This window comes from Drosophila albomicans, unplaced genomic scaffold (assembly GCF_009650485.2).
Source record: "Drosophila albomicans strain 15112-1751.03 unplaced genomic scaffold, ASM965048v2 ctg28_pilon, whole genome shotgun sequence".
NCBI lineage: Eukaryota > Metazoa > Arthropoda > Insecta > Diptera > Drosophilidae > Drosophila > Drosophila albomicans.
This window is the reverse complement of record NW_026263665.1, coordinates 360,311-432,399: the sequence shown is the minus strand read 5'-3', so window position 1 is coordinate 432,399 and position 72,089 is coordinate 360,311. Positions and strand designations below refer to the sequence as shown.

Genomic DNA, 72,089 nt, shown 5'->3' with positions numbered 1-72,089 from the left:
TTCGTACGAGAAATTAAATTTGTCTACCTTAACACTGGCTTGAGATTTGGACTTAATATAAGCCGAACATCATCAGATGTCGTTTCAAGGGCACTGACACCGCACTAACGTGTTGCGGACAGCTAATGCAGGAGCTGTAGGCGATTCTTCAATCGTTACAGCACTGATGATATCGACTGAGGATGGATGGTGGTGGAATTTCTTCAACCGTCTCCATCTCAGCCGACGCCAAAATCGAAGTAGTAGCAGGAGATTCCATGCTTAATGACGTAATGTCATGACATTAATTCGTCAGCAGGTGGTTCGGATAACTTGGAACATCAACAGGGACAGAAAGCTCAATTGGGGCTTTTTACAGATGCGTATTGGCCTTTTTTACGCTTCGGAGACTCGGTCAATAGCTTCATACTCTTAAACCAGAATCCAAAGCGGAGAAGCTAGCTGGTGTCAATTTTCCTAATCCTAAACAGCTGATCGAATGCATTCTTTTGAAAGCTCATGCTAAGCTTCAGTAAAGCTTTTAAAAGCTTTGTTATTTAAGTTTTTATAAGTATGATGATGTGCTAACTTTAAGAATTTAAAACCAAAATACAAAACATTAACATACAAATTTCGACTTTATGCAAAAAAACCGACTCTTGGGCCATAGTGCACAGTAAGATTTAAAATACATATTTAAAATGGTTGCAATATATTATATTTGGCCTTACTAAATTATTACGAAAATTACTTATTTCCGTGGAGAGTAGCACTCTAAAAAGTCGACGATAATTTGCACTTTACAGCACTGAAATTGAGTATTCAAATATTTTATATAAGTAGAAACTAATATTATTCTCTAGTTCATCTCTAGCAGATGACGTAACATTAACTTTGACCAACTCTAATTGTCATCTCCTTTTTTAATTGTCGAACGTCAACGTAACAAGTTTTTCTTTGCTTTCATTGTTCTGTCTTTTTTCAACTTTTTTTCAACATGGATAATCTGGATTGTAAGCTAGACGACTCTTCATCGCCGAGCAATGAAGAACATGGCATCGCAGAAGTCTGTCCTCGCAAAGAAATTTTCGAGTGGACGATATCCGTGAATTGACGGCCCGGATGGACTCTGTGCAGGAGCGAACAATGAATATGGAGTCTTTCCATAGGCTATGAGGAAACCCTAAAAATTACTTATTTCCGTGGAGAGGAGCACTCCAAAAAGTCGAAGATAATTTGCACTTTACAGCACGGAAATTGGGTATTCAGTTATTTTATATGAATAGAAACTAATGTTATTCTCTAGTTTATCTCCAGCAGATGACGTAACATTAACTTTGACCATCTCAGTTTGTCATCTCCTTCTTTAATTGTCGAACGTCAACGTGACAAGTTTTCTTTGCTTCCATTGTTCTGTCTTTTTTCAACATGGATAATCTGGATTGTAAGCTGGACGACTCTTCATCGTCGAGCAATGAAGAACATGGCATCGCAGAAGCCTGTCCTCGCAAAGAAATTTCCGAGGAGGACGATATCAGTGAATTGACGGCCCGAATGGACTCTGTTCAGGAGCGAACAATGAGTATGGAGTCTTTCTATAGGCTATGAGGAAACCCTAAAAGATTAAGTTTATACAGTAAGAGGTGATGATTTACTGAGTCAAAAGCCTTACTAAAATCGGGTGTAAATGACATCTGTTTGCATTTTATTCTCAAATCCTTTAATTACATTAGAAGAGAACTCCAATAAGTTAGTAGAAGTGGACCTAGATTTCACGAACCCATCTTGGTATGGTGAAATTATACCAGCAATATTAATATCACCAAGGGCTATAAAGTGATCACGATCAGAAAGCATGTTAGAAATGTTATTAATTATAGAAAAATTAGCTAAATACAAAGCATCATCTGACGCAGGGGGGATATACGAACAAGAAATAAAAATGTTAAAAACTATCAAGGATAATTTTACAGCCACTAACTCAATATCAGAAGTGTGATCAATCAATTCTAAAGCAAATTGAGCATCTACTGCAATTAAAAACCCACCACCTCACGTCTGTATAAAGAAAATCTACTAGAAAAGATTTCCGTATCAAGAATGTCATTCTTAATCATGTTTCAATAAAGGCAATGACATTGAAAGGGAAAGAAAGATATACTATTTAAATACAGGTCAGTAAGTTTACTGCCATTCTGATAGCCAAGAAGTAAAGGGGATATTAGTTTTTTGAACGGAAGTAGAATTCTTGCTACTATTAGGAGAGTAACCGAGACCGATTTTTCTTTTTAGCAACAAATTCTTTAACTAATAGGTGTTCCGGCCAAAACTCTTTACTGCACATCATGTTAAATTGTTTAGCGGGAACTCGTTCGTACGAGAAATTAAATTTGTCTACCTTAACACTGGCTTGAGATTTGGACTTAATATAAGCCCGAACATCATCAGATGTCGTTTCAAGGGCACCTGACACCGCCACTAACGTGTTGCGGACAGCTAATGCAGGAGCTGTAGGCGATTCTTCAATCGTTACAGCACTGATGATATCGACTGAGGATTGTGGTGGTGGAATTTCTTCAACCGTCTCCATCTCAGGCGACGCCAAAATCGAAGTAGTAGCAGGAGATTCCATGCTTAATGACGTAATGTCATGACATTAATTCGTCAGCAGGTGGTTTGGATAAACTTGGAACATCACAGGGACAGAAAGCTCAATTGGGGCATTTTACAGATGCGTATTGGCCTTTTTTACGCTTCGGAGACTCGGTCAATAGCTTCATACTCTTAAACCCAGAATCCAAAGCGGAGAAGCTAGCTGGTGTCAATTTCCTAATCCTAAACAGCTGATCGAATGCATTCTTTTGAAAGCTCATGCTAAGCTTCAGTAAAGCTTTTAAAGCTTTGTTATTTAAGTTTTTATAAGTATGATGTGCTAACTTTAAAATTTTAAACCAAAAATACAAAACATTAACATACAAATTTCGACTTTATGCCAAAAAAAACCGACTCTGGGGCCATAGTGCACAGTAAGATTTAAAATACATATTTAAAATGGTTGCAATATATTATATTTGGCCTTACTAAATTATTACGAAAATTACTTATTTCCGTGGAGAGTAGCACTCTAAAAAGTCGACGATAATTTGCACTTTACAGCACTGAAATTGAGTATTCAAATATTTTATATAAGTAGAAACTAATATTATTCTCTAGTTCATCTCTAGCAGATGACGTAACATTAACTTTGACCAACTCTAATTGTCATCTCCTTTTTTAATTGTCGAACGTCAACGTAACAAGTTTTCTTTGCTTCCATTGTTCTGTCTTTTTTCAACTTTTTTTCAACATGGATAATCTGGATTGTAAGCTAGACGACTCTTCATCGCCGAGCAATGAAGAACATGGCATCGCAGAAGTCTGTCCTCGCAAAGAAATTTCCGAAGTGGACGATATCCGTGAATTGACGGCCCGGATGGACTCTGTGCAGGAGCGAACAATGAATATGGAGTCTTTCCATAGGCTATGAGGAAACCCTAAAATTACTTATTTCCGTGGAGAGGAGCACTCCAAAAAGTCGAAGATAATTTGCACTTTACAGCACGGAAATTGGGTATTCAGTTATTTTAATATGATAGAAACTAATTTTATTCTCTAGTTTATCTCCAGCAGATGACGTAACATTAACTTTGACCATCTCAAATTGTCATCTCCTTCTTTAATTGTCGAACGTCAACGTGACAAGTTTTCTTTGCTTCCATTGTTCTGTCTTTTTTCAAACATGGATAATCTGGATTGTAAGCTGGACGACTCTTCATCGTCGAGCAATGAAGAACATGGCATCGCAGAAGCCTGTCCTCGCAAAGAAATTTCCGAGGAGGACGATATCAGTGAATTGACGGCCCGAATGGACTCTGTGCAGGAGCGAACAATGAGTATGGAGTCTTTCTATAGGCTATGAGGAAACCCTAAAAGATTAAGTTTATACAGTAAGAGGTGATGATTTACTGAGTCAAAAGCCTTACTAAAATCGGTGTAAATGACATCTGTTTGCATTTTATTCTCAAATCCTTTAATTACATTAGAAGAGAACTCCAATAAGTTAGTAGAAGTGGACCTAGATTTCACGAACCCATCTTGGTATGGTGAAATTATACCAGCAATATTAATATCACCAAAGGCTATAAAGTGATCACGATCAAGAAAGCATGTTAGAAATGTTATTAATTATAGAAAAATTAGCTAAATACAAAGCATCATCTGACGCAGGGGGATATACGAACAAGAATAAAAAATGTTAAAACTATCAAAGGATAATTTTACAGCCACTAACTCAATATCAGAAGTGTGATCAATCAATTCTAAAGCAAATTGAGCATCTACTGCAATTAAAAACCCACCACCTCACGTCTGTATAAAGAAAATCTACTAGAAAAGATTTCCGTATCAAGAATGTCATTCTTTAATCATGTTTCAATAAAGGCAATGACATTGAAAGGGAAAGAAAGATATACTATTTAAATACAGGTCAGTAAGTTTACTGCCATTCTGATAGCCAAGAAGTAAAGGGGATATTAGTTTTTGAACGGAAGTAGAATTCTTGCTACTATTAGGAAGAGTAACCGGAGATTCTTTTTCTTTTTAGCAACAAAATTCTTTAACTAATAGGTGTTCCGGCCAAAACTCTTTACTGCACATCATGTTAAATTGTTTAGCGGGAACTCGTTCGTACGAGAAATTAAATTTGTCCACCTTAACACTGGCTTGAGATTTGGACTTAATATAAGCCCGAACATCATCAGATGTCGTTTCAAGGGCACCTGACACCGCACTAACGTGTTGCGGACAGCTAATGCAGGAGCTGTAGGCGATTCTTCAATCGTTACAGCACTGATGATATCGACTGAGGATTGTGGTGGTGGAATTTCTTCAACCGTCTCCATCTCAGCCGACGCCAAAATCGAAGTAGTAGCAGGAGATTCCATGCTTAATGACGTAATGTCATGGTGTGAAACTTTCAGAGCTACCGAGGGTTGAGGGGACGGAGAACTAAATGACATTAATTCGTCAGCAGGTGGTTCGGATAAACTTGGAACATCAACAGGGACAGAAAGCTCAATTGGGGCATTTGACAGATGCGTATTGGCCTTTTTCCGCTTCGGAAACTCGGTCAAGAGCTTCATACTCTTAAACCCAGAATCCAAAGCGGAGAAGCTATCAGGGAGTTTTTTAAGGCCCGCCAATACATCTTTAAAACCAGTTCGCGTCTGCCGTATAAACCCAGCAATATCACGTTTAGGGTCCCTACAGTGTTCACAAGTCCATCTCAATCCTGACTTAGCTGAAATTAAATCCACAATACGGCCGTTAAGGGCAGCACATTTCTCATGTGCAACGTTGTCCCATAACCACCAACAAACAAAACCCATTTTGGCACCAACCGGCACCCGGCATTTCTTGTTATAGCAGACTAACATATTACTAAAGATTAGAACCGATAAGTAATCAGCTACAACACCAAGAGCGAGACGAGAGAACGATAGTAACAAGAGAGGAGAGTTAACTATTGAAACAGCGTTGAGCGCAAAGAATAACAATTGAAAACAAAGAGGGCGATAGTAACTTAAAATAAAACAAGTAAGAACGCTACAGTCGAGTGTACTTGACTGTGAGATACCTGAATAAAAGAAATATATTTTGCGGTTATTTTTTCTCAAAGTATACCGAATATACTCTAAAAATATAAGAAAAATATACCAAATGGTATATTTGGTATATCTAACTAAAAATAAAACAAGTAAGAACGCTACAGTCGAGTGTACTTGACTGTGAGATACTTGCTACCCATTTTGAATAAAAGAAATATACGACCCCTTGTAAGTAGGCGTTTTTGCCCATACAAAAGTATTTCTTTAATAACTTCGACAATATTTATCTGATCGCAGTCAAATTTTCAGGAATCATAGTAATGGTAATTTTAGTTTAGTTTAATCACTAACCATACAATACATAGATGCTCCAGCCCATACAAATTTTTGTATTATCAAAAACAGTATTATTGCAACCCCAGTCGGGCCATGCGCTGCGATTCGAACACCGAGCCTCTTCGGCTCATTCGAAAAATCGAAGTTCTAACGCAGCGCGCAGCGTTGAGTTCAGTCGCAGATCAAATGCGGAGCGATGAGCACGGGCGTATTTCGTTGCGCTCTGCTTTCGTTTCTATGTATGCGTGTATGTATCTACATGCTCGCCTATATTAGTATGTGTATGCATATGAAGTTTTGCAACGTGCAGTTGCCTCGCTGACGAGCAGCTAGCGCACGTCAATTTGATTTTGCCGCGACGTAAGTCTCGAAGAAGAGGACAACAACAATTGCTCGCGTTCTATATGTTTGCAGTTAAATGGCACTTGCACAAGGACCGCGTTGGCTCTGCTGGTGGTTTGCAAGCTCAACATGTTGTGGGTCCGGGTTCAACTCCCGATCGAGAACATATGCATATTTTGTTTTTTTTTTTTAATGCGATTTAAATTTTTTCATTCCCTTTCAAGTTTACTGACTGAAGTAAAATCTAATAGCGCATTGATTTTTGATGATTTACAAATTCCTTTTTGCAAACACTTTTTAAAACTCTATTTTATTATTCGACCGAAGCCACCCTGGTGGAACCCAGATCTCTCATCGCTACGTGGGGAGCTTACTAGCATGTTTCAACTTGCTAAGAAGGCGGACAACGAATATGTCTGGGACGAGTATAGGTCTCTCCTGAAGTCGTACTAGAAGATGATCCTATCATCCAAAAGGTCTTCATAGAGAACCTTTTGCTCGGACCTGGATAATATCAAAGACACCTCCAGACTGAGGAAGCTGCTGTCCAAGCAGGCTTCCAGTCCTAGTCTGCTCAAGTCGGGCGATGGAGCGTGGACGGAGAGCAGTGCTGAAACTCTTGAAGCACTGCTCTCAACTCATTTCCTGGGATGTATTGGAATAGAGAACAGTGACTGGCAGCTCGTTCCTAGTCTCCCAGTAATGAGACCCCCTGCCGGTCTAATTACAGATAACAAAATAATTTGGGCTATCGACTCCTTTGCGAAGGTCAGGTCGCCCGGTCTCGATGGACTTTCGCCAGCAATGGTGCAAGCCAGCAAGCCCACGATTGTACCGTGGCTATCGGGTATCTATTCGGCGTGCCTCGCATGGGGTCATATCCCCACTCTTTGGAGGACCTTCGAAAGTCTTTTCCTGCCCAAGGCGGGCAAATGCAGTCATGTGGTCCCAAAATGACTTCCGGCCTATCAGCCTAACCTCTTTCCTGCTAAAAAACATTGGAAAAGCTACTTGATTTGCACATCAGAAGCAACTCAATGCATCTGTTGTCCCCAAATCAGCATGCGTACACAAAGGGCAAGTCCATTGATACTGCTCTCCATGCTCTAGTAGCCTCCATCGAAAAAGCAGACCACTATAAAGAATATGCCTTGGGTGCATTTCTTGACATTTCAGGCGCCTTCAATAACGTCACCACTGACGTTATTATGAAGGGCCTTACCTCAGTTAACACGGCATCAGCGATCCACAGGTGGGTCAACCACCTTCTTTGTGACAGGCGGGTGGTGGCTACGTGGGGCGATGCGGCCATTACAAAGGTAGTGCGAGGTGGCACTCCCCAGGGTGGGGTTCTCTCGCCTCTCCTTTGGAATTTGGTCGTAAATAGCCTACTTCTAAATTTTACTAGACGGGCCCCCAAGTTAATTGCCTATGCTGATGACATAAGCATTTTGATAACTGGGAAATGCCCAACCACCCTTAGTTCCGTAATGGAACTTACTTTACGGGAAGTTAAAGCATGGGCCGAATCAGCCGGGCTCAGCATTAACGCGGACAAAACGGACCTTATCCTCTTCACGAAGAGGTATAAGGTACCTGCGTGGTCCCCCCCAAAAATAGGCTGCACTATGCTAAAGCCGAGCCTAGCAGTAAAATACCTAGGTGTGGTCCTGGACAGCAAACTGTCATGGAAGCTCAATGTGTTAGAAAGGGTGAAGAAGGCCACCGGAGCCTTGTACATGGCGAAAAGATGCTTAGCTGCACTTGAGGCCTCTCTCCTAATCTAATGCGGTGGATATACATCTCAGTTGTTCGCCCTATCCTCACCTATGGTGTTATAGTGTGGCGGCAGTCCACGGAAAAAAGGACGTACCTATCCATCATGGAAAGGACACAGCGTCAAGCGCTACTGTGTATCACAGGCGCTCTCAGGTCGACGCCAACTAAAGCCCTCGAGGTAATAGCTGGTGTCGAACCATTAAACCTATACGCGCAATCCATAGCCGCAAAATCGTTCCTAAGGATTGCCGCAACAGGCAATCTGGGTCTGTTAGGCTATGGTCACAGCGCCATTGGTAGGGAGACTAGTAGAGACTTGGACTATACTATCCCCCTTACCAGTACCGACCATATTAACACAATATTCTTGGAACCGGACTGCTGGCGGGAAGGGTTATGCATTCCCGAAGCCCTCAACCTCTTCACCGACGGATCGAATATGGATGATGGTGTCGGAACGGCCGTATACTGTCCAGACCCGGTCGTCAAACATTCCTATAAACTCCCAGACCACTACAGCATCTTCCAGGCGGAAGTCTTTGCCATTGGCAAGGCTGCCGAATTGGCTCGGGGTTTACAGCGTAATCACACCTCTATTAACATCTTTGTTGACAGCCAGGCTGCAATAAGATCAATGCACTCTGATGTGGTCAAGTCCAAAGTTGTCCTGGACAGCAGAAGAGCAATAGAGTCGCTGAACGCATCTGCGGTCGTGCGTATCTATTGGATTTCAAGCCACCAGGGCATCGATGGCAACAAGATCGCAGACACTCTCGCCAAAGAGGGAGTGGGGCTCGATGTCGGTAACATGTGCAATGCTCCGATATCCCTGCGAACTCTAGGCAGTGAAATTGAGGTGCGCTCTAGACTTCAGTGGGACGCGAGCTGGCGTAATGCCAACTCGTGCAAAACTGCAAGGCTGATGTGTGCCTCTACTAACAAAAACTTAACCAAATTCGTCATACAGGTTTCAAGGAAACACTGCAGGCTAATGCTCGGCATTTTAACTGGTCTGTCAGCTGTCCATGCTGTAGAGCTGGGCATCACGAACAGTGATCAGTGCAAGAAATGCAACGAACCCGGGGTTAAGGAAACACTTGAGCATCTTCTCTGTAGATGCCCAGCGTTATACCGACTCCGGTTGAAATACCTTAATTCGCCGTGCCACAACGATCTTCGATGCTGCTGGCTTTTGCCAAAAATGCATCCATACTGCGCGATTCTGAGACGTAGATAAGCTACCGGTACAGCTACGGACCTCCACTGGTCTATGCTTTGCCCCGTACAGGGGCAGCCGGTACTACCTAAACCTATGTATTGTATGGTTAGTGGTTTAATGCACCAAAATTCAAATGCTGTCGAAACAAAACTATTGTTACGTTTTGGATATCGTTTGTGCCAGCAATGTTGGGTTATCGATATATCGCGAGGCGATGTATCGGAGTTAGGAAATGGCAACTCCAGGGGAGGGAAATTTGAAAATTGCTCCTCCTGTTAAATAGGAGTTGAAAAAGGAAGGTCAACTTTTTTTTTCACGACAGGTTAGAGTGTAGAGTTTGCCGATCTAGGGGGGGAGTTGAATTTGGATGAAGGTTGGAGACGGTCGACGAGAAAGAAGAGAAGACTCGACTCCACGTGTTTGCTGTATCGTAGAATAAATGTTAAATACGAAGTTACACAAAATAAAGATTTGTTTAGTGTATAAAAAGAGATTGCTGCAATATTCCGTTACAAGATCGTAAACCAACAACAGTGTGAGCAAAGACAAACAACCATTAATGGCAACAACGTGCGTGAAAGTACTAAAATAAAGTAAAAAAAACGCCTGCGCTTCAATTCTCTTATCTATTAAGCGAGACTATACCGCGAGGAGTGGCACATTGAACGTGGTGCAATTCGTAAAGTCATCAAGCAAGCAACACCACAACAAAACAATCAACAGCATTTTGGATGCGGCGGTTGCAGCTGGAAAACTGTTACGTAGAGCCACCGCAGCTCATCCAACAACAACAACAATAGCGCCAGCAACTCTGAATCGGGCCGCGACGGCAACAGAGAAAAAGCCGCAGCAGCAGAGCATCCCGTCTTCAGCTTCTTAATCTTGTGAGGGCAACAGTTGAGCGTAACCCAACTCCGCTTAGAGCAAACAATCTGCGAGGGGGCGAGAAAGAACTTAGTCGAGCGACACCGACAGGAGCGACGCCGACGACGGAGCAGCATCGACGACGTGGGGCAGCGAGCGTCAGAAGACGCCGCCTACGGTGAGTCAGTTCCAAGCCCGCCCCATTTCCGACCGCCAGTGCGGTATGTCCCAATACTCACGACTGTCGTCACGTTACGTAAGCGAAAACAGCAATCAATTTGTATTTTTTTTAGATTTGTTGTCTATATTTTTCTGCAAGATCATTTAGCAATCATTAATTTAAGAATGTTGCAAAGTAAATAAAAATTCCAAGTAAATTAAATAAATATAAATTAAAGTAAAGTAAATTGAAGTAGATAACCAATTTATTTTCTTGTAAATAAATGGCAGAGTAGGGACGACAAACACCTTCCTCTACATACATACATACATTCTTAAAAATCTACCTGCTGCGGGATTATATGTTTATGTTTACTTATTTATATATATATATACACACATTTTCTCTATCATCACCCATATCGCCCCTTTACCAATCCCAAGAGCTCTTAGGTAGGTTAAGGTTGACAATAAAGCGACTCAGATAAATATATATATACTTCTATAAAAACATACGTATATAAATTGGTAAATAAATATACACGAACCGCCCGGATGTGTTACATATAAGAGAAGTTGTCCTTTACGCCGTTGCGGCTACATGTTGGTTTCGCTCGTCCTACTGTGTGATTTATGAATCTTGTTCCTTTGCCATTTTGTCCAAATATTTGTATTATATCTGTAAATAAAAATAAGTAAATAAATTAAATGTTAGTTATTAAGAAAAATTAATGAATTATATAATAGTATTTACGATGAACATGGTTGTGTGAGTCTTCTCAGCATGGAGAAGAGGGGGATTCGACAACGCTACGCCGGATGAGGAGCAGCCACTGATATAGTGGCCAACGCAAAGGGAGATGGCGCCGATGGGGCCATCTCAGGCAGGGTGGGTACGCCGGGGTCCAGGTGTTAGAGAAAATATAAATAATACAATTATTATTATTATTATAAAGTTCAATCTTTTTTTAAAAGATAAATTCATTTTTGGAATTTAGTTTTAATTTTAATTTTCGCTAAAAAAATTTTCTAATAAATTAAAATTGGTAAAAAATTTAAATATAAATATTAAAAACATATATAATTAATATTTTATTGTAATTATGTTTTTAATATTTTTCTGTAATTGTATTCCAAAAATGAATTTATCTTTTAAAAAAAAATTGAACTTTATAATAATTTTCTGAGATGTTATTGTTATCTTAAAATGTAAAAAACAAAATTTTAAAGTTAAAACTTTTTTAAATAGAGTTTTAAAAAGTGTTTGCAAAAAGGAATTTGTAAATCATCAAAAATCAATGTACGATTCGATTTTACTTTTGTCAGTAAACTTGAAAGGAAATGAAAAAAATTTAAGTCGCATTAAAAAAAACCAAAATATTCATATGTTCTCGATCGGGAGTTGAACCCGGACCCACAACATGTTGAGCTTGCAAACCACCAGCAGAGCCAACGCGGTCCTTGTGCAAGTGCCATTTAACTGCAAACATATAGAACGCGAGCAATTGTTGTTGTCCTCTTCTGCGAGACTTTCGTCGCGGCAAAACACAATTGACGTGCGCTAGCTGCTCGTTTGCGAGGCAACCGCACGTTGCAAAACTTCACATGCATACACATACTGATATAAGCGAGCATGTAGATACATACACGCATACATAGAAACGAAAGCAGAGCGCAACGAAATGCGCCCGTGCTCATCGCTCCGCATTTGATCTGCGACTGAACTCAACGCTGCGCGCTGCGTTAGAACTTCGATTTTTCGAATGAGCCGAAGAGGCTCGGTGTTCGAATCGCAGCGCATGGCCCGACTGGGGTTGCAATAATACTGTTTTTGATGATACAAAAAATTGTTCTGGCTGGAGCATCTATGTATTGTATGGTTAGTGCTAGCAGCTTGCTCGCATGCTAATCTCTTCTGCATCGGCACTGCCGATTCGGCACCTTAGTGGGGTTGTCGAAAATTTTAAAAATTATCGAATCGATATTAATATAACTAAAAAATTATATTTAAAATATCACATAAAAATATCGATAAATTTTATATATTTTGTTTTTAAATAAAAAAAAGTTTCCGCCTACAATAAAAACGATAAGTTTCTTGTTAAAAATAGTAGTATTTTTATTATTTATATAATATGTTATGATCAGTATTCAGTTTTTAGGGATTTTAAGAACACCCTTTTCGTTATGTGTGCGTCCGTCATCCAGCTTCTTGCGTCGCCCGCAACACATTTGATGGCGGACGTCTGCCGCACTGAAGGCAACGAACTACCTAGGGTAACGAGATACTTCATGGCCAACTTGTAGAGGCCCGGCATAGTCGCTTTATGGAATTTCCACACTTCAAGTGGATTGCTTTCCTATGCACCTTCTTTCGCGCGCATTTTGCAAAAATATCATAATGTTTGTTTTTCAGGTGCGAAGACAGGTTGCTTGTATTCCCGCTTGTTTTAATCACTTCTTCACAGAGTTTGCATTTCGCTTTTTGATTTTAATGTCAATTTTTTTTGCGATTGAATTCGTTCATTCGATGTCGCTTTTTTTGTCTTTTAAAAATATTTTAAAAAAATATCCGAATTCCGATATTTGTGCAAAAAAAATTTACGATATATATTATTTTTAGAAAAAATATCGATATATTGGCTGTTTGATACATTATCAACAACCCTACACATCGCCTGTTCAAACAATTGGCAGCTTAAACATGCAAGCAGACTTATAGTGGCGATTCAGACTTTCGTCACCCACAAAATTGTAATCACACAAGAAAATCAAAAATATAGTTTTGTTTTTTTTTTGTGATTTAATTTTTAATAAATTAAATTATTATTATTAAATTATTAAATAAATAAGCAAAAATAATTGTTATACAAATTAATTTGAAGAGACTTAAAGTAAAACCGAAAAAACCACACAAAATATATTCTAAACGTTTTTAAAAACGTTTTAAATATTAAAATAATACTAATATTTCGTCCGAAGAACTTTATTTGAAATGACTTCCTTTGGCATGCTCTCTATCAAATTTTCAATACTGTCTTTAGGAATGCTTCAACACGCTCCCAAAGATTTCCCATGCTTGATCGAAGCAGCTCCGTACTGCCCGAGCCGTTTTTTCACGATTGACCAAAGATTTTCAATCGGATTGAGATCGGGACTTTGCGCTGGCCACTCCATCAATTTAAAATGTTGACTTACAATCCATTCCTTAACAATTTGCGCAGCTTCGGATCGGGGATAGGGACATTTTTCTATAAAATTGACAAGATTGGTTTGCAAAATTTGTAGGTAGTCTCTTTCCGCATAATACCTGCTAATAAATGCAGAGGACCACCACCATGTTTCACAGTTTTTTTTAATTGGTGTCTCTGCATTCGTCCTTTAGGTCTACGCCAGCAGCACAGCTTTCTGTTAGACTGAAAACGGTAAAATTTTGACTCGTCAGACCAGACAACATGCTTCTAATCGTCAACAGTCTAATTTTTGTGTGCCCTTGCAAATTTCATTCGCGCTTTAACATTTTTATCGGATAATGCAGGTTTGTTTTTTTACACTTGAAATACATCCGATGTCTCGCAGTGCTCTTTTAGCAGTCCATTCGCTGACATTCTTATTAATGGGCAAATAAGCACCCTTTGGTGTTAGATGCTTGTTCCTTCTCATCTCAGACATCATTGGTCGATGATTACTGCTTATACTAAGCCTCTTAGAAATTGTACGTGAATTAAAAGGTAGTAATTTAGAAACACTTGGCTTAGTCCGCGGCATTTCTCCAGTCGAAGACATACTAGATTGGCAGTCCAGCGACAATCGCATCCAACATATGTACATACACAGAAACACAGCATACATACACACATGTTACTCATCCGTCCTTTTACATATTTACAAGTTCCGTTTGTGGGTCTAAGGGGTAGTGATCCGCTTGTTCGTTTTTCTAGAACAATGCAATAAAATTTCGACTGTGTTTTTAAGCCACTGCCGGCAAGCTCACTTGTGGACATACAGTGGCTTGCAAGTCTGAGTACATGTTTGCAACTATTTCCTTTGGACCCTCATAAACAATTTGTTAGTAAAGTAAATAATTTGTTGTTTATTCTTTGAATATTTATTAAGAAATACTTATACAAAATATAATAAAATAAACTAATTGGCCTCATTAAGAAATAAAAAACAAAATAAACTCGCAATTTTCAGTTATGCTCAATTTGAACTTTTCAACAAACTCTTATTTTTTAGTGCTTGGTTCAAAGACCCTTAATTCTTATTATGCTATCTATTCGATTTGGCACATTTTCTATCAAATTTTGAATGATTTCTTTTGGAAAAGCTCTCCATTCCTGCTGGACTCATTGAGACAACTCGTGCTGGTTTGCTGGTACCGGACCGGTTCGTAGATAGGATTGAGATCAGGGCTCAGTGCTGGCCACTCCATTAACTTGAAACGCTGTTTTGCGATCCATTCTGTAGATTTTGGACGTGTGCTATGAATCACCATTTTGTTGTAATGTAATGTCACTCTCCTTATATGCACATTTGTCAACAAAAGCGCAAAGATGGGTCTGAAAATCTAGATCAGGGGTGCCCAGCCCCATTGCTCCTTGTTTTTGTAATTGGCTCCGAAGCATAGGCGAGCAAATGCTTATATGTATACGGCTATCGGCATGCGCCAATGCTAATTGCAAAAACAATTTTTCACTTTCGTTTTCTTATCTCTATTCTACATCTTCATTTGAGCAAGGTAACTGGACTTGCATGTGGTTGTTGTTAGGCTAATTGATCAAAAAGTGTTGAAACTATGCAGATTGTCACTAAATTAGTTAATAAAATCAGGGGTGGCCAAAATGCACTTAATCATCGGAAACTGAGAAAATTCTTAGAAGAAGAGCAGAAGCCACACCTTCAGTTAGAGCTTTGTGACTTACAAACTGACTATGAACTCAAAACCACACATTTAAAGGAGTTTTGGAAAATTTTAAATTAAAATAAATATCCTCGGTTAAAGAACGAAATTTTGGAAATCCTTTCCATTTTTGGAAGTGCATATATTTGTGAATCGTCTTTTTCGACTTTAAAATTCATTAAGAACCAATATAGAAATCAATTATCAAATATTCACTTGGAAGCTCTAATGAAATTAGCTTTATTTCGAACAACTATTGATGTTGATAAAGTAATAAACCATGTACAAAGTTAAAAATATCACCCATATTCATGTGCATAAATTTTATATTTTCATTGTTATTTCATAATTGTCTTTATTATAAAATGTATGTATCTCCTTAATTTTTTCAGTCTATCCATTGAAAGAAAAAATAAATTTTTTTTTACTAATGTTGGTGTTTTCTTTTGAATGTATTGAAATTTGCTCCGTCGTAAGCAGCGTTTGGGTATCCCTGATCTAGATAATCTTCCTTCCTTATAATTCCATCTATTTTTTTAATTGGTCCGACGCTCCATCAAGTAAAACAGCTCCAGACCATGACATTTGCTCTTCCATGTTTCACTGTTTCTTGTATGTGGCGTCCCTGCCGCGGCTCTTCTGGCTTCTTACAACAATATTTTTTTTTTTTATCATCTGACTGGTATCGATTGAATTTAGATTCATCAATCGTAATGCTATGTCCGTCTGTCAGTCTGTCCGTATGAAACACTGGATCTCAGAGACTATAAGAGATAGAGCTATAATTTTTCGACAGCATTTGTTATGTTTGCACGCAGATCAAGTTAACAAGATCAAGAATAACAAGCGTAATTTATAGCTAGATTTTTGGTATATACAATAATTACTACAGTAGTTATGAGTACACTCGATTATAGCTTTCTTACTTGTTAGTATTATATTGGTATTTTTGGCATATTTTAAGAATAATACCGCAATCGTTTGCTTTTATTTAAAATGGGTAGCGGGTATCTCCCAGTCGAGCACACTCGACTGTAGCTTTGTTACTTTTTAGTTTGAATTTTGCTCATTTTTGCACTCTCTGAAGGAGAACAAAGTGCGCAAAAAAGAGTAACTAATCACAAATGAACAAGTGAGCAAATAAACAATAAAGAACAAAAAGAAAGCAACATACTCATTCGCTCAGTTTAGTAAACAACTCTTTTTTGTTCACTCACTCATGAGCAACCCAACATTAAGTTAGACGGCTGCCGCATTGAAATTCATCCATCTCCAGCTGATGCAGTTAAATATTTTATGAATAGGAGCATTATCTTACTGGTAAGTCCATTTGAGGAAACGCAGTCTGTATGATAGATTTGTTCAATTTGGAAGCAAAAAATTGAAGGTCGCAGCTCCAAAAACTGATACCGACCCCCGAACCATTACGCCTCCTTCACAGCTATGGCGACAACTCAGGAAATAATCTTCATTTCGAAGATCATGATAATAATAATTGTATCCATCAGGGCCGTCTAAATTAAATTGTTTTTCGTAAAAAAAACACCTATCATTCGCTCGTCCAGCTCATGTGCTTACGCACAAAAAGCAGTCGTGAAGCTTTACGTGCATCATTTAACAGTATTTTTATACCCGCTACCTATAGGGTAGAAGGGTATTATAACTTTGTGCCGGCAGGAAATGTATGTAACAGGTAGAAGGCGGCATCTCCGACCTTAAAACGTATATGTATATATTATTAATCATCGTTAACAGCCGAGACGATGAAACACTCCGCAAATCAAAAAAAATCGAATAACAAACGAATTTTGGTATATACAATAACAACTATAGTAATTGTCATTCCTGAAAATTTGGTTGCGATCAGATAAAAATTGTCGAAGTTATTAAAGAAATACTTTTGTATGGGCAAAAACTCCTACTTACTAGGGGTCTGATTTGGGTTAGCCGACAATCTGGTACATTGTGGTACTATATCGATATACCAAATATACAAGTTGGTATATTTTAGTATTTATTGTATTTTCGGTATATTTTTAAAAAAATACCGCAATATATTGCTTTTATTCAAAATAGGTAGCGGGTATCTCGCAGTCGAGCACACTCGACTGTAACTTTCTTATTTGTTTAAATCTAATATTAATTATTTTTTTCTAAAATAGTTGCTGTAAAATATGAAACAGATGGCAACTTTTCGCGGCTGCCATGTTTATGTATATCTAATTTTTATACCCGCTACCCACAGGGTAGAAGGGTTTTATAACTTTGTGCCGGCAGGAAATGTATGTAACAGGTAGAACGAGGCATCTCCGACCCTATAAAGTAAATATATTCTTGATCAGCGTCAACAGCCAAGACGATCTAGCTATGTCCGTCTGTCCGTCCGTCCGTATGATCTGGATCCGTATGACACTGGATCTCAGAGACTATAAGAGATAGAGCTATAATTTTTTTCGACAGCATTTGTTATGCTTGCACGCAGATCAAGTTTGTTTCAAATTTTTGCCACGCCCCTTCCGACCCCGCAAATCGAATAACAAGCGTAATATTAAAGCTAGAGTATATTTGGTGTATACAATAATAACAATAGTAGTTGTGATTCCTGAAAATTTGGTTGGGATCAGATAAAAATTGTTTAAGTTATTAAAGAAATTGTTTTGTAGGGGTAAAAACGCTTTTATGTATGTGTTGTATGTTTGCGTATAAGTATATACATGCTCGCCTCTATATTTGTATCTGTATGCAAAGAGGCACTGCGATAGCTCTTGTGGTAGAGTGCAAGCCCAACATGTTGTGGTACTCGGGGTACTCGAGTTCCAGCCCGCTCGGGGTACAAACTTTTTTTTTTAATCGTATTTACAACAATTATAAATAAAAATTGTGGAAGTTATTAAAGAAATACTTTTGTATGGGCAAAAACATCTGCTATATACATGCTCGCTTATATTAGTATCTGTTTGCATAGGGGGTTCATAAGCACTGCGAACGAGAATACATGCATATATAAATACTTTTTTTAATATTTTGAGATTATTACCGCAATATTTTGCTTTTATTCAAAATGGGTGGTGGGTATCTCACAGTCGAGCACACGCGACTGTACCTTTCTCACTTGTTTTTTTCAGCGAACGTTTTTTTATTTTTTCGTTACGCGAAAATTCTCCCGTACCCATCTGGGTGTAAATTACCGCAGCACTGCCTTTGGTATTTGTTTTAGTATTTGTTGGGAATTTTTTATTTTTTGTTATACGCTCCTTTATCATTTTCACTAGCTGGGTTTTAGGCAAAAAGAACCGATTTCCATTTGGTATTTTTTTTGTATATTATATTGATTTTTCGTATACAGTCCGTATCCTTGTTTGACTGTAAGAGCGGCCAGATAGTTTTTTCATCCTCCTTGCGTAGCATGTAATCGGGCAAACCCGATTAAAGTAAAGCTCGATTGTCCGTGCCCTCTACTAGCGCAGCTAGAACTTCTATCAGACCCCCTTTACCCAAATCCAAGAAGGAGTCGGCTCTTCGTACATCCAGCACATCACCGATTCATTCGCAGTCTAAAAGGGAGGTCCCCGCACGGTCAGTTAGCGTTTCGCCCGCTTCTGGCACCAGGCTTCCAGTCAAATGACTTAGGGGTTCTCCTTGATGCAAAACTAAAATTTGATAAACATATTCTGTCTGCTGTAACAAGGGCTTTCGCTGGTCGAAAGAATTTAACGATCGCTTCATTACTAAAACTTTTAACGTCTCACTGATTAGTTCTATCCTTGAGTACGGATCTCTTGTCTGGAATCGCCAGTATAGGGTTTATCAAGATAGGATTGAGTCGGTGCGGAAACAATTCTCGTTATTTGCTCTTCGTAGTTTAAATTGGAATCCTAATATTAGATTACCACCTTATCGCAGTAGACTTTTATTACTAAACCCTCCTTCTCTTTCTGACCGTTGAACTATGCAAGGCGCTGTTTTCGTACAGAGACTAATAAATGGTGAAATAGACTCTTTGAATATGTTAAGTCAATTAGTTCCGGTCAGGATCACCAGGAATTTTCTTCCTCTTCTCATTTCTCGTAGAACTACTAACTTTGCTTGCTATAAAGCCTTCCATATTCTGGGTGTGAATTTTAATAATCTCAAATACGTATGATAGTTTGCTCTAGTAAATCTATTCCTCTGCTTAAAGCCTTATTATTATAGCATATTTATCGAGTATTTAATCGTCTTTATGTTATACATACATATATCCTAACATATTTTTAATTTAATTAGCTGTCCAGCGTCTTTTTATATTTATTCGCGGTTTTCGATTAATGCATGCTGCTCACAAATTTATTTTGTTTTGTCAGTGCGTCAACAAGCCCGTGCTTGGTGTCTCTGCACCACTTGATGGTATTGCCGTTAGTACGTCAACGTCCAAATAAACAAATAAATCCAAGCCGCTGATCTTGGTTACACAGCCTCCATCTGATCACAAGACCAAGGTTCCTTCCGTCCCAGTCCCTCGACTCCCAATTATCACTCTCAGGGAAGGATGGCACAAAATGTAGTAGAGTCAGCGTTGACCAAATTCATCGCCGAGACTGATCGCATTAGTCACTTTGCGGTGAGAGTCAACAATCCTTCGGCTGATAGCCCGTCCCTATACACGTGCCAAGTCCGAAGGGACCAGATGCGCGCCTTATGGGAAAAGGTCGAGAAAGTGTATGAGGCTTGCTCTTGCATCATGTGTGAGGAGATGACGACAGAGTAGCTCCCAAGTATGGCTACTGCTATGGTGTCGATTACCTCCGTGCGACACCGAAGCTTTCGGAGGCGATTACACTCGCTGGCCCACCTTCCGGGATTTATTCACGGCTATCTACATCCAGAACTAAACTGTCGAAAGTTGAGAAACTGTTCCATTTCAACTCCAAGACCAGCGGTGAAGCCCATGCCATTGTGTCAAAGTCTCCTTTGACAAATAAAGGGTTTCAGTCGGCTTGGTCCAGCATGACTGAGCGTTTCGAGAACAAACGGTTGCTCGTAAACAGTCAGCTGAGAATTTTGTGCAATCTGCCCGCCATTGGGCAAGAGTCGGGTTCCGCTATTCAGGAGCTGCAGAACACCATTCAAGGGTGTCTGGCAGCCTTAGATCACTCGAAGATCAACATCGAGAATTGGGATTGCATCCTGGTTTTCTTATGTTCTTCGAAGCTTCTAAAGCGGTATCGTATCTTTGAAGCGATAGCGGAAATGTCATCCAGCACGAACGCTCCGACGGCTTCACGAGCCTCACGCAAGCAGGCCCCCGTCTCCAAGCAGGTCAACTCCTTTGAGAGTAGGGTGACTTTGAAAACCCAGTCCTGCAAATTGTGTTCCCGGGAGTATCATCCGATTCGCTTGTGCCCCCGTTTTCTTCAGATGGGTGTTAACGAAAGGGTCAATCACATTAAGAAACAGAAGCTGTGCTTGAATTGTTTCGCACGAGGCCATATCATACACTCTTGCATCGAGTGAAGCCGGTGCCGACAGTCACAACCCCCACTTCATCTCCGATACAGTCCACTCCACTTCCCAGTCAGCTAACGTCCAGTCATTTCTGGCAGTTAACACACAAGGTGTTCTGCTGAGCACAGCTGTTATTCATGTCTGACATCTCGGCGTCCGCTATACAGCTCGGGCTCTGATCGATTCCGAATCAGAGGCCACCTTCCTTTCAGAGAAATTGTTCAAGCGCTTAAGGATGCCATATACATCCGTGCAAGCCCACGTCTCTGGGCTAACTCAAGCTGTGGCAGCCCAGCCCCGCAAGTTTTGCCAATTCTTAATTGGCTCCCCTGTCAGGCCAGACTTGCAGATTGAGGCGTCGGCGTACGTCCTTCCGCAGTTAGCGGGGAATCTGCCCTCATGTTCCGTCCCACAAACACTCCTCGAAAATCTGCCAAGCATCCAGTTGGCAGACCCCAAGTTCTTTGATAGTTCGCAGATTGATGTGCTACTAGGCGCTGATATCCTCCCGACCATTCTGCTCGGCGGCTCTCACCCTAACATTTGTGGGACCCTCCTTGGTCAAGAGACCATTTTCGGTTGGATCCTGACTAGCCCTGTGTCAGGATTCACATCTAAGTCCATTTCGTTCTTTTCGGCTCGACTGTCCGTCAAGCGAACTTGTCTGTGAGTCTAATTTCAACGCCACGACCGTGCGAACCTCAACTGGTCGCTATATGGTCACGCTCCCATTTCGCGATACTGGTCACATTGACCTGGGTCACTAGAGGGCTACCGCTCTCGCTCAGTTCCTGAGAAACGAGAGCCGTTTAAAGAGAAACGACTCTCTGAAGGAACAATATGACTCCGTAATTCAGGAGTATCTGGATTTGGGTCATATGACACAATTCACTCCATCTAGTTTCGGCAACTTTTATTTGTCGCTATTCTCAAGCCCGATAGCACCACCACAAAGCTTCGCGTTGTGTTCAACGCTTCTGCCCGACTTCAAACGGGAAGAGTCTGAACGACATCCTTCACACTGGGCCGATCCTTCAATTTTACCTAACCAAATCCTGAAATGGAGGTTTTTCCAATTTGTTTTCAATGTCGACATCACCAAGATATATCGACAAATCTCTATGGACCCCACCCGGTTTCAAAGGTTGCTCTTCCATACTTGAGACGAGAAGTTGTGCGAATTTGAACTCAACACGGTCACCTTTGGAGTGAACTGTGATACGTACCTGTCTATCCGCGTTCTGCATCAGCTTGCGAGTGATGTGCGCGACCGGTACCCTTCGCTAATGACATCATCGCCAATTAGATGTACATACGTTGATGACGTCCTAGCAGGAGCTCACACTAAGCAAACTGCGTTGTCTGCTATAGATGAGCTTCGAACAGCGCTCCAAAGTGTTGGGTGTTCCTTGCGAAAGTGGACCATGAACTCGAAAGATGTGCTGAAAAGGATCCCTAAAGAACACTTGATTTGTGCAGACTTCCTCGGGATCGATGAAGCTACTGTCGCAAAGACTCTAGGTATTTTAGTTCTTTTTCGTCACCGTCGTCCGAACCATCTTTCACGAAGAGTGAAGTGCTGTCGCAGATCGGCAAGCTGTTCGACCCAGCAGGTTGGCTTGCTCCCGTGGTCATTTGGGCCAAGATTTTCATGCAGGAAATCTGGAAGCAAGAAATCGGTTGGGATGACTTCCTCGTATCCAAGACTAGAGTTGCGCCTATCAAGACGGTCTGTCTACCTCGTCTTGAGCTGTGCGGAGCTCTCCAGCTGGCAGAGTAGTCCGCCGCTCTCCTACCGCACCTTCCAGTACCCGACGCTGCGACGTACTTGTGGACAGATTCCACAATAGTTCTGTCGTCGGTGGATAACCAGCCATGCAAGTGGACCACCTTTGTGGCTAAAATTCACTCGGTGAATGGCACTTGGCAACATGTTCGTTCCGAACATAATCCAGCCGATTTGGCGAGCCACGGCGTCTCGCCACAAGAGCTATTGGCCAGCCGCCTTTGGTGGCAGGGGCCTGAATGGCTAACGCTTTCACAAGCGCAGTGGCCTTCACCAGTCATTGGACTCGACACTGAATTGGAGTGTCGAGCGGTGAAAGTTCATGCAGCGCAAGTCCTGCGTGAGGACTTCCTCGACCAATTTTCCAGGTTTGATCGAGCCCACAGGGTATTTGCGTATGTGCGAAGGTTTGCACAACGTTGCCACCATCCAAAGGTTTCACTTCCAGAGACGCTCAGCTCTCAAGAGCTTACAGAAGCTCCAGGTTTCCTTTACTCATCCTCGCAACTGATGGGCGACCTCCCAATAGCACGGTCGACCTTTACGCGACCATTCATATCCATATCCATCCATATAATACCGGAGTAGACTTTGACGTTCCCTTCGACATCAAGAGCTACTTCGGATGGGGCTGCAAGATTACGAAGGGTTATATATGTGTCTTCGTGTGTTTTAGCACCAAGGCAATCCATCTGAAGGCAACCACGGATCTGACAGCGGAAAAGTTCTCGGAGCCTCCTCAGACTTATCAAAAGATATTGTGGAGAGCACCCGCAATATCGTCCTCACCAAACACAGTCATCAAGGTCTTGCATGGCATTTTAACCCACCTGGTGCCCCTCACATGGGGGGTTTGTGGGAAGCAGGCGGGAAAAGAGTCAAGACTCCGTAAAATATATGTACAAGGAACTCTCAACCCTTCTGGCGAAGATTGAAGCGTGCCTCAATTTGCGGCTCTGTCTCCCATGTTAGAGGATGTAAGCGAGTTAGTGGCCTTCAGTCCCGGTCATTTTCTGATCGGGGGTCCGCTACTCTACATGGCGGATCCAGAATCCAGGAAAAAAGTGGAGTCCATCCGCAATCGCTGGCAACGACTCAAGGCTCTCCATCAGCATTTCTGTGTGGAAGAATGAGTATTTAAAAGAGTTGCATAAGCGGAATAAGTGGCAGTCACGCTCACGTGACCTACAAATCGGTGACATGGTGGACATCAGAGAAGAGAATATTCCACCAACGGTCGTGCGTTGACCACATACCCTGGTGCAGACGGAAAGGTCCGCGTGGTGGACATTCAGACTTGTCGTGGAGTCTTCCGTCGACCAGTTGCAAAGCTGGTGCTTGGATCCGAGTTGTCTAGTAAGTCGCATCAGCGAGTCGATGGCAGTGGCCATGGGCCTCTCCATCACTCGCGTGGGCGCTGAAGGACGGCGACGTTGCGCTCCAAGACGTCACCCATGAGCAGAGAGGTCGTCTTCAAGACGGATCCGCAGCTTCGGACATCGACGCCCACCAGAACTGTCACGCCAGTCGAGCCCGGTTTTTTCAGCAACTTTGTGTTGGCTGATAAGGACTAGTTCCGCTCGGCATCGGTTTTTACAGTCTTGGGGGCTGACGTGTATCCGGAGATAGTGCTGTCGGGTATCCTCCACAGCCAAGGTGGACTGCCTATGGCACAGAACTCCACCCTGGGGTGAATTCAGTCAGGCACCTGCTACTAATCATCTTGCAATCCCAATATTGCAAGGGGAAAATAATGTTGGGCGAGCGCATTGTAGGTCCGCTCCGCCGACCGAAAAGCACTCAATGCTTTTGGCTCACCCACAATGTGCTCAAGCGTAAGAAAGCACTTAAGTTTCAGTCCTCTCAACTTCTCTCTCTCCCACAACTCTCAACCGCAGAGTCGAGCTTTGCAAGGGCTCGACGCTAAATCAGCGAAATGCCGTCGGCATTTTGCTAGGTCAGTGTCGAATTACGTTTGTTCACTAGCGGCTAGATAACCAAAAATAATTTTTCCAAAATCTAAAAAAATATTTTTAATATATAGTATACAAATTGGATACATCGGACTGTATCCTATAGTTATAGATAACAGTATTATATGGCAACGGTGCTCAAAAATACTTGCTTACTTACCAGTGGAATTACAGTGCTAAAATGTCATTATTAGGCATCCAATTTATTTGTATTTAAATTATTTAGAGTATAAAAATGTAACACCTCTCCCCCTTCCCAAAAGCTTTTCAAAATATAATGAAATGAGGTAATAATAATAAATATATTTAAATCATTAAAAATAAAATTTAATTGAATGCTAATTGGAGTGAAATAAATATTAACAAATATCTTCTAATAAATCAAATGTGCTGGAAAAAAAAATGAGATTTGTCTCTTTTTGGTAGTTTCCTTTGACTTGTTATGAAAGGGTCAGAACGCAAAAGAAGTGTATTAATTAAGTCTGTATTTGTCAATATGCGAGACATTTTCCGAGTATGTTGCAGCCGGCATTTCTTTATTTCGTTGGTGTTGGACTCCGCAGCTTCTTCTGATAGCTCTCCAATTGACAGCAACGCATGCTCTATCACTTTCGCACAGTGAATTAAAATATTATGCACTGTTGCTGGATAGTACCATGGATATATTTTTATCAACTGCTTAGCAGTATCCAACGCATAGGTTTCGAATTTTTGAGCATTAATAGAATATCCTGATGCTAAGGCTTGCAATATCGTTGCGCAGCGGGTTATGACTTCTTAATCAATGCCTGTAATATCAGATGCCAAGCACGGGTTACCAAAAAATTTTCTGGCTATATTTCCATCGTTGGAAGTTCCTCTGCCTCCGTCTCTAGGCTTATCAACAATTATTCCCATTTTATCGCGAAACTCCGCTTGTACTCGTTCTTTTCTTTGCAGTACATTAAGCTTTTGTTCTGCTGATCTCGCTTGCCACATTTTTGTTTCGAATTTGTACGAAATGTGCAAAAAGTACTCAAAAAAGCGTATGTAGGAATGAAGTGGTGATAAGCCAAATTCATAATACTTTTTGTCAGCTATTTTTGCAAGACATTTTTCTAAATCATTCATTTCGGTGGGCCTTGCACCGCATATAAAGCTTTTCATAGACGACGTATTGCTTAACGCGTTGCACACTTTACCATTTACCATAGTAAGTTGCAGGCTATGATTTATAAATAATTTTTTATTGGGACTTTCAAATTCGGTTGGCTTTAGGTTATCTATTTTATTTTTGAAGTAAAATTCTTCTTCAACGGATAGTGTGGCTGTCTCCTTTTTAAATTGAAGTCTGACTGTCCTACAATAGCGTGTAGATGATGGTCTGGGATTTTTCCATATTATTTTGGAGTTACTTTCAGATATAAGCTGAAGTGGGACGTATGATGTTACAAAGTCCATTAAAAGCGATAAGACCGTTTCCATATTTGGTTCGGATGACTTTGGGATCGGTTAAAAATAGAATGAGCGTAAAACAGAAGACAGACTGCAGACTCATCATGTTTTTCTAGCAGAGCTATCCGACGACGTTTTGTCCTTTTTGAGGACTGAGCAAAATCAATTTTGGGTCGTCCACGTTCAGGTGTGTTGAGGTGGCTCACTTATAATTGTTTCAATAGTGTTCAGCCAATTAGATTGATTTTTTACAATTGAATTCTTAAAACCGATTGTATTTGGCCCAAAAAGCACAAATTCTTTTGCAAATGTAACTAATGCAATTATTAAGTTTTGTCATGTCAACTGCGTAGCGTTTGTGTTTAATGCTTCCTTCTATTACACTAGCAACTCTCCGATTTTGTTCTGCATTAACGCCCTGTTCTTTGCACCAAATATCAAAGACGTGCATGCGTGAAAATTCGCACTTACAAGAAGCACCTCTTAAAAATGAAAACATAAAAATAAGCGAAAAAATAATATACGAAATTATCGACAAACACAAATGACGAAAGCAAAAGAAACATCACAAAAGCAAAGGAAGAGCAGCAGATTGCGTCGCGAATTTGACCTTGAATATAGTAAGACAGCTTGAGTTTATTAATGAGTATATACACATCGGCAAAAATCGGCAGCTGAACTTAACATTTTTATTACCTGAAAACATTGGCAAATGCACTGATATCAATCATAAAAGGGGAATCGGGGGGCAACATATCTAAAAGTGTACTTAAACATGAAAAAGACGTTCACATAAGACACAAAAAATGTATAATTAATTAAAAACATCTCGGAGTCTGTTCTACCGAAGTCTCATTATTCATTATCGCGAAGCGAGTTTCAAGGCTCTCACAGGCGATTGCACGAGCACACTGACCGCTCGATCCGCGTCTCGTCGCTGTCGCCCCGCAATAACTGTACTTTTCAAAGCGACAAAATGCGGACAACCAACAAAGCGCAAATAAAGAATGATGCAATCTAACATGCACACTCTTAATTACGCAGTACCAATGTGCCGAAACGCACAAGCAACTACGCAGTGTCAATGTGCCGATACGCACCTACAACTACGCATTGCCAATATGCCGACACGAGATGCTGCCTTACTCACTCTCCGACAAACACAACGAACAAAATATTTATCAAATCAATTTCACAATAAGTAATTCGTAAGTAAATACCTTCAACTTTAAAATTCATTTTAAATAATAAAATTCGGACCTCTCTAACGAACGTTTGAACACTTTGAAATCCAATGATGTTTTGACGAAGAGTTAACTTAACGCCGCTGCGCTGCAAAACTGAACACGTGTTCAAACTTTGCATTCTATTTTTAGAAAGTCCTGTTAGATTTCCAGAAAAATCTGGTTTGCCATTGAGAAACTTGGACATTGTGGACAGTTTGTTTACTTTTCGCAAATTTTCTGTTCTGCCGATTTTTATACCCGCTACCCATAGGGTAGAAGGGTATTATAACTTTGTGCCGGCAGGAAATGTATGTGACAGGTAGAACGAGGCGTCTCCGACCCTATAAAGTATATATATTCTTGATCAGCGTCAACAGCCGAGACGATCTAGCCATGTCCGTCTGTCCGTCTGTGTGTCTGTATGTCTGTCCGTCCGTCCGTATGAACACCTAGATCTCAGAGACTATAAGAGATAGAGCTATAATTTTTTTTCGACAGCATTTGTTATGTTTGCACGCAGATCAAGTTTGTTTCAAATTTTTGCCACGCCCACTCGCCCCCGCAAATCAAAAAAATCGAATAACAAGCGTAATTTCAAAGCTAGAGTTGCGAATTTTGGTATAAACTATAATTACTATAGTAGTTATGATTCCTGAAAATTTGGTTGCGATCAGATAAAAATTGTCGAAGTTATTAAAGAAATACTTTTGTATGGGCAAAAACGCATACTTACCAGGCGTCTTAGTTGCTTTGGCTAACAATCTGGTATATTGTGCCGTCTATGGTATATTTTGAATGCGGTACTATATCGATATACCAAATATACCATTTGGTATATTTTTAGTATTTTTGCAGAATAATCGGTATATTTTTGAGAAAAAATACCGCAAAATATATTTCTTTTATTCAAAATGGGTAGCGGGTATCTCACAGTCGAGTACACTCGACTGTAGTTTTCTTACTTGTTTGAATTATGGCCTATGAGCGCAACCACTGTGCAATGTGGCCGGGAGCGGAATTGCGGCAACAGGAGCGTGTATTGTATGGCGTGAACGAGGTATAGGAGTCGGGGGAGGCATTGGATTCGCCTCTGCGTAGGTGCGTGTTCTTCCGTGGCACTAGAAGGGGTTGTGTTGCCAAAATAAGCTCAGCGTGCGAGACTCGAGGGCACAAAGGTGCTTTTACCGATGTTCGCAAATTATCCAAACGAATCTTTGCCGTACCGCAAATAATAGTTGATTTCATGGAACAGACAAAATCTTGGCCCAGGATCACGGGCTCGAGAATATGTGGCAGGACTAAGAATGTCATGCGAACCTCCCCATTTCTCCAGCCGGACGCTATAAGCGTCTGCGTGATCTCTCGAACGGAGCCGTCAGCGAGGCAGATTCTCGAATCCTTGATCAACGTGTTCTCGGGGGTACTAAGTCGCGTGGCCACTTCTTCACTGATAAAACTCGTGGTGGCACCGGTATCCACAGTTCTCTCGGTAGCAGTGTTGTCGGGTGTCGAGCGCCCGCGTAAGCTAGATTTTTAGTAAAAATAAGCTAAAAGTATGCTGAAAAACAAGCTTGATACAAATTCAAAAAATTCTTTCAAAATTATAGGATTTTTTAAGTTTTTATTTAAATTAAATCATTAAGCAAATCGTCCAAATCGTCATTTTGGGTTTCACTTAAATATTTATCTTTTTTTTTTAATTAGATTCAAGTATTTCTGTGGAACATTATATGTATGGCAACATTCTCCATGTTTGCGTAATCCATATCTGTGAAATTAAAAATAATATTAATAGGCAAATTAATAATTATAATTTAAAAAAAAAACAAACCTTATGCTTAATATCGCATTTAAAGTTTTTAAATGAATTTTATTCCTTAATTTTGATTTTACTAAATTCATTTGGCTGAACAGGCGTTCCACTTCAGCATTTGACCAAGGTAGCGAGAGCATTTGAATGCCAAATAAAGCCAGAGCTCCAAAAGGATGACTGTTTCCTGCGTCTTTATAATTAAGCACCTCTGCCCAAAACATGGCAGTGTCTGTTACATTTTCCCATTTAACAAGATTAATTTTATCAAGTTGTGATTTCAAATCATCAATATTTTCGACATTGAAATATTGAAAAAATTTAATAAAATCAATTATATTTTTATGCGCTCGCAGCATATGATCAACGGAAAATAAGTTGATATTTTCTAAGATCTCAAAATTATCTGGTAATCTGAAATTGAAAAACAGAATATTTAATATATTAAAATAATCAAATCAATTGCAGCTTATCCGTACCTTTCACGAAGTTGTAATATTAATTCCTTAATAAATCTAACGCACGTCTTCCTAATTTCAGGTGCTTGCTCTTCAAATTTTGAATCTTTAATTTTTTGTTCAAAGGTATATCCCAAAAATAAATCTTCTACTATGACATGCGTGAAATCCTCATGAAAGATGTAAATTTTGACACCTGGTGGCACAATTTTCTCCTTGCGATAATTTATGCATATTACTAATTCATTTAGTAATTTTGACGTTTCCGCCCGTTCGCTTTGAAACATTTTGTTCAGCTTTTGCATTTCACTTAATATTGGTTTTAAAAATAATAAATATGTATAAAAAATTTACATCGTCGCAGTAAAGCTGATTTAAAATCTTCGCCTTGTGGCATTTTTCTGCGCTGGCAGCTAATGCGAAGTGCAATTTTAATTCCGACCATTGATGTATTATTCTCGACAACGCTGACTCAATAGACAGTCATCTTGTATCGCAAACCCTGGGTATTTTTAGGGGCGTCTGTAAGAATTAAAATAGTCAGTCAGTATAACCAATCAATTCAATTGCATATCAAACAAGTGTTAGCAAGTAAGAAAGCTACAGTCGAGTGTACTCGACTGTGAGATACCCGCTACCCATTTTAAATAAAAGCAATATATTTTGCGGTATTATTCTCAAAATATACCGAATATACTGCAAAAATACTAAAAATATACCAAATGGTATATGTGGTATAACGATATAGTACACCATTCAAAATATACCATAGACTGCACAATATACCAGATTGTCGGCCAAACCAACTAAGAGCCCTAGTAAGTAGGCGTTTTTGCCCATACAAAAGTATTTCTTTAATAACTTCCAAAATTTTTATCTGATCGCAACCAAATTTTCAGGAATCATAACTACTATAGTAATTATTGTATATACCAACTCTAGCTTTAAAATTACGCTTGTTATTAGATTTTTTTGATTTGCGGAGGCGGAAGTGGGCGTGGCAAAAATTTGAAACAAACTTGATTTGCGTGCAAACATAACAAATGATGTCGAAAAAAAAGTATAGCTCTATCGCTTATAGTCTCTGAGATCTAGGTGTTCATACGGACGGACGGACAGACACACAGACGGACATGGCTAGAACGTCTCGGCTGTTGACGCTGATCAAGAATATATATACTTTATAGGGTCGGATATGCCTCCTTCTACCTGTTACATACATTTCCTGCCGGCACAAAGTTATAATACCCTTCTACCCTATGGGTAGCGGGTATAATAAACAAACAACAAAAATTAGTCTACTAAACACAAATTACAACGAATACGGGAATTAGATGTTAAGTCTTTTTTAACATTGGACAAACACGATTTACAGTTTTACCCCACACGTACATATATACGTGGTCATTATTTATGCATTCATATATTTTTTTTTATAATTGTTTTGTCGTTGCGAACTCTTTGAAAACCACGAATAGGTGTCTGATATTAAAAATTCCAATTCATTCGGCATACTGGCTTTGCACGCCTGATTCACAGCCAATTGGATGGAGTGACACACACATTTGATTAGGATCAATGTCGGCACGTTTTTTTAAGTTTAATGTAAACGCTCTTTTTACTCCCTGTCATTACATTGGCGTTGTCTGTTCCAAGGCCAATCATGTTTAAAATATTTAAACCATTTTTTTAACTGCAGCTTGAGATGGTCGGCTATGGATATAGCATCCCCGGACTCAATATTACTTAAGCTTAGGAAGGTAGAAACCATAGATTGTTTTCTAACACTAAAGTAATTAATTACGATTCCTAATAGTTTGAAAATGCACACATATACTAAGACAATTAATTTATAAGTTCATACAAATATTTACAAAGTAAGTAAAGTAATGTAATATTTACGAATCATTTTGGTCACACTGATATCAGTGGACTCGTCAAGCAATAAGCTGTATTTTGATGATCCTATATCCATCCGTAAATCTTCCATGAAGTGCACTGCCAACACATTGTTAATTATCTGCGAGCATTTCGTCCGCCCCAGCTGTATTTGTGCGGCTGCACGCCTTAAATTGTTTAGAGCATAATCGCGACAAATGGTCTATAGGTAATATTGCGTGTGCTCGGCAATGTACAAGCAAAGTGCGGCTTCCTGTTCTTCCGTTTTTGAACACTTAGTAGGAATACTTATTTTCTGTGATTAACTTATTGAAGTCATTGCAGATAAATGTTTCTTTGACGCCGCATGCTGCCTTATATCAAATACTTTTGCTGCTATTGTAGCTTTGCAATAGCAGCAGTATGCTTTTGTCGCGTCAGCAGGCAATTTCCGTAGCCAGTCCTTAAACTCCCTACTTTCCAGCCACGCATCGCGGAATAATTGTTTGTATGTTACTTTTGGCATATTTGTAAGCTTCACATTTGTTTTATTTCACAACCACAATAAAATGCAAAAACACATGTAGCACAATATATCGATGGCACCATCGATTGGAAAACAAAAATCACGATCAGCAATCGGCACTAATAGAGCTCCGATGAATACACGAACACATTTATTGCTAGATGATCTTTAAAATATGCTAGATTTTAGGCTATAAGCTATTTGCAAATTTTATAAGCTATTCCATTTTTTAAATATGCTAGATCTAGCCTGAAATAAACTAATCTGGCAACATTGCTCTGTAGACATGCCTTCGATGTGGGTCCTGGTCACGATTCTCCCAGCGCCAGCAAAGTATCGTTCGGCTTGCCACAGTCCCAGCAAAATATCACTGCTGGATTATGACATGGCTACATCCGGCACCAAAGGCTGTGCTGTGACACGGGCAGATGTCTGGAGGGGCCTGTCCTCGGGTGGTCCTCCGAAGGGGATGTGCCACGTCGGCGGGGTCTGGCTTGACGTGTACGCCCCGCGATGGGCAGGTGACGGAGTGAAAACGGCAGTCGCTGTCGCAAGTGAGGTTCGTGGCTGGATCCGATCTTGGATATACTCGAATTCTGTGGCGAACTGGATCAGTTGGTTGAGATTCGTGACCTCGTGTCTGCGGGTATTGTACTGATATTCGGGGCGGACGTTGTCATAAATTCGGTGGAACTCTTGCGCCGTGCTGTAGTTAGCATGGTTCATAAGGAACCAAATTTCCGTGACGTAGTCCTTGAAGGTTTCGTTGTCACGCTGTTTGCGGTCACATATACTATCTTCCAACCTTTCGAAGTACCACGTGGGTAGGAAGAATGCGAGAAATTCCATGCGAAACTCCGACCAAGGCACTGTGCTCAGCCCACTGGATTTCCCATTTGCGAATTCGATCCAGGTGGGGCTCAGGTTGGCGGCGGTCGGATTCGGCCGAGATTCACCGAAGAGCACCGGGTGGATTTGCCTGTGTGGGCTGGGAGCGGCAGGTGTGGAGGATAGCGCTGTCCAGGGGTCGAAATAACGAAGGTGTCGATGGAAAAAGGAAAACGCAGTAGTTGTTGTTTAATTCTTTATTATTGTTTCACGAGATCTGTCGTGGATACATAATGGAAATATTTGTATATATAACTCTGGGATTGTCTTCAGGTCCAACGTCGATCGAAGGGTACAGTTGTTTGATGTGCTGAGGAAGTCACACTACCACTGTATCAATATGTAAATAGTGGGTTTGGCTATAGTTGTTTGACGAGGGTTAACGAGGTGTGCGGCGTGGATGACACGGGTGTCAGCATGTAATCACACTGGTACAGTCACACTATACCCACTATTTCAGCGTTGACTGTAGTAGTTTGTAGTGCAGAAACATCGAGTGAAACATCGATAACATCGATGTTTTCAAAACATCGAAACCATCGATGGTTCGTGACCACCATCGATGTTTTCACTAACAACTCTGTGCTTGGTGCGAACAAATTGTAAGTAAATTAATTTCTTAATTTTTTTCTAACAACTAACAAAATTGTTGATAATATTAAGGATTTCTAGTTGGTGGACGTTGAAGGATGACGAAGGCAAGATGGAGAATTACCTGAAAAGTAAGTTATATACTGACTTATTCCGAGATTACTGGATATTATCCGGGACGAACATCCTTTTTCGGTAAGACCTATTATCGAATTCTCAACGTCATGACTCAATTTACGCATAATTTTGAAATAATAATAAAAATTGCTCTTAACTTCCAATGTAACCACGTCGACACTTTAAATCATAATAAGCCCATTACAATAAGTCTAAGAAACAAAGCAAAAGCAATAAGATGACAATTAAAGGAAAATTTTTAATTCTTTTGCAGATAAGAAGTTTAAAAAGTCAAAGGTGCATAAATGAGTACATACAAGTTGTTTTTGTTTTCAAGTTTTCTTTTCTTCTTTGTGCACCTCTTCGTTGATCTTTTCTCATTAATGTATAGTCAATTATATATTGAATAAAGAGAATAAACTTTTTTTCCATTTGCCTTACTGTTTTCTTTATCATTCGCTCCGAAATGTGAAATATGCAAACATGTACTCAATTTTGCTCCCCACTGTATCTTCTTTACAAGCCCACGCTTCCCTTAGATATGTGTGCATGTATGTGTATGTACACACATACATTCATAAATTAGCGAAAAATAACTAATGCCGCAAAAATTTGGCGCAAGCCTTAAAATAAAGTAGCTGTTGTTTGATTATGTTGTTTAGTGAATATTTTAAATTACATACAGTTTAGTAACATCCTTTTTTTATTTATTGGTGTAATAGGAGCGGAACCGACAGAGGAAATAGGGATGGAGTCAGGACAAAAACGTAAAAGGGGAGCGATTGGTGGTTTGGGACCACTTCAAAAAGAGCAGGGACAAAGCGTTCGGCATTTGCAACTACTGTGGAAAACGTCTTAAGACATCAAACTTGCTGGACCATCTTAAGCGTTTGCATCCGAGTCGCATGACCGCTGATAAGGAACCAATGCCTAAAACGATGGCAACTTTTTTGAACAAGGAGCCGTTCTATGTCAGTGACTCAAATATAAAAAAAGGACTGGATAAAAAAGTGATGGATATGATTGCCAAAGACGTGTGTCCGTTTAGTTGCGTTCATGACGAAGGATTTGTCGAACTCATGCAAGAAGCGGTCCCGCGCTACAAGTTGCTGAGCAGAACGTATTTTTGCGATGTGATGCTTCCAACGGAATATGATCAGCTAAGCCTTAAGTTGCGTGCAGCTTTGGAGACCGTTAAGCATGTTGGGTTGACAACCGATCTTTGGACATCTGCAGCTAACGAAGGCTACATCACAATCACTTGTCATTTTATAACAGAAAACTTGAAATTGATGTCTGCACTGCTATTGACAGCACCATTGATGACCCACCACCCCCACCAACTCGAGGTCTTGGATGACCTGTCGGACTTGCCGTCACCTTTTCAGGAAGCGACTCTTTCGGTGTCGACTAACACAAAAGTTTCCGTGTCGCTAATCATTCCCGTCATTGCCGAGATTCATCATAAGATGAATCAATTAAAAGCACAATTCCTCGCATCGCTACTCTCGTTGATCCTCGCTTAAATGGATGGCTTTCTCAGACCATCAAATGCAGATCAAGCAGCCAAAGCATTGGAGCTGGAATTCCTCTCGTTTAAGTCCACAACTTCACGACGTCCACCAACACCACCAGAGCCAACGTCAAACGAGCCAAAATTCACATGTTCATTTTTGCAAAACAAATCAAAAGTGAAGTCCACCCGAGCCGATGCCATTATTACCACAAGGTAATTTATGGAAAAGGAAAACACTCCTGACACTTAAAGTATTGGGAGGTATGATTTTCAAATAATTATGACAAATAATTTAAATAAGAAATACTTTTTACAGATGTGTACAAGCCTCGTCCTGTGAGTCTGAAAGGGTGTTTAGCAAAGTTGAACAAACTGTATCTGATCGCAGAACAAGGCTTACACCTGAAGTTGTCGATCAACTTTTCTCAACAAAAATAGATACTTTAAATGATTTCAAATAAACCTCATTGTTATCGTTTGTACTGTATTGCCTTTTCTTTTTTTATACCCGCTACCCATAGGGTAGAAGGGTATTATAACTTTGTGCCGACAGGAAATGTATGTAACAGGTAGAAGGAGGCATCTCCGACCCTATAAAGTATATATATTCTTGATCAGCGTCAACAGCCGAGACGATCTAGCCATGTCCGTCTGTTCGTCTGTGTGTCTGTCCGTATGAACACCTAGATCTCAGAGACTATAAGAAATAGAGCTATAATTTTTTTTTCGACAGCATTTGTTATGTTTGCACGCAGATCAAGTTTGTTTCAAATTTTTGCCACGCCCACTTCCGCCCCCGCAAATCAAAAATATCGAATAACAAGGGTAATTGTAAAGCTAGACTTGCGAATTGTTGCATATACAATAATAACTATAGTATTAATGATTCCTAATCAGATAAAAATTGTCGAAGTTATTAAAGAAATACTTTTGTATGGGCAAAAACGGCTACTTCCTCGGCCAAAGCAACTAAGACCCCTAGGAAGTAGGCGTTTTTGCCCATACAAAAGTATTTCTTTAATAACTTCGACAATTTTTATCTGATCGCAACCAAATTTTCAGGAATCATTAATACTATAGTTATTATTGTATATACCATTTGGTATATTTTTAGTATATTTGGTATATTTTAATAATAATACCCCAAAATATATTTTTAGTATTTTTGTAGTATAATTGGTATGTTTTGAGAATAATACCGCAAAATATATTCCTTTATTCAAAAGGGTAGCGTGTAGCTCACAGTCGAGCACACTCGACTGTAGCTTTCTTACTTGCTTTTTTTAAACATCGATGTTTCACTCGATGTTTTTTTGAAAACCTCAAAAACATCGACGACTTTCGTCAATAAATGACTTCGGTCTGTGGACTCAGTACCTGAAATGACAAGGCTGGCCCAAGCTTGAAAACTAATTCATGCTGATGGTGGATTTGACATGCGACACTAGACATCCAATTCTCAAACAGTGGTCTGTGCTCTCGAAAATAAATATGAGATGTAGGACAAGCCAATTTGTTACCCAGACGGAAAACGTTCTGGGAGTGTGGTGGCAACCTGGAGTAGATCGCAAAGGCTTTGGATGGTCGGTCAACTAAACGCCGCGTTCTGAGCATGATTATGACTATATTCGACACGCTTGGAATTGTTGGATTTCTTAACATCCGTGCCAAAATCAATCACCATACTGCGCCCCAAATAAATCTATAACAAAAATATATACCAGAGCTTTCTTTTCTCTCAGCCATTCGAAAAAAAAACATACGGTCACTCAGATAAAGCCAACTGTGCCGTGTTAACAGCGAGTTAACAGCGCATGCGAAACGCAAACAGCGCATGTGCAACGCAACCAGCGCCAATCGAGTTAACAGCGCGTATGCAACGTAAACAGAGCCAATCGAGTTAACAACGCATGCGCAACGCTAGCAGCGCCAATCGAGTTAACAGCGCATGTGCAACGCAAACAGAGCCAATCGAGTTAACAGCGCATGCGCAACGCAAGCAGCGCCAATCGAGTTAACAGTGCATGTGCAAATTTAGGCAAAAGAAAAACAAATCGAGTTAGCAGAACCAAGACCTTGACCTACATAAAAACGAGAGTAGGAGGACAAACTCGCTCTCTCCTGATTAGAACCTAGTCGTGCGTAGACCTTTACTCGCGAGTGCTTAGAGAAGTTAAGTATTCTTGTACCAAAACTACGTGTGCACATAACAACTACGAATTCACAACGCAGCCAAGGCATACTCTGCAGGTACATATGTTCAAGCTTGATGCTTGATACTCGTTTTATTCATTGATTTCTCCCCGGTCTCGACGATCTTTCGACTACTTATCAAGACCTCTTCAGTCTTGTGATCAGCTAATTGCAGGCCCACTATCGCAAGCCAGTCCTTGACAGTCACAACCGCTGCAGTACAAAGTAGCTCAGCTTCGCCCAATTTCTTCGCTGTCACCACTAAGGCCATATCGTCCGCAAAACCGACAATGATGTTCCATATAGCGGGACCAACATGCGGAACTCCTCCAGTGATGTTGAACGATTTGGTTCCGTAATCCGTCCAATACCTCAGAATGCGTTTCCTAAAATAGTCCTAATTATTCCCATTAGGTAGCTCGGGGTATTGAACCGCCTTAAGGCATCTCCAATTTGCGTTCTTAACGTCAAGAGTCTTGACTATGCAATACTCCTTTGCACCACCACGCCATCTGCTGGCTGCGATGGCTCTCTTTGCTATGTCTGCTACTTGTGAGATAGCGTCTACGGTTGAGTGCTGCTTTCTAAATCCGCATTGCATGGGTGACAGATCTCTTGTTTGACGGATGGACTCCTCTAGCCTAGTGCTCACCAGCCTCTCCAATATTTTGCCTGTTGTATCGAGCAGACAAATCGGTCGGTAGAGCGACGGCAAATCTAGTGGCTTGTTTGGTTTTGGAATCAGCACCAGATTATGCAATTTCCATGGGCGGGGGAAGACATCTTGTCATACACTTTCCAAAAACTTCTACAAAGCACTCCGGATTAAGCATGATTGCCATCTTCAGCACACAATTTGGGATCGCGTCCGGTCCAGGTAACTTGTATTCCTTGATTTTTGCCGCTGCCAGCAGCACTTCATCTACAGTAACCTCTGGGACCTCCGTATTAGAGGTGGGCACGGGCCGGGCTTTTCGTCGTGGCTCGCGGGCTTACACAGGCGCGGGCCTTAAAATTAAGATTCGTGGGGGCCCGGGGCTTAGCAAAAAGGCTGGCATGTAAAAACCCGAAATAGGCCCGTAAAAGCCCGAAATAGGCCTGAAAACCATTTTGATTTGATCGAATTAGAACCGCCATTTATCACATTTTAATTGCTTATCGATGCTACTATCGATTTGCTTGTTTGCACACCACTAATTTAAAATTGGCGGCTTATTGTGAAATTGACAAATTTGTGAAAAATAAAAATGTCGCGACAAACCATTCAGGACGCTGCACCCTGGGCCGGCTTGCCGATTTGGTGGCATAAAGTCCAAAATTTAATGGAAGAAAAATTAATTAGTTTTTTATATATTTAAACTAGATACCCTAGATAGAAAGTATCAATAAATATTTTTGTTAAAAATGCAACCTTGCAATTTTTATAGATTTTTAAAGTCAGGTGATTGAATAGCTGACAAAATTGGTGGGAAACTTTTGGTGACTTTGTGCCTTGGCAAATCGAAACGAAAGAAAAATTTTATACTTTGTAAAATGGATATTGATGATGATGACTTCTATATTGGTCAAATAGATGAAAAAATAAAAAACAAATTAAAATAAAATATCACGTATACGTCACGATGTCTATATGGGCAGTTAGAGTAGGCGTGGTCAAACTTACATGGATATTTAGAGTGGTCTATTATTGAAGTGTGCCAAGTTTCAGCTCGATAAATGCAATATTCGATTTAATGCCACCAAAATGGCAATCCGGCCCACAGTGGTCTAGAGATTGAGGAAAAAAAAAGAAAAAGAAAGATTTGATTAAAAATTCGCAATTGAATTGAACAGTTTCCGAATGTGGCTTAAGATTGTTGTCCATTTATTTTATGAAATAACCAGATTGCAGATGACAACTTGGCAGATTAGAGCTGAAAACTTGGCAGATTGGAGCTGCCAACTTGGCAGATTGGAGCTGTCAATTTGGTAGATAGGCACTGCCAATCGATGAACAGCTGTCAAGTCACCCATGCAGCATATTTTTATACTCGCTACCCATAGGGTAGAAGGGTATTATAGCTCAAATTTTTTTTCGACAGCATTTGTTATGTTTGCACGCAGATCAAGTTTGTTTCAAATTTTTGCCACGCCCACTTCCGCCCCCGCAAATCAAAAAATTGACGAAGTTATTAAAGAAATACTTTTGTATGGGCAAACACGCCTATTTACTAGGGGTCTTAGTTGATTTGGATGACAATCTGGTATATTGTGCCGTCTATGGTATATTTTGAATGCGGTACTATATCGATATACCAAATATACCATTTGGTATATTTTTCGTATTTTCGCAGTATATTCGGTATAATTTGAGAAAAATACCGCAAAAACTTATTTCTTTTATTCAAAATGGGTAGCGGGAATCTTACAGTCGAGTACACTCGACTGTAGCTTTCTCACTTGTTTTCGCCATGTACAAGTCTACGGTGGCCTTCTTCACCCTTTCTAACACGTTGAGCTTCCATGACAGTTTGCTGTCCAGGACCACACCTAGTTATTTTACTGCTAGGCTCGGCTTTAGCATAGTACAGCCTATTTTTGGGGGGGGACCACGCAGCTACCTTATAAGAGGATAATGTCCGTTTAGTCCAAAAATTCCAAAGGAGAGGTGAGATAACCCCACCCTGGGGAGTGCCACCTCGCTCTTCTTGTGTAATGGCCGCATCGCCCCACGTAGCCACCACCCGCCTGTCGCAAAGAAGGCGGCTGACCCACCTGTGGATCGCTAGAGCCGTGTTAACTGAGGTAAGGCTTTGTCGATGGAGGCTACTAGAGCATGGAGAGCTGTCTCAATGGACTTGCCCTTAGTGTACGCATGCCGATTTGGGGACAACAGATGCATTGAGTTGCTTCTGATGTGCAAATCAAGTAGCTTTTCCAATGTTTTTAGCAGGAAAGAGATTAGGCTGATAGGCCGGAAGTCTTTTGGAACCACATGACTGCATTTGCCCGCCTTGGGCAGGAAAATTACTTTCGAGGTCCTCTAAAGTGTGGGGATATGACCCCATTCGAGGCACGCCGAATAGATTCCCGGTAGCCAAGGAACAATCGTAGGCTTGCTGGCTTGCAGCATTGCTGGCGAAAGTCCATCGGGACCGGGCGACCTGACCTTCGCAAAGGAGTCGATAGCCCAAATTATTTTATTGTCTGTAATTAGACCGGCAAGGGGTCTCATAACTGGGAGACTAGGAAAGAGCTGTCAGTCACTGTTCTCTATTCCAATACATCCCGGGAAAAGAGCTGAGAGCAATGCTTCAAGAGTTTCAGCACTGTTCTCCGTCCAAACTCTATCGCCCGACTGCAGCAAACTAGGACTGGAAGCCTACTTGGACAGCAGCTTCCTCAGTCTGGAGGTGTCTTTAATATTGCCCAGGTCTGAGCAATAGGTTCTCCATGAAGACCTTTTAGAAGATCGGATCATCTTCTTGTAGCACTTCAGGAGAGACCTGTACTCGTCCCAGACATATTCGTTGTCCGCCTTCTTAGCAAGTTGAAACATGCTAGTAAGCTCTCCACGTAGCGATGAGAAATCTGGGTTCCACCAGGGTGGCTTCGATCTTCTCGTCGGTCTTGAGAGCCTACAGGGTTGGCGAAACGCAGAAAGTAGTCCTGCTGAGAGGAAATTGACAGTTGTTTCTAGGTCCTGTACCGAGTTGATGGTACACGGCGGACCAAGAGACTTGGAAACATGGCTAGAGAATTTCGCCCAGTTCGTATTACGGGGATTTCTCAACGGCTGAGCCGTAGGTACCCTATTTAAAGGTATGGTAAACTGAATGTACCTATGATCCGAGAAGGAGGGTCTATCCAGGACCCTCCACTCTTCTACATTGGTACACTCAGTCGCAATCGTTAAGTCCAGCACATTACAAGAGGTGGGACCTACATAGGGAGATTCCTCACCTCTGTTGGCTAGTCTAAGCTTATAATTTAGGATAAAATCAAGAACTGACTCACCCCTGTCATTGATGTCGGGACTTCCCCAAACGCTACGGTGGGCGTTGGCGTCCGTTCCGATTATTAGTTGTTTGTTGGAGGAGCAGACCACGTCCGCCAGTCTCCGCAGCTCTTCAGGTAGAGCCGGCATGTCGTGGACCATGTAGCAGGATGCCAGCAGCAATCATCCTTCACGGCTCTCCAGCACCACCACGGTTAGATCGTCATTGCTGTAATTAGGTAGTAGATGAGCTTTTAGCCCCTTTTTTACAAGGATGGCAGTTCTCGATCTACTTACCAATGTCGGGACGTATAAATCGTAGTTAGGCGACTTCAGCCCAGCAACCGTGTTGCCCGACGCTATCTACGGTGGCGGACACTTCCTCCAGGGCAAGGAGTAGCTCCGCCGAAGCCGTTTTAGACTTATAGAGGTTGAGTTGCAGCACACTCATTAGAGGTTAGCAAACTCCTCCGTCTCATCAATCAAGCTGAGGTGCTGGATGGCGCTGTCAAGCGCCCGCTCGCCCTGCACAACTATAGGGAAAAAGACTTTCGCCTTCGGCATGGACGGAATATTATTCCTGTCCACCACGTCCAGCATGTCAGGATCTTGACACCATTCATCCATCTAGTGCCTTCGAATGTAGGCATTGGACTCCATTCTGACAAACAGTGCGTCGACCGTTAGGGTCCCCTCTGTCTATGAGAGCAACGGCGAGATGCCGCCTGGCAGTTTCAGCAACCGTTGCTCTCTGTCTCGTTCTGTTCGAGTCCGCATTGGTGGAGCCAGGTGCTCGCAGCCTCTTGCTCACTGGGGCCCCTTGCATGTGATTCTCAGCAGACTGTTGGCGCTTGCTTGCCATGGACTCCACCTTCTTGTTGGCAGGGCCGGTAGAACCGGTCTGCACTTTATTGTCTTTTGGAAGGGGGCTAATTTGATTTTCCCGCATCCACGTGTTGGCCCAGGCAAGCCATCCTTGACGGACAGGTTTCCTACGCCACTGAGTTTTGCGTGCCCCGCTGTGCAGCCTTGGAGGTGCTGGCGATACGCCGAGGTGACTGAAGAGGAAGACGTTCCCCCTCTACCGTAGAGATTGGCGCAGCGCTCTTTTGGTCCGAGTCGGTTAAGACCACAGCACCCGCGTGCACCAACCTCGAGTTTTTGTTAGTGGCAGTGTTATTGCAACTGATTCGGCCTGCTCCCACCGCATCAGAGGTGTGACCGCTGGCGACACGCAGAGAGGATCTTTCCCCCACCGTGCCCGCCGGTGGTAGCAGTCACGCCTTCCACCGACGTTTGAGCTGACATCCCAGCTCGAGTTGATTTATTTATGTGCTCCATACTGAGACATAATTTGGCTAATTTTATTCATGGGAGCCCCCCATAGCGTTTTCAGTCTGACCGCCAGACACCTCGTACCATGGATTCTGCTACTTATCTCCGGACAAATGCCCGAAAGATAAGGAGCAGAGTCCTCAGCTAGGGTCTGCAGTACCTGAAACATCGACGTATAGTAGAGATCTGCTACCCGTTGACAATGAGGTAATACAGATCCTACCCAGCCAGCACCCTCGGGGAGGGTTCAGTAGAGAATTTTTGCCAGCCTGTGGAAGTTATTAAAAAAATACTTTTGCGTTGGAAAAAACGCCTACTTACTAGGGGTTTTAGTTGCTTTGGCCGACAATCTGGTATATTGTGCCGTCTATGGTATATTTTGAATGTGGTACTATATCGATATAACAAATATACCATTTGGTGTATTTTTAGTATTTTTATTTGGCATATTTTAAAAAAAGTACCACAATATTTTGCTTTTATTCAAAATGGCAAGCGTGTATCTCACAGTCGAGCACACTCGACTGTAACTTTCTTACTTGTTGGAGTTGTAATTGTGAATATGTTGAAATACCCTTATTCAAATAATCAAAAATACCATTTACATATTCGCTCGCTCTCGCCATCGCAGTCGGACGTGTTTTTTTTTCTTCCCTCTTGAACATTGTGATTTTTATACAATTTCATATCTACATATGTATATTACTTTGTTTAACCACTTACTTGTGTTTAACTACTGATTGTTAAATCGCTGTGTTCCTTTATTATCTCCATATATTATTTTAATTTTTCCGAAAATATAACAACAAACTGTGTGGTCAAGTCTAGCTTTGCTTTGTTAGCAAAACAATTCTGTTTTCGTTACCGCTGCACTTTGTTTTTGTATTTTTAGATACTTTCGGGCTCTTTGTTTTCATTTGATATTATTTGCGCTTAACGCTGTTACAATAGTTAACTCTCCCTCTCTTGGTGTTGTTGTTGGCTATCGTCTACCTTGAATCTCGCTCGACCCGCGCTTTACTCTCTGTGCTTGTGCTTTGTGCTCTCAATATCGTGCTTTCAACGCTCTTTAGAATAGTAACTCCCTCTCTTGGTGTTGTAGTTGGCTATCGTTCTATCTGGCGTCTCGTTCGACCTGTGCATACTCTCTGTGTTTTGTGCTCTTCGTAAGTTCAGATCATATTAGTTTGCAGTCAATTTTATTTATTAAAGATGTATTGGCGGGCTTTAAAAAACTCTCCGATAGCTTCTCCGCTTTGGATTGTGGGTTTAAGAGTATGAAGCTCTTGACCGAGTGTCCGAAGTGAAAAAAGGCCAATACGCGTCTGTCGATTGCCCCGATTGAGCTTTCTGTCCCTGTTGATGTCCTTCCTGCTCTTAAACTAATATACATCAAATGCGCCAACACCGGCCCCGATGAACGGCTGTGCCTTCATACGATTGGCAGAGGCTCCAATTTGTGTATTGGCCGTTTGTATAGCCCTCCTGCGCTAGTTCGCACGTCTGCGACGCGCACCGCCCCGTCCGCTCCTGGGTACACCGCCTCGACTCGACCCACCATCCACTGCATCAGCGGCTGGTTGTCTTCTGCGACGACGACGAGCTCTCTTATTTGCAGATTTGGCTGCAACGGCTGCACACACGGCACTTTTTTGCCTTACATTTGGCGACAGTGTGACCCTTCCGAAGACAATTTATGCATAATGCAGTTGTTTTCGCGTAGTCAAATCTCTGTTTAACTGCCAAGGCAGCAAACATCCAGCAATTCACGATGGAATGATCTTCGGAATTGCAATATACGCATATTTGCTTGACTATCGACAACAAAGATCCGTATATCGCAGAGACAATGTCAATCAAGTTCCGCAACGCTGAAGCGGAGGGCTGCGAAATCTTTGGCAAATTGAAAAGAGCTGTGATATTTTCATTAAATATCAGACAATCATTGTCATATACTCTTTTCAAACTCGCCATTGCTTTCTCATAGTTGTCCTCGGTAACTTGAAACGCTCTCACCGTTCCAAGAGCCTCACCAGAGAGACAAGAAATGAGATGATTGAATTTCTCAAAGCGCGGAATTGAATGGTCATTGTCAACAAGAGTCTCAAACAACCTTATGAAATTTGTAAATTAAATTGATATTTGAGAGCATTTTCAATGTGCGACGACAACATCTCAAGCCTGCACTCTAGCTCTGTCAAATCGCGACCGATAATGTCATCGAGAATTTGATCATGAATTTCTTTCTAGAGCCTTCAAGTGTTTCTTTCGAATTCATTTTTGTTTAATTTATTAAAAGAGACGAAAGAAAATATAAAAATAAAATACAAAATAAATCTTGTTGCTACCAACAACAACAAAAAAAGAAAATTAAAAAAAATGTTTTTTTTAATTTTGAATTATTTTTATTTTTACTTAATTTTTTATTGTCATTATTTTTATTTTTTTTAATTGTCCTAGCAACCTCAAGCTATCTCGGACAATTATAGGGGAGTACACAATTCGAGGGAGCAAATGAGATATCGCACTGATATGCTCAACCAACGAATGTAGGGGAGTTCTGAGCGCTGCAAAGCGCGCGACAACAAAAAGTGCACCAACAACACAGACTACAGAGCGCAATGCACTGTGCAGATGCTGGCTTGCTAACGTATGTATGTGCGCTGTTTCTAAGCGCGCGAAACGAAAACGAAAATGCAAGCAACAACAACACGGAGCCGAAATGCACAAGTGCAGTGTTGGCTTATATATGTATATGTATATACGTACGTATGTGCGCTTAGTAACAGCACACATTTTAGAGCGGCTACGAATCTGGTGACAAAGGGGGCGACGAAAGCGAAAATTGCAACGAACTAAGAGAAGAAGTTCGATGCAATGGAAATATAAATTTCGCCTAGTCACTTTCACTTAGAAAACAAAAAACAAATGTTCTTCCTAAGCGGTTCACTATTTAATTTTAAATATAAAAGTTAAATGCAAATGCTCTACTATAACGTATGTGCCAAGAATTGAAAGCGTCACTAGAATTTTGCAACTTTGGCAACCAATTCTGTTGTTTGCTTTCAATTTTTCGCACAGAACCTGGAATTGGCGATCTTTAATGATCCCAGCCACTTTCCTCTGTGTGTTCTGCTTGGTGTTTGGTTTCCTCCAGCGATTCACCGATGACACAAACACAGCACAGCACTGGCACAATTAGTTTGTTTATATTTTATTATATTTTAGTAGCGACCGGCGCGAATTTGTTTTGTTTTCTATTGATCACTCGCGTTCAACAACAATTAGTGTCCACCCGGTGTAACGAATCACCAAGGATGTATTCGTCTGGTGCTGGTGGAAGGATTATTAGTGTGGCGTACGCGCTGGCTTCTCCGGGCTTTGCTCAGGTAGCATGGGGTTAAAGAAAAGGCCAACTAATAAGACGCACCACTTATAACAATAATACATTTAAAATTCGCGCACGTATGGGAAGACAGAGAAGAAGAAGTGTAATGGGAAGGTTACATTAAACAATAGTGAAAGAGACGAGAAAAGGAAGGAGAGGAAGGTAGGTTAACAAAGAAGACGGAGCCACTCTCTAATGCAACACAGCTGTTATTGTGCATTCATTGCCAAAAACTTAAAAGTTGGCAGGATCCCTAAAAGAAAGTGGTTCGGCTAACCTACTCCTGCTTGGTTATGCATGGTTCCAAAATTAAACAATTAAGCGGACATACTTAATTTATTAACATATGACCAAAGTGACTTGAATTCTAACATTACAAACGAAATGACAAGAAAAATAAAGAAATAAATAAATTAACGGACTAACATAGTAAGTGTTTATGAGGCGGAAATTAATTAGATAAGGCAAAAAGAAAAAGTAAAAATAAAGACTAAAAATAATTAACCTATAAATATAAAATATGATCTAGCATAAATATAATATAAATAATTATTTTTGGGTTTGAAAATTACTAATACTTTAAGAATTTTGTAATTAAAATGACTTCATTGAGTATGATGTAAAGCACAATGAATATAGGCAAACATGATCTATCTTTTAAACAGAAAAGCTCTGCGCAATCAATTGTATGAGGATCAGCTGATAACTGTCACTCAATTCAGGCATGTATATGGCCAGCAGGGTTGCCAATGCAAATTTATACATTTCCCCAAAAATCGGGATAAAATTCCCAAAATTTGGGGACAAAAATCCGCTGATTCCCCACAAATTCCCCACATAGGTTTTTTTAAATGAAACAATAAAAAGCTGAGTATAACTCATATTAGTATTCTTAATTAATTAAAATAAAAACTCAAACAGTTAACATTCATATTCTTTTCCATATTTTTGTGGATAGCATTTTGTTTGACGCGTTGAACTTGACGCTGCCGCCTAGTTTTTTAATTCCTTCTCTTGCAGCCATAAATGATACAACAGTATCTTTATTCAGTCGATTACGGTTTTCAGTTTTCAAATTCTTAAGAACACTAAATTTTGCGCTCGACCGATGCATTTGAAAAAGGCAGTATCAGCAACAACGAAATAACAATTTTTATATTTGGAAACAGGTATTCTCCCGCAGCGTTTTTCAGACGAAACACTTTACCCCCGTAACATTCAGCATCAATGTTATTTTGAACTTCAAGCCCATGCTGACAAAAATCCAGCATTGCGTGAGCTCGCCATTCATCGTCTAATTTTTGTGCTGTCACAAATTTATAAAGGACAGGAAATCAAAAAATGTAAAAATCCCCGCATTTTCCCCACATAATGCCAATCGCCAATAAATCCCCAATCAACTTAAAATTCCCCGCACTTTGGGGAATTCCCCACAAATTGGCAACGCTGATGGCCAGCCTTACGAGGTCATTGACCGCTGGGACTGCAGTAGCAGCTGTAGCAACGCTATGGTGAGATGCACCAAAAGCTCTAACTCATATGTATATATTATCATTTAGTAAGAGTGAAACAGACTTATATACAGTCGGCGACTCCCACGCAGAAAGATCTTTCCTTGTGTTAGTGACTGTCTGTGGTGAAGCTGTGGATAAAGAGTAACAATAAAGCTTTTGCGCATGCGTAAAAGCTGGCTGCTATGATCTGCTAGTGCAATTCCACACAAACATACATATGTACATACAAATGTATGTCGATATGAGTGTAACTACTTTGCAGGCAATACAGAAACAACAATTTTAAAAAGATATTTTGCCTATATATGGTGCCTTATATGCATTCTTAAATGATTGCAGTTGTTATTTTATACAACAATACCGGGGTACTTGTATTATGAGTGCCCAAGAAAAGTTGTTGTTTCAACTTTCTCGCCACATCATACTATACTTACAACACTGATTGACTCTCACTTATAAATGCATATTGTGACAAAACAACGTAAACTAACAATAATCAACAAACAAAAAAAAAACATAAGCTGCTATCCAGCTGTTCGCCTTCCTCTTGGGTGTCGCATATGTATACTCGGCCTCGATGCCACCACAAGTGCGTAGCAACCAGTAAATGAAGAACGCACGGCTGGCAGACGCAGGTGTTTTCGGCAATAGAATCACAGCCTGCAATTCTCCTGATGCTCAATGAGCGTCTGCAGCTAACAACAGCTCATCTGTTTGTGTTGTCCGGACAGCTGCTCTGGCCAGCACAGCTGCGACGGGGAGCTTTGGGTGGATGGCCGTTAATCTCTCATTTATGTGTGGTGTAGTTCCAATTGAAATGAATTTCAAATTCGACCACTGGGTTATTATACAATACGGCATTTTATTTAGATTAATACTGCGTTTTAATCTGGGTTGTTACAATTTACACACTGGGTCATTTCAATTTACCCACTGAGTTTTGTATAAATTATGACTGGGTGCCGAATCTAAAAATAAATAGTCAAAACTAAACTTAGAACAACAAAAAAACTAAATTTACGTATAACAAATATTTACCCTAATCTGGAAAACGGCACTTGATATGGGAGGACGTGGAAGTGGACAACCATCTATTGCGTAGGTTAAGTGGATGGCATAGGTGCACTTTATGTGAAAAAACACAATTAACGTATTAGTATATCAATTATACATTGCAGTACCATTGTATACTCACAAATACGATATATGCAACGGACTTCGCCAACCACTTCACTGAGATATATTTTTGGTTTTAGTCACATGCACTTTTACATTTTTTTTTCCTCAGGTTCGGCACATAATCTGCCCACCATTTTCTTGCCAACAAAACCAACAACAAAAAACTTTTTTCGAAATTTTGATAAATAATCCTACTCAAAAAGGTAATCGTTGTCTATTTTGGTGTGGACTTAACACGATCAGCTGATCTAGTTATTCACGCTTGTAAGTATCGTGGTCCACCAATAGATGGCGCTATTTTTGGAGCTTGCAGACTCATTGCTAAATAAAGCTCCGCTTCTCAGAACATAACATGACAAGACATTTAGTATCATTTTCTCAGACTACAAATAATTTTATACAACTAAGCAAATTAAATAATACAAATTAAATATGACAATACACAAGTAAATAAATAATATAATAAATAATAGATAGAAATATATAATATATGAAGAAGAAGAAAAAATATTGCATACTTTTAGGCTTAGTTAAATTCAGCTACGACAAGCGGCCTATTACACCGGCGGCGCCATAAAAAATCACAAGAGTTTTGCAATTATTAATTTCCGCTTTATTCGCGAACAAAGTAATGGACCTAATTGTTGTTGCGACAGTACGAAACGAAAACGGAGAGAGTGATGACACGCTGATGAGTTCTTGATTTCAACTGCATTTATGTTTCTATGTTAAGTTACATTAAGCCTAACTTAACTAGAGTGGCGATGCGAGGCGAATTCGCTCAGAGAGCAAAACGAAAGCTTTATTGCGCTCTCGCTTCGCCCTAATTCTAATAACTTCATTTGATACTTCATGTTCTTAAACTAATATTCATCAAATGCGCCAACAACCACAATCCTCAGTCGATATCAGCAGCGCTGTATCGATTGAAGAATCGCCACCAGCTCCTGCATTAACTGTCAGCAACACGTTAGTTGCGGTGCCACGGCTTAAGCAGATTTTTGTCTCAAGGCTTGCCCCTGAAACGACATCTGATGATGTTCGGGTTTATATTAAGTCCAAATCTCAAGCCAGTATTAAGGTGGACAAATTTAATTTCTCGTACGAACGGGAGATTTCATCTTTTAAAATAAGTGTTCCCGCTGAACAATTTAGCATGATGTGCAGTAAAGAGTTTTGGCCGGAACACCTATTAGTCAAAATTTGTTGCTAAAAAGAAAAACCGGTCTCCGATTTCTCTTCCTAATAGTTGCAAGAATTCTACTTCAAAGCCTTCTTCAATGCCTGCCAGTTGAAAAAACTTACATCCCCTTTACTTCTTGGCTATCAGAATGTAAGAGGCATTTGCAGTAAACTTACTGACCTGTATTTAAATAGTATATCTTTCCCTTTCAGAGAATGGGGGGAAGCATACAGGTCAAAGTGTCTGATTGCATTCAACTTGGTGAATGCCAGCATGATTCCTGTCACTGCTTTCTTCAAGCCGACGCACTACCTCCACGTGGTTCTCCCTGGATTGTCGCTCGACAGCCGTTGAGTGGCAAACTAAAACGCGCGACGAGAGTCCTAACTCTACAAACTAGGTTTTGGCGTAGGACTTGAAATCCACCCATGCAAAACACAATTTCAGTGAAGGAAGCAAGAGAAGCCTCGGAAAGGAACCGATCTAACGTTGACGACCATAGCAAACGTAAAAAGGACAATGATTTGAGAGTATGCACCTGGAACGTACGAACTTTGTACAGACCTGGTGCTGCTTAACAACTAGCAGATACCCTCAACAAATGTAGGGCTGACATCACTGCTATCCAGGAGATGCGATGGATAGGACAAGGCTGCATAAAGAGGAAGAACTGTGACATTTACTACAGCTGCCATCCAGAACGGCATGAATTTGGTTGTGGTTTCGTTGTAGGTGCCAGGCTGCGGCGCCGAGTCTCTCACTTTCGGCCAATAAACGAGATAATTGCAACGATCCGAATTACTGCCAAATTCTTTAACATCAGCCTGATATGCGCACATGCCCCAACGGAGGAAAAGGACGATGCCACCAAGGACGCTTTCTATGCGGAGCTCGACCGAGCTTATGGCCGCTGTCCTTCCCATGACATTAAAATTCTCCTCGGGGATTTTAATGCCAAGGTAGGACGAGAAGACATCTTTGGTGCCACCGTCGGGCGATTTAGTCTACATGAGACCACCTCGAGCAATGGTCTCAGATTAATAGGCTTTGCAGCTGCGCATAATATGGTAGTTCGTAGTACCGGATTCCGTCATTTGGACATCCATAAGGCATCTTGGCTCTCTCCCGATCGACTGACCAGAAATCAGATCGATCATGTTGTGATCGATGCAAGGCACGCATCTAACATACTCGACGTACGATCCTGTCGGGGTCCCAACATCGACTCCGACCATTATCTTGTTGCAGCTAAGATTCGCACACGGCTATGTGTGGCGAAGATTGCACGTCGAAGTGCGTTAAGAAGGCTGGACATCGAAAAGCTGCAATCACAACAGGCGAAGAATGCATTCTCCACTCACGTCTCGGGGCTATTAAGCCGAGCACCTTCAATACCTCAAGACATAAGCGATATGTGGGCGCTCATATCCCACTCCCTGCGAGCTTCGGCAGAAGAGGTGCTTGGATTCCAGCGTCCTCTAACAAGGAATCCATGGTACGATCAGGAGTGTCGTGACGCAACAGCTGCAAAGGACGCCGCCTACAGAAGAACACTGCAGGCTGGGGCGACACGAGCTATTGTGGACGTCTACAGGTTGAGAAGAAGATACGAAAAACGCCTTTTCAGACGCAAGAAGAAAGAGCAGGAAAGGCGAGAGTGTGAGAGCATAGAGAGCAGCAGATGCAGAAATGAAGCACGTAACTTCTACCAGAGGGTCAAGCGTCTGACCCAAGGATTTAAGTCTGGTGCAGTGGCGTGCAGGGACGATGATGGAAACCTTGTCACAGAAGCTGAGGTCGTGCTGAGGTTATGGAGGGATCACTTTTCGAGTCTGTTATCTGGCTCAAGCACAGACTCTGAAGATTATGATCCACGAACCCCAATCTATGGCACTGATATTGAAGTGCCAATCCCAAGTCATATCGAAGTCAAGGATGCAATCCAACGGCTTAAGATCAACAAGTCTGCAGGTGCTGACGGCCTGCCGGCAGAACTGTTTAAGGCAGCTGGTGATATGTTGGTAGGGAGCATGCATAAACTAATCAGTAAGATATGGCTCACGGAGAGCATGCCCGAAGATTGGAATCTCAGCATGATCTGTCCCATCCTGAAGAAGGGTGATGCCACGGTGCGCACCAACTACCGCGGAATTAGTCTTCTTCCAGTTGCGTACAAGGTCCTAACGAGCGTATTGTGTGAAAGACTGAAACCCCATGCTGAAGCACTGATTGGACCTTATCAGTGTGGGTTCAGGCCTGGCAAGTCCACTGTTGACCAGATTTTCACCTTGCGCCAAATCCTAGAGAAGTCCTACGAAAACCAGATCGACACGTACCATCTCTTCGTCGACTACAAAGCTGCATTTGATAGCCCCCGGCGAGATCGCCTATATGCCGCCATGTCTGAGCTTGGTATACCAGCAAAGCTGACTAGACTTTGCAGAATGACATTGAGCAACACCATCAGCTCTGTCAAGGTAGGATGTGGCCAATTCGAAACCTTTACTACCAAGTGTGGCCTCAGACAAGGTGACTCGCTGTCTTGTATACTCTTCAATATTTTAATGGAGAGTATTATAAGAAAGGCCGGTGTACATCGGACGGGCACGATATTAACCAACAGATGTGTCCAGCTCCTTGGTTACGCTGATGATATTGATATCATTGGCCGCACCAAGCGTGATGTCACAGGAGCCTTCGGGCTATTGAAAAGGAATCAGCAAAAGTAGGACTAGCAGTTAATATGGAGAAAAACAAAGTTTATGGTGTGCTCTAGCAGAGAATCGCGGCGTCTTGATTCTCAGCTGACTGCAGAAAACTATAGCTTTGGGTCCGTCAAGGAGTTTATTTACCTAGGCACTGCTATAACAAGCACAAAAGATGTCAGTCTGGAGATTAAGCGGAGAATAACACTTGCCAACAGGTGTTACTTTGGGCTCAGTAGGCAGTTTAATAGTAGAGCTCTCTCTCGACGCACAAAAACCACACTCTACAAGACGCTCATTCTTCCAGTACTCTTATATGGTGCGGAGTGCTGGACTGTGACGCAGTCAGATGCAGCTGCTCTTGGAGTGTTCGAGAGGAAAATTCTTCGCAAAATCTTTGGTCCAATCTGCGTGGACGATGTTTATCGCATCCAATACAACCACGAGCTGTATGAGCTATACGGCGATGTTGACGTGGCCAGTCGAGTGAAATCTCAAAGACTTCGCTGGATGGGCCACGTTGCCCGTATGGATGAAGATGCTCCGGCTCGTAAGGTGTTTGATGCGATGATTGTTGGGACACGAAGGAGAGGACGACCCCGAACGCGTTCAGGTGATGGAAACCCTGTCCACACTTGGTGTTACCAACTGGCGAAGGCGCGCTCAGGACAGAGCCGCGTGGAGGCACATCGCGCTTCAGGCTGAGACCCGATAAAAGGGTTGTAATGGCCTCATAATAATAATAATAATCTTTCCCTTTCAATGTCATTGCCTTTACTGAAACATTATTAAAGAATGACATTCTTGATACGGAAATCTTCTAGTATATTTTCCTTATACAGACATGAAAGCAAGGTTCGCCGAGGTGGTTGGTTTTTAATTGCAGTAGATGCTCAATTTGCTTCAGAATTGATTGATCACACTTCTGATATTGAGCTAGTGGCTGTAAAATCCTTTGGTAGTTTTAACATTTTTATTTCTTGTTCGTATATCCCCCCTGCTTCAGATGATGCTTTGTATTTAGCTCATATTTCTATAATTAATAACATTTCTAACATGCTTTCTGATGGTGATCACTTTATAGCCCTTGGTGATATTAATATTGCTGGTATAATTTCACCATACCAACATGGGTTCGTGAAATCTAGGTCCACTTCTACTAACTTATTGGAGTTATCTTCTAATGTAATTATAGGATTTGAGAATAAAATGCCAACAGATGTCATTTACACCGATTTTAGAAAAGCTTTAGACTCAGTAAATCATTACCTCTTACTGTATAAACTTAATCTTTTAGGGTTTCCTCATAGCCTATGGAAAGACTCCATATTCATTGTTCGCTCCTGCACAGAGTACATTCGGGCCGTCAATTCACGGATATTCACGGCTTCTGCGATGCCATGTTCTTCATTGCTCGGCAATGAAGAGTCGTCCAGCTTACAATCCACATTATCCTTGTTGAAAAAAGTTGAAAAAAGACAGAACAATGGAAGCAAAGAAAACTTGTCACGTTGACGTTCGACAATTAAAGGAGATGACAATTAGAGATGGTCAAAGTTAATGTTACGTCATCTGCTGGAGATGAACTAAGGAATAACATTAGTTTCTATTCATATAAAATAACTGAATACCCAACTTCAGTGCTGTAAAGTGCAAATTATCTTCGACTTTTTAGAGTGCTCCTCTCCACGGAAATAAGTAATTTTCGTAATAATTTAAGGTAAGGCCAAATAATTTTAAATAATTTTAAAATTACGCTTGTTCGATTTAATTTTCGTAATAATTTAAGGTAAGGCCAAATAATTTTAAATAATTTTAAAATTACGCTTGTACGATTTTTTTGATTTGCGGGGGCGGAAGTGGGCCTGGCAAAAATTTGAAACAAACTTGATCTGCGTGCAAACATAACAAATGCTGTCGAAAAAAAAGTAAGTCGAGACTTTACAAAAAATTCAAGGAAACTGGCTCTTCTCTTCATTTTCTCCGCTATTCTGTTGCTCAAGCTGCTTTTCGCACTCATAACAATGAGTGTTATAATAATTATTTGAATAGGTGCAGAATAAGATTTCAGCGTGATCCGCGTCATCGCCATCATTTATGTCTTTGGAGAATATGACAGTATCTAATGGTCCTGGTATTGCCAATTTATTTGCGGACTTTTTCCAAACGACATAATCTGATCCAAGTTTTCAAAATTTCTCTTCTTATCCTTATCAGTTAAATTCATCTAATTGTATTTTTGGTCCTTTAATTACTGAAAGCTCTATTTTAACGAAACTATTGGCTACAAAACCTGTTTTTTCGGAAGGTCCGGATGGAGTACCTAGTTATGTGCTAAGGTATTGTGCTAGTAGTATCTTTAAACTGCTATTTAAATTGTTTGAATTGTCCGTAAACTCATGATCTTTTTCAAAAATCTGGAAAAAGTCATACATTATACCTATCCTAAAAAAAGGGAACAAATCTAAAGTTCAAAATTATCGCGGTATATGTAAATTGTCTGCGATTCCGAAAGCATTTGAAACAAGTAAGAAAGCTACAGTCGAGTGTACTCGACTGTGAGATACCCGCTACCCATTTCGAATAAAAGAAATATATTTTGCGGTATTTTTCTCAAAATATACTGATTATACTGCAAAAATACTAAAATTATACCGAATGGTATATTTGGTTTATCGGTATAGTACCGCATTCAAAATATACCATAGACGGCGCAATGTACCAGATTGTCGGCCAAAGCAACTCAGACCCCTAGTAAGTAGGCGTTTTTGCCCATACAAAAGTATTTCTTTAATAACTTCGACAATTTTTATCTGTCTGCTGTAAACACCCATGGCCCGGTGTTCTGGAATTTATAAAACGCTGGTCGAAGTAATTCAACGATCCCTTCATTACCAAAACTTTGTACGTCTCACTGGTTCGTCAGTACGGATCTCTTGTCTGGAATAGGGTTTATCAAGATAGAATTGAGTCGGTGCAGAAACAATTCTTTTTATTTGCTCTTTGTAGTTTAAATTGGAATCCTTATATTACCACCTTATCGCAGTAGATTTTTATTACTAAACCTTCCTTCTCTTTCTGATCGTAGAACTATGCAAGGTGCTGTTTTCATACAGAGACTAATTAATGGTGAAATAGACTCCTTGGAGCTGTTAAGTCAAATTAGTTTTGCAGTTCCGATCAGGATCACTAGGAATTTTCTTCGTCTTCCCATTTCGCGTAGAACTACTAACTTTGCTTGCCATAATCCCTTCCGTATTCTATGTGTGAATTATAATAATCTTAATAACGTAGTTTGCTCTAGTAAATCTATTCCTCTGCTCAAAACCTTATTATTAGCTTATTTGTCGAGTATTTAATTGTTTTTCATCTTCTTATTCAAATATCCTAACATATTTTAAGTTAACTTAATTAGCTGTGCTTGGTATCGCTGGGCCACTTGATGGTACTGCCGTTAATACGTCAACGTCCAAATATTAATAAATATTAATATTAATTATAATATAGAAGTATATTGATTGTTGGGAACGTTGGTCACACTGATGTGCTTGCTCTCTCATTTCGTTTATAATCTCAGAAGAGTGTGCATGTGGTTTGGTGTTGAGAAAAACAACTGAATAAATAATAACTAAATAATCAAGAGAATAAAAAACTCGTGTGTTTCTATAATAATTGGGAGTATATTTCAATATGTTATGGGCCCAGTTAATTCCTAATGATAATATATAAAACAAAAAAAATCATTGCAAATTATTGTGAAATTCTTTTTTCCTGCGTCGTAGAAACATGCATCATTGCAAATTCTTGTGAAATTTTATTTGGCGTGTCGTTTTTTTATTGCGCTTTGTTGTGAAATTCATTTTACACATCTGCACTATTGCAATCCTTGTACATTGGGATGAAATGCCTTTATTTTGGCCAAAACCTAAAAAGTTCGTGTTAATTTATCAATAATGTTACTATTATTTCAAGCTACGAAAAGGTCGTAGACATCAAAAATATTTAATTGGTATTTTATTGTGCAGTCCTCGTTTTCCACCAGCCGTTGAAAGTCAGCTGTTCTTGCCACGTGGTGCGTGCAAGCTAGTCAAGTTTCTTAATTTTGCCGTTCTCGTATTTTTTAAACAGTTTGACCAATTAAAATACCTTAAATTGTAAAATGTTTCGCATGGTATGTAGAAAATATTTGTATAAGTGTTTAATTATATGTGCTTATGTGTTGTCATGTTTTTTATGAAATACGTAAGTATGAGTTATTATGTGTATATTCAGATAGCATTTAAATAATTTGCGGGGGGTTAAATATTTCAATAGATGCAAGCAAGGTTGCTATTCGTCGAGGTGACTTACTAGAAGTTTGGCTGGATAAAAATCGCAATGTCAACGATACTTTTGACTGGGTTTGCGTCGACGTAATTCCAAATGATTCCGGAAAACGATTTGAAGGTGATTAAAAACAGAATAAAAAAAAATAATTAAAAAAAAAAATAAAATAAAAAAATTCGAAATTCACAAATAATATAAGCAACCAATTCTCCAAGTTTCAACCTTCTAGCTTTACAATTATAGTTATGGCCAAAATAAAGGCATTTCATCCCAATGTGCCTTGTCTGATTGTATAAATGCAAAAGTCGAAATATAATATCAATCCGTTTACCGGTGAGTAATATTCGATTTGGAAATTTCGAGTTCGTTCGTTGCTTACAGAGTTAGAAGTGCTTAAAGTTATTGATGATGAAAAACCGAATAAAGAGGATGTTGATTGGATCAAGGCTAATCAATGCGCTAAGAATATTCTCATTGCACACTTGAGCAACTCATTTTTAGGTTTCGTGTCTAGTGACGCCACAGCACGTGAAGTTTTCAAGAACTTAGACGCCGTATACGAACGGAAAATTTTGACGTCGCAACTATCAGCGCGCAAACGACTGCTTTCCCTTAAACATTCGGGAGAGCGTCAATTTAATGTGTGTGTGTAGGCACTCGTCCTACTACAATTTTTTCATTATTTTTGATGAACTCATCAGTGAGTTGTCAGCTGCAGGCGCTAAAGTTGATGAAATGGACAAAGTTTCACACCTACTGCTCACATTGCGTTCGTCATATAATGGCGTTATTGCAGCAATCGAAACTCTTTCAGAGGAAAATTTGACATTAGGCTTTGTTAAAAATAGATTGTTAGACCATGAGATAAAAATTAGAAATGATCAAAAGGACACCAGAAAAAGGGTAATTAAAGTGTTAGTTCAAAATAATTATCATAATAATCAAAACCATTCATCTAAAAGCAAAGTAACACAATCAATAAATAAATTTAAACATAAGCAAATTGGCAATATTAAATGTCACTGTGGTAAGGTGGGACATATTAAAAGAGATTGCTATCATTTTAATAGAATATCAAAGTTGAATAAAAATAATGCAAATAAAGTTAACGAAAGTCCAAACGAAAGTAGAAAAGCTCAAACCATCTCATCACACGGTATAGCATTCATGGTAACCAACCATGAGACGGATAAATATATTTTTATCCTTGATTCGGACGCGATTGATCACCTAATAAATAATGTCTCGCTGTATGCTGATTATGTGGAACTGGAGCCGCCACTGAAGATCGCTGTGACCAAACAAGGTCAATTCATTTACGTTACCAAGCTTGGTGTTGTGCGATTGCATAATAATTGTGAAATAACACTGAAGGATGTGTTGTATTGTAAGGAGGCTTCAGGTAACCTTATATCCGTGAAACGTCTGCAAGAGGCAGGTTTGACAACACAATTTGACCTTGATGGTGTCACCATATCAAAAAATGGATTGACAATCATAAAGGATTCAGGTATGTTGAACAATGTACCAATAATAAAATGTCAAGCATACATTGCATGTAAAACAAATAACTATAGACTATGCCATAAAAGGTTTGGGCTAATTACCAATGCTAAATTACTAGAAATAAAGAGAAATAACTTATTTAATGACACAAGCCTAATTAATAGTTTAAAGTTGTCTGATGAAATATGTGAACCTTGTCTAAGTGGAAAGCAAGCTAGGCTCCCATTGAATCATTTTAAGGATAAAAGCCATATTACAAGACCATTATTTATATTTATATACATTCTGATGTGTGCGGACCTATTACACCTGTTTTTTTAGATGGGAAATAATTATTTTGTTATCTTTGTAGATGAATTCACACATTACTGTGTCACTTACCTAATACAACACAAGTCAGATGTATTCAATATGTTTCAAGATTTTGTAGCAAAAAGTGAGGCACTTTTTAATCTCAAGGTTGTCAATTTGTATATCAATAACGGTAGAGAATACTTGTCAAATGAAATGCGTAATTATTGTGTCAAGAAAGGGATCACCTATCACCTGACCGTGCCACACACACTCCAATTAAATGGTGTATCTGAACGAATGATACGAACCAATACCGAGAAAGCCAGTGCCATGGTTAAAGGTGCACAATTACAAAAAAGCTTTTGGGGTGAAGCAGTGTTCACTGCCACATACCTAAATAAAAAAATTCCTAGTAGAGCAAATTTGATGATAATGATGGAGAGTTGTGGGAGAGAGAGAAGTTGAGCGCACTGGATCTTGAGTGCTTCCTTACGCGTGAGCGCATTGCTGGTGAGCGAAAAAGCTTTGAGTGCTTTTCGGTCGGCGGAACGGATAGTGTGCCACTCACCTACAATGCGCTCGCATAAACATTCTCCCCCCCTTGCAATATTGGGATTGCAAAGAATATCAGATTTGGGAGGATACCCGGCAGGACAATATCAGGATAGATAAAGTGGGTGTGTCTTGGAGTGCAACGACGCCGTGCAGACTCCTTCAGCGCCCATGCGAGTGATGGAGAGGCCCAAGGCCCCTGGCAACGATTCGCTGATGCGGCTTACTGGACAACACGGATCTAAAATCACTCGCGCTTCGAAAGCCGCCGTCTCCGTGTCTAGCCTGACCGCCGCGGTGGGGAGTATACTCACTCCCTTGCACTGGAAAGTGCCGTCAGTGGTATGGCGGGGCTAGGCACGGGCCTGGTGCGTGGGTGAGTGGGCCTGTGGATGCCGGCCTGGAAAACGTTGACATGGGACGTCCTTGGTGGTTTTCCTCTGGAGGGTGCCGGGTGGTCGCGTCGGCTCCTGGGCTGGCACGAGGTTGTGCCGGGTGGCACGGAAACCCCGCGCGGAGTGACCGGGGCCATCGGTGCAGACGAAGAATTCGTCTCCGTCCGGGATTGTTGAGCTGAAAGAGGTTTCGAGTGGGGTCCTGTCACAGGACCAATGGCGAAGTTTCGTGCGACGGAAAGTCGAGCCGAAGGTGTCGAAAAAGTTTTCGAATTGGGGCCTAACAAAGGCTTGCGTTTAGAGGATCGTTCGACGGACAGTCGTACCGAAGAAGGATCAGAGTGGGGTCCCGTCACAGGACCATTCGAAGCCGAAATGGATGTAGAGGAGGGTCCTATCACAGGACCATTCTTAAGGATTCGTTCGACGGACAGTCGAGCCGAAAAAACTGAAATAGATTTGGAGGGGGGTCCTGTCACAGGACCGATCGTAGGAGTTCGATCGACGGATAGTCGAGTCGAAAAGGACGAGATGAATTTAGAAGTGGATCCCGACACTGGGCCGGTCAGGATCCAACCGAAAATGGTCTCTTGACCAATGAGGGTTCCACAAACGTTCGGACGAGAGCCGCCGAGAAGAACGGATGGGAGGATATCCGCGCCTAAAAGCACGTCTATCTGCGAACTCTCATAGAACTTGGGGTCGGCCAGCGGGATGCTTGGCAGATTGTCGAGGATGGTTTGTGGGACAGCGCATGAGGGCAGTTTTCCTGCTAATTGAGGAAGGACGAAAGCCGACGCCTCAATTTGCAGATCTGGTCGCAACGGGGAGCCAATTAGGAATTGGCAATGCTTTCGGGGCTGGGCTGCTACAACTTGAGTCAGCCCAGAGACGTGGGCTTGAACGGATGTGTATGGCATCCTCAAGCGCTTAAACAATCGTTCAGAAATGAAGGTGGCTTCTGAAGCAGAATCGATCAGAGCCCGAGCTGTGTGCCGAACGCCGTGATGGCAAATGTGTACAACAGCTGTACTCAGCAGAACACCTTGTTTGTTAACTGCCAGGAAAGATTGCACATTAGCTGACTGGGAAGGAGTGGACTGTATATTAGGAGTGGGATTAGAGACTGTCGGCGTCGGGTTGACTCGATGCAAGAGTGTATGATGACGACCCTTGCACGTAAAACAGCTGTGCGCACTTGTGCACTCGGCCTGGACATGGCCTCGTGCGAAACAATTTAAGCACAGCTTCTTTTGCTTGATATGGTTGACCCTTTCATTGACACCCATCTGGAGAAAGCGAGGGCACAATCGAATCGGATGGTTCTCCCGGGAACAGAAATTGCAGGTCTGGGTCTTAATGGTCACAAAAGAGTTGACCTGCTGGAGACGGGGGCCTTCTTGGGTGAGGCTCTTGGAACCGTCGGAGCGTTCGTGCTGGATGACACCTCCGCTATCGCTTCTAGGGTGCGATGGCGCTCTAGAAGAAAAGCGTTCATGTCAACCCACGTTGGAATCTCGCTCTTGCTTTGGATTGACTGTTCCCAAAGAGAAAGGGTCAACTTGGGGAGCCTCGAAGAACACAAGAAAACCAGGATGCAATCCCAATTCTCTACGTTGATTTTCGAGTGCTCTAAGGCTGTCAGACACCCTTGAATGGTGCTCTGCAACTCCTGAATAGAGGAACCCGACTCTTGCCCAATGGCGGGCAAATTGAACAAAATTCTCAGCTGACTGTTTACGAGCAACCGTTTGTTCTCGAAACGCTCAGTCAAGCTGGACCACGCCGACTGGAACCCTTCATTTGTCAAAGGAGATTTTGACACAATGGCATGGGCTTCACCGCTGGTCTTGGAGTTGAGATAGAAAAGTTTCTCAACTTCCGACAGTCTCGGGTTCTGGATGTAGAGAGCCGTGAATAAATCTCGGAAAGTGGGCCAGCGAGTGTAATCGCCTCCGAAAACTTCGGTGTCGCACGGAGGTAATCGACACCCTGTGGGCATGTATTGCACGGCTTGTGGTTGTACGGGTGTACGGGGGGTGAGCGCCTGGGATGCGTTGGCTATTTGCTCACCTAACTGAGCTGCACACTGCTCGTAGACAGCATAGCAGTACTCGTATTTGGCCTGAACAGTAGGGAGCTCTTCTGTGGTCATCTCCTCAGACATGACGCAAGAGCAAGCCTCATACTCATTCTCGACCTTTTCCCATAAGGAACGTATCTGGTCCCTTCGGACATGGCACGTATAAAGGGATGGGCTATCAGCCGAAGGATTGTTGACTCTCGTCGCAAAGTGACTGATACGATCAGTCGCGGCGATGAATTTCGTCAACGCTGTGTCTACTTTGTTTTGTGCCATCGGGGCGGAAAGAAATGTAGCAACTAGTAGACAATAAAAATACCGAAAAATACTGAAAAAATACCAAAGGCAGTGCTGTGGTATTTTACACCAAAATGGGTACGGAAATAGCGGACACAGACGAAGAACGCAAAAGGACGGGGGCGGGGGAAATTTCCCGCAACAACAATGGATGTTGTTTGGATTGCTGTTGGATTGAAAAAACAAGTAAAAAATAAATTATATTATGTGTGTCTGATAACGTGTGTGTATGTGTGTGTGTATGTCTGTGTATGTTTGAACACTGGCTGGAGTAAGCCCATACACAGACAATTGAGCTGAGAGTTGCTCTTATAGTACACACACAGAATATATCACTTGGAAAAAATGAAAAGGGTAGGGTATGTCGAGTGCGACTACCGCTGCCCTGCCAATCTATTACTTCACTCGCAGAAGTACTTGCAGTATGTACGTATGTATGTATGTATGTATGTTTGTATTCGGAGAGAGAGAGCAAGCGCTGCTGCAAGCCGGTGCGCTTGCGAACAAGAGCGAGTGCACAAAAGTATGTGTGTATGTGACGAGAGAGCGAGAGCAAGCGCGGCTGAAAGGCGGTGCGCTTGCGGACAAGAGAGAGTGCACAAAGTATGTGTGTATGTATGTATGTCGGCGATTATCGCGACATACAAAACATAAAACGGACAAGAATTAAAAGCAATACGAAATGCTTGTACACACAGCTTGGATTTTAGTTATTATGTATGTTTATATATGTATGGAATATACAATATATAATATTTGCACTCTAGTAGCTCTCTTAATAATTTACACTTTTCACTAATATGCACTTGCACTTACAAAAAATAAACACACATGCATACATACGTACGCGATTGGCGGAACAAAATATAATAATATTTTATTATCAATATAGTAAATATCTTGGAGTAAAGATATTTAAGACAGCAATTGGAAAATATGGAAACAGGTCGTCCGGAAAATATGAGTGAATTCCCAAATCTTATATTTGGTCACCATACGAAAAAGAATGTAGAACGTAATGGCCGGACGACCGTAGGGAAGGAAAGAGTAAAGAAAGGAGAAATGATTTAAAACTTATCTGCGATATGCTTGCTGGAGAAGCAAAACGATGATGAGCAGATCCGGCTCGAAGGACCAAATGTTGTGGTGGGCAGATAGGTTCCAGATTTCCCTTTCCCGAAATTGAATAAAAACACTCGCGTTTTATATTTACTATTATATATATTTGAACTTTCGGGTTATTGGACAATGAAACGCACAGAAAGGGTTATTGGGGGGTGACCGCTTGTCAACAAAAGTAGATCAGTACTGGAGAGGCAAAATGACGACGGCATTTTGCAGATCTAGCGCCGAGCCCTTGCAAAGCTCGGCTCTGCGGTGGAGAGTTGTGGGAGAGAGAGAAGTTGAGCGCACTGGATCTTGAGTGCTTCCTTACGCGTGAGCGCATTGCTGGTGAGCGAAAAAGCTTTGAGTGCTTTTCGGTCGGCGGAACGGATAGTGTGCCACTCACCTACAATGCGCTCGCATAAACAATTAGTATCAAATCACGTCTCTTGTAAATCGGTACAATTACCCCCCACTCCTGTGCGAAACAATAACCCGAAAAGTTTCAATAAACCAACCAAATATATATAGTGATAAAAACGCGAGTGTTTTTATTTTCGGGAAGCAAGACATTCTGGACATTTTTCAGCGCCCCCACGAACATTGGTCCTTCGAGCCGATTATCTATTTTTCATCGTTCCAGTTTACATCCGCAGATAAGTGCCACTAGTTTTTGCTTCTTTCCTATTCCTTCTACCACGGTCGTCCGCCCCTCCAATTCCGCCATATTGCGCAAAAGTTTTTCCCATAGCTTTTGCCAATTGCCTTCTTTGTTCTTCGGACGACCTTTTCCATGGTTTTTTGCCTAATTACATTTATAATAAATAATTACATATGTTTTTTCCGCCAATCGCGTACGTATGTATGCATGTGTGTTTTTCCTTTTTTTTTGCAAGTGCAAGTGCAGTGACAAGTGTAAATTATCCAGAGAGAAACATTTTTTAAAGTGCGAAGATTATATATTGTATACTCCATACATATATAATCATACGAATTAATTAACTTAAATCCAAGTTGTGTACCAGAATTTCGTTTTGCTTAATTCTTATCCGTTATTTCTTGTACGTTTGTATGTCGCGGTAATTGCCGACATACATACATACACACATATTTCGGTGCACTCTCTTTTGTCCGCAAGCGCACCAGCTTGCAGCCGCGCTTGCTCTCGCGCTCTCTCGACACACACACACGCACTCTTGTGCATTCGCTGTTGTCCGCACTTGCTCTCGCTCTCTTTTGTGTTACATACAAACATACATGCACTTCGCTTGCTTAGACGTTGGGAGCGCAGTGCAAGCATACATATGTACATACATACTGATGTGCATGCTTAACCGCGTGTATTAGTACTTCTGCGAGTGAAGTAACAGATTGGCAGGGCAGCGGTAGTCGCACTCGACATACCCTACCCTTTTTTGAATTTTTTTTTTCCAAGTGATATATTTAGTGTGTGTATTTGTCGGTGTATAGGCTTACTCCAGCCAGTGTCCCACACACATAGGCATACACGCACACAAATACACACCTACATATAAATACACTTTTCCTTCCACCACATCTCCATATTTAAATATATAAATATTTTGTTTTTTTTTCCGTGACAATTTAATTATTATTTTTCCATCCAGCGCATTTTTAACCACATTTGTGTTTTTTCTAGCGTATTGTATTTTTGTGGTATTTTTTCCGTGCCTTTTTTATTCTTGTTTTCGACAATCATTTGCTTGATTGTCGCGGGAATTTTCCCCCGCCCCCTTTGCGTTCGTTGCCTGTAACCGCAGTCCGTACCCATTTTGGGTACAAAATACCTCAGCACTACCTGTGGTATTTTTTCTAGTATTTTCTTTGGTATTTTTTTTTACTAGTTGCTACGTGCCTTCCGTTTCGTTTCCACCTTCTGGGCCGTTTCCGGATAAAAAACCAAGTTCCATTTGGTATTTTTTTTTGGTATATTTTCTGTGATTTCTGGTTTTCTAACCAGCTGCTTCCTATCTTCCGTGCGTAGCATGTCAACGGGCAACCCGATAAGACTAAAGCTAGACTGTCCGTGCCTTCTACTAGCGCTGCTAGAGTTTCGAGTAACCCCCCTTTTCCTAGATCCAAGAGGGAATCGGCTCTTCGTGCATCCAGCACATCGCCAGTTCACACCAAAAGGGAGGTCCCCGCACGGTCAGCTAGTGTTTCGCCCACTTCCGGTACCAAGCCTCTGATCCTCGTCACGAAACCTCCGTCTGTTCCTAAGACCAAGGTTGCTTCCGTCCCAATTCCTCGGCCAATTGTTACTTGTTCTCAATTCAAAATGGCACACAATGTAGTAGATTCGGCATTGAATAAGTTCATCGCCGCGACTGACCGTATAAGCCACTTTGCGTCGCGACTTAACAATGCTTCTACTGACAGCGCGTCCCTGTACACGTGCCAGGTCCGGAGGGACCAGGTGCGTGCCTTGTGGGACAAGGTCGAGAAGGAGTACGAGGCTTGCTCCTGCCTCATATCGGATGAAATGACGTTAGACGAGTTGCCTACCATTCAGGCAAAATATGATTACTGCTATATTCTCTATGAGCAGTGGTCCGCTCAGCTAAGTGAGCAAATAGCTGATGCCTCCCAGGCACTCACTCCCCGTACACCCGTACAACCCCAAGCCGTGCCGTTCGTGTCCACAGGGTGTCGCCTACCTCCGTGCGACACCGAAGTTTTCGGAGGCGATTACACTCGCTGGCCCACCTTCCGAGACTTATTCACGGCTATTTACATCCGAAATCCTAGACTGTCGGAAGTTGAGAAACTTTTCCATCTCAACTCCAAGACCAGCGGTCAAGCCCATGCCATTGTGTCAAAGTCTCCTTTGACCAATGAAGGGTTTCAGTCGGCATGGTCCAGCTTGACTGAGCGTTTCGAGAACAAACGGTTGCTCGTGAACAGTCAGCTGCGTATCCTTTTCAATTTGCCCGCCCATTGGGCAAGAGTCGGGTGCAGCCATTCAAGGTTTGCAGAGCACCATCCAAGGGTGCTTGACGGCCTTAGAGCACTCAAAGATCAACACGGAGAATTGGGATTGCATCCTGGTTTTCCTGTGTTCTTCGAGGCTCCCCAAATTGACCCTTTCTCTTTGGGAACAGTCCATACAAATAAGAGCGACATTCCAACGTGGGTTGACATGAACGCTTTCCTTCTAGAGCGGTATCGCACCCTAGAAGCGATAGCGGAAGTGTCAGCCAGCACGAGCGCTCCGACGGTTCCACGGGCCTCACGCAAGGAGGCCCCCGTCGCCAAGCAGGTAAACTCCTTTGAGAGTCGGGTAGCTTCAAAAACCCAGTCCTGCAAGTTGTGTTCCCGGGAGAATCACCCGATTCGTTTGTGCCCTCGTTTCCTCCAGATGGGTATCAATGATAGGGTCAATTATATAAAGCAACAGAAGCTGTATCTAAATTGTTTCGCACGAGGCCATATCCTGGCCGAGTGCACAAGTGCGCACAGCTGCTTTACTTGCAAGGGTCGTCATCATACACTCTTGCATCGAGTGAGCCCGGCGCCGACAGTCACAATCCCCATTCCATCTCCAATACAGTCCACTTCCACCCAGTCAGCTAACGTCCAATCTTTCGTGGCAGTTAACACACAAGGTGTTCTGCTCAGCACAGCTGTCATTCACGTATGCCATCTCGGCGTCCGTTATACAGCTCGGGCTCTGATCGACTCCGGATCAAAAGCCACCTTCCTCTCAGAGAAGTTGTTCAAGCGCTTGAGGATGCCGTATACATCCGTGCAAGCCCGCGTTCTGGGCTGACGCAAGCTGTGGCAGCCCAGCCCCGAAAGTTTTGCCAATTCTTAATTGGCTCCCCGGTCAGACCCGATTTGCAGATCGAGGCGTCGGCGTACGTCCTACCCCAGTTAGCGGGGAATCTGCCCTCATGTTCCGTCCCACAAACACTCCTCGAAAATCTGCCCAGCATCCAGCTGGCAGACCCCAAATTCATGAGAGTTCGCAGATTGATGTGCTACTAGGCGCTGACATCCTCCCGTCCATTCTGCTCGGCGGCTCTCACCCTAACATTTGTGGGACCCTCCTCGGTCAAGAGACCATTTTCGGTTGGATCCTGACTGGCCCTGTGTCGGGATCCATTTCAAAATCCATTTCGTCCTTTTCGGCTCGACTGTCCGTCGAGCGAACTCCGCCATTGGAGGAACTCCTCTCCAAATTTTGGGAGGTGGAGGACCTGCCGGCTAGCCCAGCAAAAGAATCTGACCTTTTTTGTGAGGCTAACTTCAACGCCACGACCGTGCGAACCTCAACGGGTCGCTACATGGTCACGCTCCCATTCCGCGATCCTGGTCACGTTGACCTGGGTCACTCGAGGGCTACCGCTCTCGCTCAGTTCCTGAGAAACGAGAGCCGTTTCAAGAGGAACGACTCTATGAAGGAACAATATGACTCCGTTATTGGAGAGTATCTGGATTTGGGTCACATTACTCAAGTCCCCCCATCCAGTTCCGGCAACTACTATTTGCCGCATCACGCTGTTCTCAAGCCCGACAGCACCACCACAAAGCTTCGCGTTGTGTTCAACGCCTCCAGCCCGACTTCAAACGGGAAGAGTCTGAACGACATCCTCCACACTGGGCCAATCCTTCAATCCGACCTGACCATTCAAATCCTGAAATGGAGGTTTTTCAAGTTCGTCTTCAACGCTGACATCACCAAGATGTATCGGCAAATCCTTGTGGATCCCAAACACACCCGGTTTCAAAGGTTGCTCTTCCGTACTCCAGACGAGAAGTTATGCGACTTTGAACTCAACATCATCAACTCATCATCGCCAATTACGTTGATGATGTCCTAGCAGGAGCTCACACTAAGCAGGCTGCGGTGTCTGCTATAGATGAGCTTCGAACAGCGCTCGAGAGTGCTGGGTTCCCTTTGCGTAAGTGGACCTCGAACTCGAAAGATGTGCTGAGAAGAATCCCTAAGGATCACTTGCTCTGTGCAGACTTCCTCGAGATCGACGAAGCTAGTGTCGCAAAGACGCTAGGCATTCGTTGGCGGGCCACGTCCGACGAGTTCTTTTTCGTCACCGCCGAGATGGTGTCCAAACCATCTTTCAGCAAGAGAGAAGTGCTGTCACAGATCGCCAAGTTGTTCGATCCTGCAGGTTGGCTTGCTCCCGTGGTCATTTGGGCCAAGATTTTTATGCAAGAAATCTGGAAGCAAGAAATCGGCTGGGACGACTCCTTACCGGCGGATCTCACAGAGCAGTGGACCAGTTTTCTGCGAAACTATTCGTCCTTGCAGGACATCCGCATCCCTAGATGGACCAACTACACTCCCGGCGCAAAAATCCAATTCCACGGTTTTTGCGACGCCTCTCAAAGCGCGTATGGAGCCGCTCTTTACGCACGTGTGGAAACAGCTGGACAAGTGTCTGTGAGCCTTCTAGTAGCGAAGACTAGAGTTGCACCTATCAAGACGGTCTCTCTACCTCGTCTTGAGCTGTGCGGAGCTCTCCTGTTGGCAGAATTATCCGCCGCCCTCCTACCACATTTTCCCACCCCCGACGCTGAGACGTACCTGTGGACAGATTCCACTATAGTTCTGGCATGGTTGGACAAGCAGCCATGCAAGTGGACCACTTTCGTGGCGAACCGAGTGGCCAAGATTCACTCGGTGAATGGCACTTGGCAACATGTTCGTTCCGAACGCAATCCAGCCGATCTGGCAAGCCGCGGTGTCTCGCCGCAAGAGCTATTGGCCGGTCGCCTTTGGTGGCAGGGGCCTGAATGCTGACGCACTCACCAGCGCAGTGGCCTTCACCAGTCATTGGGCTCGATACTGAATTGGAGTGTCGAGCGGTGAAGGTCCATGCAGCGCAAGTCCTATGTGAGGACTTCCTCGACCGTTTCTCCAGGTTCGATCGAGCGCTCCGAGTGTTTGCGTATGTGCGAAGGTTTGCCCAGCGTTGCCGCCAACCCAAGGTCTCGTTTCCAGAGACGCTCAGCTCTCAAGAGCTTGCAGAAGCTCAAGAGAGGCTGATTGTACAGGCTCAGAATCGGGTATACGCGAAAGAGTGTGCTTCCCTCCGGTCCCATAATCGTCTAATCGGGTCAAGCGATATCCTAAGCTTGAATCCGTTCCTTGACAAGCAAGGTGTCCTGCGTTCCTGTGGACGCGTAAGAGCATCCACCTCCTTATCCTACGACGAACGGCATCCAATAATTCTCCCGTTCGGCTGCGTGTTTTCACGCCTCCTGGTTTCCTTCACGCATCAAGTCTCCCTCCATGGAGGCAACCAATTGGTGATGCGGCTGGTCCGAACCAAGTTCTGGATTCCCAAGCTGAGGAACTTGGTGAAGACAGTAATTAGTGCATGCAAGACCTGCGTGATTCATCGCCGCAAGCTCCAGTCGCAGCTGATGGGTGATCTCCCAACCGCCCGGTCGACTTTTTCGCGACCTTTCACTAACTCCGTAGTAGACTTCGCCGGTCCCTTCGACGTCAAGAGCTACGTCGGACGGGGCTGCAAGATTACGAAGGGTTACGTATGTGTCTTCGTGTGCTTCAGCACGAAGGCAATCCATCTTGAGGCGACCACGGATCTGACAGCGGAAAAGTTCTTGGAAGCTTTCTCCCGATTCGTGGCACGGCGCGGGTGCCCTCTTCACATGTACTCTGACAACGGGAAAACGTTCGTCGGAGCCTCCTCCATTCTCTCCAAAGAATTTGTGGAGAGCACCCGCAACCTGATTGTCACCACTCACAGCCATCAAGGTCTTGCATGGCATTTCAACCCACCTGGTGCCCCTCACATGGGTGGTCTCTGGGAAGCAGGCGTCAAGAGTTTCAAGACGCATTTCTACAAGACGGTTTCCTCCGTAAAACATACATTCGAGGAACTTTCCACCCTCCTTTCCAAAATTGAAGCGTGCCTCAATTCGCGGCCTTTGTCTCCTATGTCAGAGGATGTGAGCGACTTGGCGGCACTTACTCCCGGTCATTTCCTGATCGGGGGTCCGCTACTCTCCATGGCGGAGCCAGAGTCCACGATCTCCAGATCGGTGACATGGTGGTCATCAGAGAGGAGAATATACCACCACAAGAATGGCGCCTCGGGCGTGTGTTGCCCGCTTGCCCAGGTGCTGATGAAAGGGTCCGTGTGGTAAACATCCAGACGTGTCGTGGTGTTTTCCGCCGACCAGTTGCAAAGCTGGTCCTCCTTCCTACGGGACGCGCGCTCTGAGTCACCTATTCTTTTCTCTACTGCCATCCACTATCCTGTGGTTTTCTCTTCCGGCTTAGGCAATTCATCCCGCGCCATGTTCTTCATTTAATCTATTGTTTTTGTACTTTTTCTCTTCCTTTTGTTTTTTCGCCTTTTGGTTTCATCCCATTACAGTTTACCATGGCGTCCTCCAGAAGATCATCCTGCACCCTGTCCGACGGAGTGAGCTTGCGAGGGCTCTTCTCGCCAGCGCGCTCCCTTTCGCCTCCGATTGCCGGCTCTCCGCCGAGACAAGTCGCCCCGATGGAGTCCGAGCCCTCTCCAGCACCGGTGGCACTGGTTACTCCGCGTGGAGTTTCCGTGCCTCGCCGGGCCGCCCCTCAGCAGGGTGAGTATGTGCCTCCCGGCACAAACTCGTTCCGCTGTAGGGTGTGCCGCGGTGTCCACGCGCTGCGCAAATGTCCACGGTTTGCCCAGCTGACGCCAGAGAAGCGGCTCCGGGTAGTACTTGTAAATAATTACTGTCCCAACTGCTTGGCTCATCAGCACTCCGGGGGCACTTGCCGCAGCGGTGGACGGTGCAGGCATTGTGGTGAGGACCACCACTCCATGTTGCACATGCGAGATCCTAAACCCAAGCAGCGGTTGGCGCGACGACCGAGGGGCCGACGCGACCACCCGGCACCCACCAGAGGAGGACCATCGTCATCCCGGATGGACCGGCCCACTTCCCCACACACCAGGCCCGTGCCTAGCCCCGCCTTGTCATTGACGGCACTACTCCAGTGCAAGGGAATCAGTATTCTCCCCACCGCGGCGGTCTGGCTAGTCACGGGGAAGACGGCCTTCGAGGCGCGAGTGCTCATTGATCCGTGCTGTCCTGTAAGCCGCATCAGCGAGTCGATGGCAGTGGCCATGGGCCTCTCCATCACTCGCGTGGGCGCATAAGGAGTGTGCACGGCAACGTTGCGCTCCAAGACGTCACCCATGAGCCGGGAGGTCGTCTTCAAAACTGATCCGCAGCTCCATACAACGACGCCCACCAGGACTGTCACACCAGCCGGGCCCAGTTCTTTCAGCAACCTCGTGTTGGCTGACAAGGACTGGTTCCGCTCGGCATCGATCTCGGCAGTCTTGGGGGCTGATGTTTACCCTGATGTCGTGCTACCGGGTATCCTCCCGGGCCAAGGCGGACTGCCTATGGCGCAGAATTCCACGCTGGGCTGGATTCTGTCCGGCACGTGCTACTAGCAGTTTCGTTGCAATCCCAATATTGCAAGGGGGGGAGAATGTTGATGCGAGCGCATTGCTAAGTGAGAGGCACACCTCCGCTCCGCCGACCGAAAAGCACTCAAAGCTTTTTCGCTCACTAGCAATGCGCTCAGTGCGTAAGAATGCACTCAAGCTCCAGTGCTCTCAGCTTCTCTCTCCCACAACTCACCACCGCTGAGCCGCGCTCAGCATAGATCGCCGAAATGCCGTCGGCTTTTTTTCTATTAATTAGTATCAAATCACGTCTCTTGTAAATCGGTACAATTACCCCCCACTCCTGTGCGAAACAATAACCCGAAAAGTTTCAATAAACCAACCAAATATATATAGTGATAAAAACGCGAGTGTTTTTATTTTCGGGAAGCAAGACATTCTGGACATTTTTCAGCGCCCCCACGAACACAAAGTAAAGTATTCTTGTTGGATACGAACCAAATGGCTTTAAATTATGGGATGCTATTAATGGCAAATTTATTGTAGCCAGGGATGTTGTTGTTGATGAAACCAATATTGGTTAACTCTAGACCTATCAAAAAGGAAAGTTTCCCGAATGATAGTAGAGAAAATGAAAGTTTCCCGAATGTGTAGCGGTCGCTTGGGCCGCTCAGCATGCAGTGTTAAATTTCTCTGTTGGGTGTTGTTGGTGTAGGCGCTTCT

The 72,089-nt window shown here is 42.2% G+C and overlaps 1 protein-coding gene and 1 long non-coding RNA gene across 2 annotated transcripts; one reads left to right on the top strand and one right to left on the bottom strand.

The window, feature by feature from the left end:
* Window positions 1-48,189: 48,189 nt before the first annotated feature.
* LOC127566336 (uncharacterized) lies at window positions 48,190-48,665 on the bottom strand. The gene is made up of 3 exons (XR_007955634.1): window positions 48,515-48,665; window positions 48,358-48,444; window positions 48,190-48,287 (listed from the first exon to the last, which is right to left on the bottom strand). It is a non-coding gene; the product is annotated as an uncharacterized LOC127566336 (long non-coding RNA).
* A 19,161-nt stretch (window positions 48,666-67,826) lies between these two features.
* On the top strand, window positions 67,827-70,101 carry LOC127566332 (uncharacterized). Its single transcript, XM_052008356.1, has 3 exons — window positions 67,827-67,857; window positions 67,935-68,706; window positions 68,850-70,101. The coding sequence occupies exons 1-3, from the start codon at window positions 67,827-67,829 to the stop codon at window positions 70,099-70,101; spliced, it is 2,055 nt and encodes a 684-aa protein (XP_051864316.1).
* Window positions 70,102-72,089: the final 1,988 nt, after the last annotated feature.

Coding starts and splice junctions, on each gene's coding strand:
- LOC127566332 (XM_052008356.1), top strand. CDS start 67,827: ATGAGCTTCGAACAGCGCTCGAGAGTGCTGG. Junction 67,858..67,934: donor ACAGCGCTCGAGAGTGCTGG/GTTCCCTTTGCG, acceptor TGCTCTGTGCAG/ACTTCCTCGAGATCGACGAA. Junction 68,707..68,849: donor CTATTGGCCGGTCGCCTTTG/GTGGCAGGGGCC, acceptor CCGTTTCTCCAG/GTTCGATCGAGCGCTCCGAG.